Below are 72,089 nucleotides of genomic sequence, written 5' to 3' on the forward strand. Positions count from 1 at the left end.
AAACACACATTCTAAAGATTCTTGCTCGAGATTGCGTGTTGGGGGTAGATTATGCGAACATGGTCGGCCCGATATTCTCGTCGCACTCTAATTTAATGAATATTACAGCAAACTAGGTAAGATTACAGTCAATCTTTCTCAAAAGCACAAGATAGCCAGAAACACCAAAATCATACAATGAAACTGATTAAAAAAACAAAATCCGAACAAATAAATCAAATTAGGTCAACAAAACACCGAAAACAAAGCAACATTGCAGTAATTTCAAGCCAAAAACAAAAACAAAACAAACAAGTTTCATCTCATAAAAAAAACGAAAGCTAAAAACACAAAGCACAAATGTTGTACCTAAGGCTACCGCTTAATCTAAAGAAATTAGGGCTTTGGTGCAATGATATTGATTTTCCAATTTTACCCTTGTTTTTAATGGTTTATAGACATAAATGTTAAGAGTGAATTGTAATTGTGAAGAATTTAATACTCAAGGACTAAATTGGGTAACTTTTAAAGTCAAGGACTAAAATTTGTAATAAGTGATAGTCGAAAGACTAAATCCGGAATTAACTATTTTCAAACTGAAACACTAGTTCTGAAGATTCGGGCTCGAGATCCCATATTGGGGGTGGATCATGCAAACCTGGTTGGCCCGATCTTCTCTTCACACTCTAATTTAAAGAATATTTTAAAGTGATTCATTAGGTTAGGTGAAATCAAATCTAGAGCTATATTATGCTAGGTGAAATTGAATCTAGAAGTTTAACCATGTGATCTGATATCAAATCATGTGAACCGTGTGCTCTGATACCACTTGATAATTCAAATGATTAAAGTTTTTCTATTTGGAATCGTGTTAGGTCTAATTTATATTTATAATGCAGATGACTTCTATAATTAGTACTAGTATTTCTACTATTAGTTCATATTGAATCTTATCATTTGGGCTTTCAACTCAGTGTAGGCGATTTCAACTCAGTGTCAAGTCCAGAGGAAGTTAGTATCCCAAAAAGTTTCTCCTCGGTTAGATGTGTGAAATTTAATGAGTGGATTTTCCGGGAGGGTCTGATTGACTTAGGCTTCTCTGGTTCCAAATTCACTTGGATGCAGGGGGTGGATGCGTCGACATTCAAGGGTGCAAGATTACATAGAGCTCTTGGAAACGTCGATTGGAAGATCAATTTTCCTAATACATTGGTAGAGCACCTGCCGATGATTGGTGTAACACCCCTAATTTTTTTAAAATAATTAAAGCTTATATAAATAACACAAACTATCATTAATTATCCCAAACAGAGCATAAAACTATCCATAAGAGTCGGGATGCTATGCCACACCTAGGTTTGAGAACCTAGATGCGCAGGCTAAACTAACCAAGCATATTTAATCCGTAAATCAATATTCAAATACAATCCAAGGCACGCAGACCATCTACTATGCTAGAGCTAATTAAGCTAACTCCAAGGTTCTGACTAGCACGCTCCATAGCTAATGCTCATCACCTGAAAAACATTCGGTGTAACAACCGTCAGCGAATAATGCTGGTAACACACTCCAACGCGTTAAGTACAATATAGGTAGATATAAGAAACTCATTTTGAAACTGGAATACATATATACTTACGAGACTCTAGTTTAAATCCAAGATCAAGACTCAAGATACATTAACAGACTCAACAGTATAGAATAATCATAAAGACTAACATGCGTCTTAAGAACACGTTGCGAGACATAACAGAAAAATAGGCATATAAATAGCAAATAGAGATAACAAAGGCATTCAAGACAGTCAGTTAGTAAGTAATCAGCAAAGCACACAATCCATCTTCCAACCTTTTACCAAGTTCCAACCTTGTAGCCCCCCTCCGTCCTTATATCAGTTCCAACTTATACCTTCAGGCCACCCTTATATCGCCTCTCTTATTCCTCCAGGCAACTACATGCCCCCACCGACAAACCACCTTTCAACCACCAACATATCAAGATAGCGCCGCAGTGCCATTCACATGATCCACACCTCTAGTGCCAATATCAAGGGGTCAGCGCATATAGCCCTGACATGACACTGCAGCCCTTATAACCTGACCCATGCTCAACGGCAAGCTAGTCGAAGGTGGGTTTGTGTCTTTAGCACAGTAACCGTTAGACCTGTACCTTTAGTACAATGACCGCACACAAGTGGTGCCAACCGCCAACAATTCATTTCCACCCATCACAATCTCATCATCATCATCATCATCATCAGTCACACTGGCCATTGCGCAATGACCACGATACTCATCATCATTCAATCAATCAACACATAAGCAATCAATAACAATCAAGACATAACCACAACGACACGTACTACACATAAATTCCTAGAACGGCATTCCAAATATCAAACGAGACTCATACACGATAAACAGGGTACAACGGGGAAACATCAAACGGGGAAAAACATCACGAACCGTGACCGATTTTCAGCGGGTGGGTGGCGGGTGGAGAACAACCCCCCTGGCGGCGTCTCACTTCCAGAGGGTGCCCGCCGGCTGCCCGCTGGAATAGTACACACGGGCAGCGGGTAGGTGGCGGGCACCCCTGCCCCCACCTACCCCCACTGACTCACAGGCAACTTTTCGGTCCCGGGATCTCTCGTGAAACCCGAAACCATGTCCAGACACATTCAAACACATAACGACAACACCACGGATTCAATTAACAGAATTAAATCAAGAATCACACCGAATATGTTCTAACACGATTCCTAAACATGCCAATACCCAACATTAACCATATAACGGTTCAGAAGCATCCGGAACCACAAGAACACCAAGGAATCTATATGCAAAGTCCTAAAAACAAGTCCTAGGCTAGACTCAACACTCGATCATGCATAATCCCACCCAAATATACTAAGAACATCATAATACAAAATTCACGATATAAACCCTAGTGCTCTAGACATAATTAAGATACAATAACATACATATAATCAATCACAATATCAAGAACATCAAGATTATCAAATAAGCACAATATAAACCCTAAGCAAGGCTCTATCAAGACTCAACCACGGAATTACACATACTATTATCGAATGAGCCAATGAATAAGATATAGCAAGGAAAATAGTTTTTGTCGAGACATGGGTTACCTCTTAGCCCCAATTAATTCTCCCTTGGCTATTAAGGTTCTTCTCTAAGACTTCCCTCCGATTGATCTCCCAAGGCTTGGTGGTGGGGAATTTCCCGGGGAATAATTTCGTGTAATACAACTATGGGTAGTAAGGGTTCTAATTACTTTCTAATTCCCTGTTTATAGAGTTGGCAATCCTGATCAGAGTCTGAATAGTAAAGACTTATGTTCTACTCCTAACAGGTTTATAGGCCTAGGATTCCTAATTAGAATCCGACTGGTAAATGGTCTACTCTCTTTATTCCAGATAGGCTTAAGATTCCTGTTTAGGCAATGGTCCACGATCCATGGTGGACCATATTAATTAATTAAAGGGAATCCTAATCAAATTAAATCCTTTTTAATTATTATTAACGGAATTAATTAAATAATTAATCCATAATTAAAGGCCGTAACACGGGGTGTTACAATTGGCTCCGACCATACACCTCTTGTGGTTAATACTGAACCAGAGATGCTGCCTCCCAGGACCGAGAGCTTTAGGTTTAATCTGGTATGGGTCAGATTAACAAAATGAAGTGGAATCAAACAAGGCCACTTTGGCAGTTTCCTTGTCAGACTGGAACAAAACCACTTTTGAGAATGTTTTTCATAAGAAAAAGAAACTGATAGCCAGGATCAATGGAGTGCAACACAGTTTGGTGATACAAGCAAGACCATACCTTATAAAATTAGATAGGAGGCTATGCCAAGAGCTCGAAGAGGTACTATACTAGGAGGAAATTATTTGGTTCCAACGATCGAGGGAGGATTGGATTGAGTCGGGGGACTACAACACTCATTATTACCAGGCGCCCATGCGGCTACGGCAGTAAAAGGAAGTTCTATTAAGATTAAAGCTCTTAAGGATGAGGATGGTCTATATCTTAACACTGATGCACAGATAAGGGACCACATATACAATTTTTTTGTAGTGTTGTTTACTGAACAAAACAGGGTTGTCTCTCAAGAATTTCTGCATAATCAGTTTCCGAAGCTATGCGAAGAGGACTGGACTTTGATCAATGCTCCAATTTCAAATTAGGAAATTAAGTGTGCTATGTTCGATATGTCACCTTCCAAGGCACCGGGACCGGACAGTTTTACGGCAGCCTTTTATCAAGAAACTTTGAATATAGTTGGAGATTGCTTAACAAATTTTTCTTTACAATTTTTTTGCAGATGGTGTACTTCCACCTTCATGCAATGATACTTTGATAACTCTCATTCCTAAGGTCCTGAATCCGGAAACTGTAAAGCAGTTGCGGCCTATTCGCCTATGCTATGTCTCTTATAAGCTTCTAACCAAGATAATGACTTCTAAATTGAAAGGAGTCTCAAAGAAGCTTATAGGCCCTCACCAAACAAGTTTTGTACTCGAAAGGCAAATTACGGATAATATCATTGTATATCAAGAGATTCTAAACTCAATGAAGAATAAGAAAGGCTCTCTAGGTTGGATGGTGTTAAGGTGGACCTAGAAAAAGCCTATGACATATTATCTTGGAAGTTTATTGAATACACACTCCAAGATATTGGCATGAACTACTAGTGGAGGAGGAACATTATGGCATGCGTGACTTCTTCGAGGCTAGCAATCAATTGAAACGGGGTGTACTCTGATTGGTTCCACCCAGGAAGAGGAATTCGACATGGAAATCCCATATCACCCCTCATCTTCATTTTATGTATAGAGAGGCTTAGCTATATTATTTACCATTCTGTGAATGCAAGTAACTGGAAAGGAATCAATATTACTATAGAGAGCCCCTACATCTCCCACCTCTTCTTTGCGGATGATATGGTGTTATTAGGAGAAGCAACGGTAGAACAAGCGAAGGAAATGACGAGATGCTTGAATGAGTTCTGTGGCAACTTAAGGCAGAAGGTCAATTTCCAAAAATCATCGGCCTTCTTCTCGAATACCTCCATTTCACTCCAGCAGCTTATCATTGATAGAGTTGGCATACCGAAGGTGGAAGACTTAGGCAAATACCTGGGGATGCCATCAATTCATGGCCGGCTGAGAAAAACAATCATTTGTAGGGATCCTTGAGAGAATCCAGTCCAGGCTAGCTAGCTGGAGGGCAAAATCTCCTTAGCTGACCGGCAAGTTATGGCTCAGTCAGTTTTGTCTGTTATTCCCTACTATTCGATGCAGACAATGCCTCTTCTAGCGGGTGTTATTGATTTCATTGAAAGGATGATCCGCATCTTCTTATGGGAGAGCTCGGAAGGCTCAAGGAAGATGCATTTGGTTAATTGGAATGCAGTTACGCTAAGCAAATCCAAAGTTGGGTTGGGAATTCGTCGAATGAAGGAAATGAATGGAGTGTTTTTGGCGAAGTTTGGTTGTAGGATCGTCTAGGAAGAGAACAGCTTAAAGCAAAGTATTCAGTCTCCAGCACAGATTGCTCATTATGGCAGCCAAAGAGGAATATGTCACATATTTGGTGGGTCATTCTCAAATCTCTCCATATTTTGTAGAAGGGCGTCAAGAAAGTTGTTCGAAATGGAGATGATACTCTCTTCTGGGTCGATGCATGGTTAGAATAGTTTCCGCTATAGGACATACTTTTTGAACCTATACCCCTTCCAGAGCTCTACAGGACAGTTGCAAGCTACTGGGAATCCGGAAGCGGGTGGCCATGGGACCAATTGGATAATCTGCTTCCAATTGAGTGTCTAGGGAAGTTAGCGGTAACAGTCATTAGCAATGATGGTGAAGACAAAGACATAATTGGTTGGAGGCATGAATCATCGGGTGAATTCTCAGTCAGCTCAGCCTACAATTTAGCGTTGGGAGTGCCGGACACGGTCGAAGTTGATAAATGGAATAACATATGGAAATTGAAGGTTCCGAATAGAATTTGCACCTTCATTTGGTTAGTTAAACATGACAGAATTATGACCAATAGCAATATGTATAAGAGAGGCTTGACAACCTGTGACAGATGTGTCTGTTGCATCAATGAAGTAGAGGATACTCAACATGTTATCCCTAGCTACCCGGCAGCTGCTGAAATATGGAACCTTGTCTTCCCAACCTCCTTCTCAAAGACTGCAAACCTATCATTCTCTGAATGGTTAGATGTTGGTATCAAGGGTAGAGGTAGTCGCACCCATCCTTGCAACGACAGCACGCTCTTCACAATTACGGTATGGTGGATTTGGAAGTGGAGGAACGATGTGGTTTTCAGCAGTGTGGACAAGACTACTTCGTTCAAAGTGGCATGGATCAGAACTCAACTGAAGGAGATAACCATGGCATTTGCAAGAACCAAAAGCATTTGGAGGGCTGATTACGTGAGTTCATGGTCTAAACTACATTGGTTCCAACCACCAGATGGTGTGGTTAAGTTAAATATAGATGGCTCGGTGGAGCTACAATCTAGCAAGGCAGGTTACAGAGGGGTGATAAGAGACAGTTCAAGCAATTGGTTGAGTGGTTTCACGTATAATATCGGTATCTGCTCCCATTGGAAGCTGAAACTTGGGTGTTATTGAAAGGCATATAGTTGGCTAAGCATTTGAAGTTTAAGAATGTCATCTTCGAAACCGGCTCGAAAGGCCTATCCGAGAATTTGAACAGGAACGGGGCTCGAAGTAGCATAATCCATAACCTTCTTTCTGCATGCAACCAGGAGGTCTGCATATTCGATGAATGGAATCTTTCCTTAATTGGTCAGGAGCAATATTGCCTTGCTGATGCATTGGCAGTGAGAGCCAAATGTTTTCCCAAAGGCATGCATGTCCAGGATCCCCCATATGAGATTTTAGATATACTACATGATGAGTTAGATGGCATACCCGTATGGCGTCAACATTCTCAAAACTAGATGTTTGTACATTGAAGGGGATATATAGAAAAAAAAAATATGAGTATATGCATGTCAATATAATATTAAGTAATAATAGCATGGCACTTCGAATTTGATATTCAATTTTTATTTTATTTTTTTTTGTTTTTTAAAAACAAAAACATTTGATTATGTATCGAGAGAGGAGTATGAACTCAAAGGTATTTTTTATTTTCGCTTATCTATAGGGAGTTCAGTTCAACGTCACAAACTGCCAGGGGATACTTAAGAATGTTCGCCCAAATCGGAGCCTAAGCTCTGAAAGAAGAAGATCCGCCGCCCCCTTGGCCCATCATCTCCGACGAACAAATTTTCGCTCTCTACGACGGCGGTGATCGCCGGAGACTCGTCGCTTGAGCTTTCGGGTGATTATGCGCGCTCTTATACACGATCTCCGTGATCTGCCCGTCCGGCGAAGAATATGAAACCTGCTGCGTTTCATTTGCGGAGGTTTGGGCTGCTAAATGGGAAAGGAGGAAGATAACTTATAGATTTACAGTTTTGCCCTCAATTTTAGCAGTCAACAAACAGATAAATTAACGGAGGACTAAATTGGGTAAAGAGTGCATAGTTGAAGACTTAATCGAGTAAGAATGGTAGTCGATGACTAAATTAGTAATTACAGCATAGTCAAGGGACCATTTTGGTTATTAACTCTAATTTAAATTTGAAAATCTAAACAGCAAACCCACAATGCATATTTCAAAATATTTCAATCTAAAATAAGTCCAAACTGAACCGACTTCTTCACCTACGTCTACCATCTAACAACAATGTCACAAAGTCGCAAAATAAAAAATTGAGAACAAAGAACAACTGTGAAAATTTGAATTAGAGAATTGGGGATTTAGATATTTTTCAATCAATGTTCTTAATAATTTATTTTTCATATATAATTTCAATTCCATTCCTCATCAAATATTTTTCGCGAACCAAACAAATTATAATAAATTCATATATATTGCAGGTTCATTATGTTTTTATTCGAGTTTACTTTGTAATGTACTGCATGTTTATTTTTCGACCTAAAACCCATTTTGCAAAAAGGACCAAGATCTATAATATAATTTGCCATGACCCACGTAGATTGGCATAAAAAACAGAGGGCATAATTATTCTTTTCATTTTCTTTCTCCAATTAAATCATAGTTTCAAAAAAATACACTCAATATTTTACTTATGGGGGTACGTAATTGGATAAAAAAAAATTTAATGCTACTAACTCCATTACATTGTACTATCTGTTCAAACATAATTTCTTAACCTAATGAAGCACACAGAGTCAACAATTTCTCAACCTAATTGATGGGGATATGGGACCTTGGGGTCCATTTTATTGGCAAAGTAGTGACCCAAGTGGGGGTGGTGGAAGGAGGTTAGCCCAAATCTTATTGGTCTAAGAAGACAAGGGAGCATGGTGGCCCAAAAAGACACAAAGGACGAGAGAGAAGGGGTTCGGCCGGCGGGGTGGAGCGCCCCTGGGAATGTCAATGGCACCCCCCTTCCCGGGGTGTGGGGCGGTGTGCGTTGCCGGGGTCATGTGGTGCAGGCGGTATGGTGTGGCGCCACGGCGAACGTGCCCGCTTGCGTAGCGATAAATGGGGGAGTGGTGATGGATTACGTGGCCACGTGGGACACGTGGACGCCAAGGGAGGAGGGGGGTCCTGGATCCTTAGGATGAAAGATGTGAATCGACAATTAGATTAAGCAATAGAATAGGAGCTACAAGTATATCAGAAAGAGACCTCTAACTAACGTTGAGTAAAAGTCTAAACTAACTACACTATTCTATAACAATATTTGACTATTACAATTGTAACACAATAAGAATAATAATATTAATATAACTAACACACCCCCTCAAGCTAATGGCTAGTTCAACACAACATTTAGCTTGTCCCGTAGAGTAGCAAAGCGCGGAGCAGGTAACGGTTTGGTGAGGATGTCTGCTAGCTGATCTGTAATAGAAACATAGTTGACGACGAAATCTCCGGAGGCAACCTTATCTCGAACAAAATGGTAGTCAATCTCCACATGTTTTGTGCGTGCATGAAACACCGGATTAGCACAGAGGTAGGTAGCCCCAAGATTATCACACCACAAGGTAGCTGGTTGACCAGAATGTAATCCAAGTTCACGTAGTAAGGAAACCACCCAAGTAACTTCGGCAGAAACATCAGCCAGCGCCTTATACTCAGCCTCGGTAGACGAACGAGCAACTGTACGCTGCTTCTTTGATAACCAGGAAATGAGATTTGACCCCAAATAAACTGCAAACCCACTTGTGCTCTTCCTATCTATTGGACACCCGGCCCAGTCGGAGTCCGAAAAGGCATGTATAGTGGTCGAAGAAGATGGTGTTAACCGTAGCCCGTAGTGAATCGTTCCTTTAATGTAACGTAGTACTCGCTTAACCAGACTCCAATGATCAACTGTTGGCGCATGCATAAATTGACAGAGTCGGTTTACCGCATATGACAAGTCTGGTCGAGTAATGGTGAGGTACTGTAAAGCCCCCACAACACGACGGTATTGTGTAGGATTGTCAAACAACTCGTCAGAAGGAGTAACAGCCTTGGTGACCGCAGCTGGTGTAGCCAGAGGTTTACAGTCAAGCATGCCTGACCGACCAAGTAAATCAGACATATATCGGCGCTGTGAAAGAACAATATTATCCCCATCTGTTACTGTCTCAATCCCTAAGAAGAAACCTAGTGCTCCAAGATCTCGGATTTTAAAGACCGAGGCAAGACGGTGTAATAAGTCACAAACCAAAGCAGAGTCATTGCTCATCATAATAATATCGTCTACGTAAACCAGTAAGTAAACCCGAGAAGTCCCCTTAGTATAGTAGAACAAGGAGACATCAGTTTTAGAAGCCCTGAACCCTGTAGAAAGCAAGAAATCCTGTAGCCTTTTAAACCAAGCCCGGGGAGCCTGTTTGAGGCCATAGAGAGACCGTTGTAGTAAACAGACATGACCCGGACTAGTTGGATCTTCGTAGCCTGGGGGTTGTTTCATATACACTGTTTCTGCCAGATGACCGTTTAAGAAGGCATTGTGTACGTCTAACTGGCGTAGTGTCCACTTGTTTGACACAGCAAGCGAAAAAAGCATACGCACCGTGGTGGGTTTGACCACGGGGCTAAACGTGTCAAAGAAATCCTCCCCCGCTACCTGGTTGAACCCTTTTGCAACAAGACGCGCTTTATAGCGCTCCACCGAGCCATCGGCATTGCGCTTGGTCCTGAATACCCACTTACACCCAATAATATTCATATGTGGTTCCAGTGCCACTAATCGCCAGGTATGGTTATGTAACAGGGCATTAAACTCTAGATCCATCGCCTCCCGCCAATGAGGGTGTCCGACAGCCTGGGAGTAACAAGATGGGTCAGTAGTTACTGTTAATGCCTGAAACGGCTCATCTGTGCCTTTAGTCATATGTCGGAGACGCATGACATGATCCCGGCTTAGAGGCTGAATACGAGCTCGCGGCTTTGCAGGTGCGGTGTGAGTAATGGCCAAAGGTGGCGGTATACTCGCCAAAGGCATAGGTTCAGGACCTGAGGGAGGAGGTGGCGGTGCATGTGCCGGTGGTTCAGATTCCGGTGGAGAGTACGAAATAATGGGCATAGAAGCCCAAGGTACCGAAGGTGGTGGTGGTGGTGCCTGCATCACACTACCTGTTTCAAAAGGAAACACATTTTCGTCAAATCGGACATGGCGACAGATGTAGGTTCTCCCACTCGCCAAGTCGATGCATCTATATCCCCTAAAGGAGTTTGGGTAACCTAAGAAGACGCAGGGTGCTGAGCGATACTCAATCTTATGCCTGTTATATGGGCGTAAGAAAGGGTAGCACCGATACCCGAAGACACGAAGAAAAGTGTAGGGTGGTGGTGTATTATAGAGACGAGTGTATGGACTATTAAACTGTATAGCAGACGAAGGTAAAAAATTGATTAAACAGGTAGTCGTTTCGAAGGCGTAATCCCAGTATTGTTGCGGGACTTTGCCTTCAGCTAGTAGAGCAAGCCCGGTTTCGACAATGTGTCTATTCCGACGCTCCACACGGCCGTTTTGTTCATGTGTATAGGCACATGACTGACGGTGATTAATTCCCAGTGTTTGAAACGTATTGTGCAGTTTGCGGTATTCACCCCCTAAGTCCGACTGAATTGATTTGATAGAGCGCGAGAATTGTCGCTCTACCAGGACCCGAAACGAATCAAAGATTTTATAAATATCTGATTTCACCCTTAATGGGTAAAACCATCAGAAACGGGAAAAATCATCTACAAATAGAACGAAATACCGAAAGCCATTTGTAGATATTACAGGTGACGGACCCCATATATCGATGGTGGCCGGCGGACACGGAATGGTCCCATCAACGTAGCCGAGCAAATCCTGACTCCGGGGGAATGGGAGCAGTTGTGTACGCCAGAAGAGAAAATTACGAAAGTTTAGCTTCATGGACACAAAGTGGTGCGCCCCGTTGAGAGGATTGGCGCTGGCCGGAGACGGAGAACCAGCGGCCGAGACAGTGCGTTCCGATGAGCTAGAAGCCATGCTGACGGAAGGTGGTGGTGAGAGGGGGTAAATTTAGTGGTGGAGATAGATTCTACACCTGACTTGATACCAGATGAAAGATGTGAATCGACAATTAGATTAAGCAATAGAATAGGAGCTACAAGTATATCAGAAATAGACCTCTAACTAACGCTGAGTAAAAGTCTAAACTAACTACACTATTCTATAACAATATTTGACTATTACAATTGTAACACAATAAGAATAATAATATTAATATAACTAACACTTAGCAAGGGCAACTCAGACACCAACTACACTATTCTATAACAATATTTGACTATTACAATTGTAACACAATAAGAATAATAATATTAATATAACTAACACTTAGCAAGGGCAACTCAGACACCAGACACCTTGGTCTAGTGGTCTCTATCTCTATCTTATACTTTCAATCCAGCCACCTGGGTTCAATTCCTGATATCTCTATCTTATACTTTCAATCCAGCCACCTGGATTCAATTCCTGATATCAAGCTATAGTGTGCCCATTCCTTGGGCCACGTTCTTTGTACGTACTATTTTGGGCCTAGCGCCCTGAGTAATAAGTCATTACTTTCCTATACCCGGTCCCAATAAAACCATCATAATGAAGCACACAGAGTCGACAACACCTCCACTGAGGCTCGATCTCATGACCTCCCACATGAGAGAGGCCACTACATGTCATCTGAGCACAAGTTGAAACTAACAAATTTCCATTAACCATTTTAAACTGAAATATTTCAATTAAATTAATGATTTAAGTATTTTTAAAAATTTCATTAATTCAGTTTAAAAGTATATATAAATATATGTTTAAATTTTTTATAATTCATAAATTATAAAGTCTAGTTTTTCAAATTTTATCATGTATGTATTAATGTAATGATTATTTTTGTAGGGTTAAACTTTGAATTTACAAATTTTATTTATATATTTTAATTTCTTTTGAATTAAACTAAAATATTTTGATTAACCAGTTAGCTAAAAAGAATTAATTCATTTAATTCGAAAATGGGAATTTCAATTTAGTTAAGGGAAAATTGCACTTTTCATCCCTAAGTTATTGAGTAATTGTTGAATTCGTCCCTAAGTGTTGGTCATGCTCACTTTTTGTCCCTAAGTTATCATTGGCGTTGCACTTTTCGGCCCTGAGTTATAAGGTAATTGTAGGATTCGTCTCTAAGTGTTGGTCATGTTCACTTTCCGTCCCTAAGTTATCATTGACATTGCACTTTTCGTCCCTGAGTTATACTAAAATTGCAAATTTTGCCCATAATCACTGCTACATAAATGGTGTACTACGTCACTTTTTAAATAACCGTTGTCTAATATATTGTGTTATACACTTATACTACGTCACTTAATAGACGACAATTGTTTAAATAACTACCTATATAGTTGACATACACGAGAGTTTTTTAACTACCGTATATAGTTAACATACACGACGATTTTCAAAACCGTTGTAGAAAGTGTATATTTACAACGGCAGTCACTTACACGCGCGACACTTCGAAAACTGTCGTGTATATGTAAAAAAACCACCGGTGGTTATTTAAAGTGTATGACATAAAAAAAAAATTAATTAAGTTATATACGGCGGTTATTTAAAAACCCGTTGTCTATTAAATGACGTAGTATAACAAAATATATAAGATGGTGGTTATTTAAAAAACATCCGTCTATTAAGTGACGTAGTATACCATTTATGTAGTAGTGATTAGGGACGAAAATTGCAATTTTAGTATAACTCAGGGACGAAAAGTGCAACGCAAATGATAACTTAGGGACGCAAAGTGAGCATAAACAACACTCGGGGACAAATTCTACAATTACTCTATAACTCAGGGACGAAACGTGCAACACCAATGATAACTTAGGGACGAAAATTGAGCATGACCAACACTCAGGGATGAATTCTACAATTACCCTATAACTTAGGGACGAAAAATGCAATTTTCCCTTTAGTTAACAATTAAAGCATCTTCTAAATTCAATTATATCAGTTTGATTATTAACCAAATTAACTGAACCAACGCTCGTAATTTTACTTGTGTTGAAGATGGGTCAAATCAATTTGATCATAGGGTTGGAAAAGATGAAGATGAAGGGTTCCCAGAAGGATCTGAAGTGTCTAAGCTACACATTTCCATGCCTAATTTTAGTTAATTGGGTAGAATGTTGAAAGTGAATAAAAAGAGGTTTCCAGGTGCCTTCTTGACTTCAACACAAGTCCAAATCCCAATATTTTATGCAACGAAAGGGTCTTATCGTTGCCAAATCAACACTGAATTTTCTGGGCATTGAAAAAACAGACCATACATTCATGTGAGGAAGACAATTATGCCTGCACATCATGACCATTCCACCAAATTAGGTCTGCAGTTCTCACTTCAATGCTGATTTGCTCTACTTCTGGGAAATTTCTCACAAAAAGAGAGAGAGAGAGAGAGAGAGAGAGAGAGAGAGAGAGAGAGAGGGGTTTTGACTCTGCACCAAACAGATGCAATCAGCAGATCACTCACCAGCCATTTCCAAAACTCTAGCTGGAAAGTGTGCGAACGGGCGTATCTAGAGTGCCGAGATTGACAGGTTGTGAGTCATCACCACGCGGATGTCGCTTCGTGAAATTTTTTCTTGATGGATCTGAAACTGCTGCTGCCTTTATCAGACAAGTGTAGTGATGCGCTTCGCTTTAGAAGATCCGCCATCAGAGGCGAATTAAAACCGGACTCCTCTGATGTGCTATCATCGTACTCTGCTCACAAGGAGAGTTATATTTCAGTAGTGAGCAATGTGTGGCTAATTCAATCTGTCTAAATATAATAACCAAATTGTTGGATGAGATAAATGTGGGAGAAATTTGAATAGTACCCGAAGATGCGGGAAGGTTATAATGCCTCTTCAAGAACTTCGAGGCCTCCGTGTCCTTCATGTGACATAATACACGCATTAAAGTCTGGGCATCTCCTACATTCCTTGATCCGTTTTTGTGTGCACCATGTCCTACTGAAATATGCTGACTAGAAGTCATCAACATTCTTATCACAGAGTCGGCCTACACAACGGAAGGAAAATATCAAAAATCAGAACCCGAACCTGCTAATGTGGGAGCAAAGAATTGTCCATTCTAAACGACTAAACCTGGAGGGAAAACAAGCTTAGGATCTGTTGCGTAATTTTGGAATCCTTCTCAACGATTGACCGGGGAAGCCCCTCTCCATCAGCGACAAACAAATCCTAAAAAGTAAAGAAATAAACATTTATTTTAAGCGCACAGTTATTACAGTTGATGATGACACACAATGATGTACTTGAGCAGTTCGGCGCGTTTGCTACTATAGTCTATAGAGTAAACAACTTTTTCCCCCTTTTCACTTGCAACATGTACTTGCAGGATTATAAAAGATATATATATATATATATATATATATATATATATATATATATATATATATATATATATATATATATAAATAAAGAAGGCAGACCAAAAAAAATGTAACGGCAAAGTGAACTTACTTTTAACATATTGAGGTCTTCTTCCATTATTGGAACATCTGAGTTAGAAAATGCACGTGAAGGGCCCCCATCCAATAACACCCAAATATAACCTTCCTATGCAAGGAATACAGAGTCAGACCAGAAAGCAAATCATTACACGCAAGTTTGTAGGAGTAAAGACTATACCAAGGATGACTTATAAATACTTGAAACTGCAAGGTCTCTAAGTCCATCATCAATCAAACCACAAACATTATTGAGAATCTGCAATGACAAAAACCCGAAGTGAGACAATCCAGGATAATCCTAACATTCAACTTGGAAATCATGATGCCTTTGCACACACACATCCAGTGAACCGAGTTATGGTATTTTCTGATACGCACCCAAAGGAATGAGTAGTTTACTTTACTCATGCAATAAAAGGAATGTATACAAGAATGGAAATTAGGCAAAAAAAAAAAAAAAAAAAAAAAGGAATGAACGGAAGAATGGAAATCAGGAAAATCAGAATGCACATATCAGGGAAAGAGCAACTTAAGGGATTAGACAGAATAAATCAGACACAATTATCTCCTTTTCTATATTTATTTATTTCTTTGCACTATAAATTAGAATCTCTAGATGAGAGGAAAACATTCCTTAGTCTTCAAGCTTTAGTAGTTGGGCAAGAGCCTAAAACTCTGGTTGCGGAAAGTCATAGTGACAATCCTATTTTTTTAATTTCAATTTACAGTCAATAAAGGTACTTCCTTGTTATTTTCTCTAACATTTTCTTATCCTTTTCAGTTTCAACAGGGTACACAAATGAGAGATAAGATGAAATTTCTAAATTTCTTACACTGTCAAACTGTGGAAGTATACTCTCCAGCCGAGCACCTTCAACACTGTTGTGATACAAATGGAAAACAAATGGCTCCCTGAGATCCCAAAACACAACTCTGGCACCTAAAATTTAAGTGAAGAAGAATAAGACTAATTGTCATTGCAACTATTAAGGTTTCCAAAACAAGGAATCTATACTGAAAAATAATAAGTCTTAAATATTTTTTGACATTATTTAGCTCAGATTGCCTTCAAAAGCTCTGAGATGGCATAGAAACAAAATTGTGGAGCTATATCAAAATTAGAAGCTTTAGGTTCTCTTTTATCTTTATTTTTGGTTTATAAGGGGAAAAGATGTTACACGTATAATACTTTAATAATCTATTCCTACCATAAGAAATGAACCATCTAAATTTTTATTTACTAGTTAGCTTACCTAAAAAATCGCAAGTCTTTCGGATAGCATTAGTAGCAGAATCTCTTATGCAATCAAAGGTGGCTGCAAAAAGCTCATCTATTGACTCATCGGACATATCTGAAATTCCATTTGAAGACTCGGGAAAATTCCCTTCAGCTGGAGGAAGGAGAATGAACATTAGTAAAGTCATTATTCTCAAATGAATAGCCTCATCCAGAATTCATCTGCTCTCAATGTTATACTTAATTCAATCATAATAGGAGTGAATTATTCGACTAGTAGACTGACATTTTAGAAGACACTTAACCTCAGACAGAAAGTAGTTTTTACTTGACAAAGACTTGGTGTGTGTGTGTCTTGCCTAAATACAAGCTGCTTAAAAATCGCTTGTTTAGTTGTTTTAGATGTAAGATCTAGAATACCTGGCAACCTTCATCAAACAAAACTACTGCAGCATACATATGGATCAATCCAAAGAACAATTACGGTCAACATTTAACTAAACTACTACAGCAAACTCATGTAGCAATATAGAGAAGTACCTATACAGGTTTAATATTTGTTCAAACTCTACAATCTTACAGACAGAACTTACAGCACATCTGATCTCTAAAAGCTTTTATGGTCGACCAAGACTTCCGAATACCATCTTCAAGAGTGGCAATTTGTCTCTGTATATACTGCATTCAGAAACGAGGTACGAAAAAAGAATATTGATACAAAATTAAATGATAGAAGTTAATGAGAAGAACAGGTTTAAGAAAGGTAGTATTATAGTGGCAGAGAAAGCATCCTAGAGAGAAAAGTTGAATGATTCAGAAGTTTTAAGAACTCTTCTAATTCATTAACGTACCATTCTTTTCTTTTTCTTTAAGTAGAAAAAACTCTGATTGTTTACTCCCAGTATTGAACTATTGGTGAAAAAACATGTCAAAATCTCACTTCACAGTAAAGGTAATTGTTTTCCTTTCTTTTACTAAAGAAAAGTTTAAAATTCAGTCATATAAAAGAGAGGGAAAAAAAACATTATTGCATCACATGATGTGTAGTCATGCGTTCCTCTTAAGTTTAACATTTTTAATTCAATGCAGGCAATTCAAAGAGCTCTTAAATAATAGTCAATTCAGTCATATAAGAGAGAGAGAGAGAGAGAGAGAGAGAGAGAGAGAGAGAGAGAGAGAGAGAGAGCATTATTGCATCATATGATGTGTAGTCATGTGTTCCTCTTAAGTTTAACATTTTTAATTCAATGCAGGCATTTCAAAGAGCTCTTAAGAATAGTCCACATGCTCACAGAAGCCTCTTGAAACAAAAACATACATTTTAGTTGTTGATTTGTGCAAATGACAGATTTTTCTCATATACCGCCAAAAAAAAATCTGTTGGCGGTATATGAGAAAAATCTGTCATTTGCACAAATCAACAACTAAAACGAGGTAATATAGACAATAAAGTATCAGTGTCTTGACATATTAAAAATTACCAGAAGAAAGAATTACACTCACTTGAAGGGTGTTCAATCTGACACAAAGTTTGGATGCTGTCAAGTGACTCAACTTATCATTCACTCCATTGTCAAGAACCACAGCTTCTGTCAATTTTCTCTTAATTATTGGAAATGTTGTCTCTTTGTAACGAGTCAAAGGAGGAGCAGGAGGATATAGATTACTCTTGTCAACTGCAGTATAAAAAGAGTTCAAACTGAGATCCAAGGTACTTCACATTGACAAAACACAAGAAATGTAAATAAGAAGAAATAAAGTAATAATTATTTGAAGGTGGAATAACAAGCCCTATAGGTAAATAAAAATCATGTCACGATGTTGGAGACATGTTTGACCAACATTCAAATTATAATACTAGCCAAATATAAAAATTAAAAAAAAAAAAAATCATGACATCTCTATAGAATATCTTAACACTATTAGGACTCTTATATTTGTAGTCCATTAGGACTCTCTGTCTATCTTTCTATATCATTATTGTACAGACTCTGTTAACGGTTATATTCATTAATCCAATCCTCATCTGGTATCAGTATCCAGGTCTGCTCCATGGCAACCTTGGGAGACGATAATGGCGGTTCTGTTCGTGATTCTTCCGAACGGACTGTGTCCGAGGTTGCTCCCACCCCTATTCACCCGAACCCTAGCCTTTCTTCGGCTCACCATTTTGTTTCAATTAAACTTACTGTCCACAATTATCTTTTTTAACGGACTCAAATGCTTCCGTTCTTGGAAGGCCAGGGCCTACTTTGGCTCTGTTGATGGAACCATGCCCTGTCCGGTGGCGGTTGCGCCGGTGGAGTCCACGGCGAAGAGCAGCGGTGCTGCAGCTTCTGGTTTGTCGATTTTTGCTTCTGACCAGTGGCGTCGACAGGACAAAGCAATTTTGTCTCTTTTGATTTCGTCGTTGTCTGATAAGATGATGCATATGGCGGTTGGCCGGTCGACGTCGTGTGCTTTGTGGCTGGCTATTGAGCAAGAACTGGGGTCGGCGACACGGTCTCGTGCACTGCGGCTTCTTGGCGAGTTGCAGGCGCTATCGCAGGGAGGATCTTCCGTCTCTGATTATCTCGGCCGTGCAAGGATGCTTGTGGAGGATTTAGCTCTGGCCGGACGTCCGATCACCCTCGACGATCAAAACATTTATGTATTCCGTGGGTTACGGCCGGAGCTCCGTCCTCTCGTTGCTCCATTGACGCGTGGGTCTCCGGTGACGCTGTCCGAGCTTTCGGATTATTTGACCTCTCAGGAGTGGATTTGTGCGGCTGGTGGAGGTGATTCTGGTTCGCCGGCGGCTATGGCAGTTCACCGTGGTCGTGGCAGTCGCGTAAGCAGTGGGCAGATGCGTGGTGGCTCGGGCAGTGGTGGCTCGGGCGGTGGTGGCCGAGGACGAGGTGGCCAAGTTGGCAACGGAGTTCAAGATTCAGGATATGGGGGCCCCGTCTTTCTTTCTTGGTATTGAGACTGTGCCGCTCTCTGATGGTGTTCTGCTCTCTCAGCGGCGTTACATTCAGGATATTCTTAAGCGTGCCGGGATGGTGGACTGCAAACCGGTCTCGACCCCGGTTTCGGTTGTCCGTTCTGATGATGTTGACGCCACTCCTTATGCAGATCCCACTCACTACCGTAGTTTGGCTGGTGCGTTGCAGTACTTGACTGTGGCTCGCCCGGATTTATCTTATGCGGTTATTCGGCTTTGTCAGCACATGCAGTCTCCCACCACGGCTGATTGGAGTCTGATGAAACGGGTCTTGCGGTATGTTAAAGGTACTCTTGGTATTGGTCTCTGTGTTCGCAGGTCTTTGTCTACTGCTATTCATGCTTTCTCTACTGCTATTCATGCTTTCTCTGACTCGGATTGGGCCGGCAATCTGGATGATAGGAAGTCTACGAGTGGTTTTGCAGTATATGTGGGTAGCAATCTGGTTTCCTGGTCGTGTCGGAAGCAGCGCACTGTGGCGCGTTCTTCTACTGAGGCTGAATACAAGGCCTTGGCTGATGTCTCGGCTGAGGTTACATGGCTCGTTTCGCTGCTTAGAGAAATTGGTGGCGCGTTCTTCTACTGAGGCTGAATACAAGGCCTTGGCTGATGTCTCGGCTGAGGTTACATGGCTCGTTTCGCTGCTTAGAGAAATTGGTTTCCCGCCGGCTTCTACGCCGACTCTCTGGTGTGACAACTTGGGTGCCACCTATCTGTGTTCAAACCAGGTATTTCATGCCCGGACGAAGCATGTGGAGATTGATTACCACTTCGTTCGTGACAAGGTGACCAAGAAAGAGATTCAGGTTCATTTTATTTCTACGAAGGATCAGCTGGCTGCGAGACAAACTCAATGTTGCGGCTGCCCCACCTTGAGTTTGAGGGGGGTATTAGGACTCTTATATTTGTAGTCCATTAGGACTCTCTGTCTATCTTTCTATATCATTATTGTACAGACTCTGTTAACGATTATATTCATTAATCCAATCCTCATCAACACTTTCTCATCAATAAAAAGAACGAAGAATCCTTCATATGTATTAATAGTTCCCAAGGGCAGACTTATCCAAAGCATATGTTCAAGGATAATGTTCAAGGTTAAAATAGGTGCAAATTGGCAATGGTGCATCAATGTTGGAATTATGGACATCTACTGTTAGAAGCCAATAGCTTATAGCTTATATTAAATAGATAGAATACTGATGGAGTTTATATATAAAGTAAACCACAGAATTCAGATGGCTCAAAAAAGTGGAGAACTATGATATAGGACATTTTAGGGGATGATAATATTCACATAAAACTAAAAGACAGGTTCTACTGCATGACAATTATGCCAGCTAGTCTGTGTGGCAGAGGGTGGTGGCTAACATGGCAGTAAAATACCCATGAGATGACAGCGGCTATGTTTGGCAAACCTAGATGAAAAGCTAGCTAAAAGCTGAAAAGTTATAAGCTAGAAGCTGAAAACTGAAGAGTTGTTAAACTAGCTGATTATGTTTAAAAGTGATTGGTAAAAATAGCTTTTTGAGGAGTTGATAAATGTAAAAAGACTAAAAATGACATCTTTATAAAATTTAAATAGTTTTAAATTTAAATAAGTTTGTTCACATATTAAAATTTAACATTTTGGAGTGTAGAGATTTATAGAATCTTATAGAACATTATAGAACTCGTATGATTGTATAGAATTTTAAAGAAGATTTTAGAGATATAATCATAGTCATACAATCAAGTAATCTCTACCGTCCGTTGAGAACGTGGGATAAGTATAAATAACCTCATGAGGTTCATTTTGTAACAATCCACGTGATCTAGTAAAGCTTATGGAGTAATTGAAAAATAAAATGTCTTTTTTTTTTCCCAAAATTAAATAAGAAAAGAAAAGGCCAAAGGGTTTTAATGGGTAAAAAATGTCATTTATTTAAAATAATAACGATAAAAGATAGGAAAAAAAAATTTAGAAGCTACTAGCTTATTTTGGAACATTACTAGCTTAGCGAGCAACAAAAACCAGAATATTAGCATAGAAGTGAGAAAAGAATATGTTTCAAAGTAAGGCATAAGTAGTGCAAATTAGGAGTAACTACCAGACAAGTGATTCTACTGGGATAAAACACTAAGGGTGCGTTTGGAAACCCGTAAAATGACTTCTGAAAAATGTTTTTTAGGTTTTTTGTGTTTGTAAGGGGAAATGAAGTCAATGGAAAATGATACCTTAGTCAAAGGAAAATATGCATGTTTTGGAGGAAAATGCAAATTAGGAGTAACTACCAGACAAGCGATTCTTCTACTAAGATAAAACACTAAGGGTTCATTTGGAAACCCGTAAAATGACTTCTGGCAAATATTTTTTAGGTTTTTAGTGTTTGGCAAATAAGGGGAAAATGAAGTCAATGCAAAATGATACCTTAGTCAAAGGAAAATATGTATGTTTTGGAGGAAAATGACTTCCCCTTCTTTTTTTGGGAAGTCATTTTCCAATACACTAATTGTAGAGTGTATACATTACTATATACTATACCTAACTTATGATATAGTATATAGTGCACATATATATATATATATATATATATATATATACAAAATTGCCACCGCATTTTTTTTAAAAAAATTTTTGGTAATCTTGGACGTTGTTAAGGAATATATATTTAATATATAGAATCTCTATATATTAGGCAGTTTAAGGTTTTAGGTAGGTAGGACGTATGGAAACTTGTTTCCTATTCGTAGTTTTCTAGTACCTATTTATAGGGCTTTGTATTTTTTATTCCTATGAGAGTTTGATATAATATATAACAGCACATTAGAAACTCTCTCTTCACTTTCGTAACATGGTATCTGAGCCTTTACAATAATTTTTTTTTCCCGTTTCGTTGTCGTCACATTTTGACTAGCGCGTGAGCCTCACGTGCCGCCGGCGCGTGAGGTTCCTCCAACGACTGAAAAACGTTTTGGTCAACTTGTTCCTGGGTCGCCTAAGTCTGTTTGTCTTGGTTCTGGACTTAATTTGGACCATTGACTTTTGTTCTACGGTCAGTTTGTCTCGTTTTGATGCTGTTTATTTTGTTTCAGTCCTATCTCCCCTTTCGTTTTGGTGTTGTCTCTCCTTTTTTTATGCTCGTTGATTGGAGCATGCTTCCCTTTTGTTAGTAAAGATACTTCCCTTTTGCTAGTAAAGAATTTGTGTCCTCCAGTTTGGAGTTTGTCTTCTTTACTTTGTGTGTCCTTAGCTTGTTCAGTCCACTTTTGGTTCACCCGGAGTTGCGGTATTGGTGGAGTCCAAGCTTTCTAGTTCAGGGGAGGGTTCAATCCCAAGCTTGTTCGGTCCACCACGTTGAGTTCACCCAACTATCCGTAGGTATTGGTGGCGTTCACAGCTTTCGTTTCAGGGGGACTATCCAATTTCAAGCTTGTTCGGTCACTTTGTGTTCACCCATTGTTCGTGGGATTCGTGGCGTTCGAAGCTTTCGTTGGAGGGGGAGTATGAGTATCCAATCTCAAGCTTATTCGGTCAAAGGAGTGTCCTAAATGGACTTGAGTTATTTGTTATTTAGTTATTTTGGGTTATCACTCATTTGTGTAACAAGTTGAGCATTATTAAAATATATGCTCCAACTTGAGGGGGAGTGTTAAGGAATATATATTTGATATATAGAATCTCTATATATTAGGCAGTTTAAGGTTTTAGGAAGGACATATGAAAACTTGTTTCCTATTCGTAGTTTTCTAGTACCTATTTATAGGACTTTGTATTTTCTATTCCTATGAGAGTTTGATATAATAATATATAACAGCACATTAGAAATTCTCTCTTCACTTTCGTAACAGACGTTGATTTAAGCGAGATGAATGGCTAAGATTAAACCGCACAACCGCACCTGAGGCATTCACCCGCACCAGAATCAATTTATATATATATATATATATAGACATTCAAAATTATCTACACGGCTTATGAGTGCTATTCACATAAGGATTTTATCAAAAATATCAAACAATTAAAATTTTTAAGTATTTAATTCTTTTCATTTTCCTGCTCATTTTATGGAAAATGAACCAAACACACAAAGACAGTTTTACGTTGCATAGCCAAACACCGAAAAGGAAAATATTTTCAAGAAAATGATTCATTTTCCAAAAAACATTTTCCATAAGTCATTTTACAGGTTCGCAAACGCACCCTAAGATGCCACATGTAATAATCCCTTAGAAAACATGGGTGGATTAAAAGGTAAAACACTAAGGTGCCACATGTAATAATCCCTTAGAAAACATGGGTGGATTAAAAGGTAATCCTGACTAAATAATTAAATCAGAAACTAAATTAAACTAAGACAGACAAAAGCAAATATAATTTAAATTAATACCTAACTGGTTAACCAGTTTTTGCAAATAGGCATCCAAAGTGTGAAATATTATAGATAGTAAAGCCTGTAAGTGAGTAATATCCACTGGAATTCTCATCTCAAACAACTGATCCACAGTCTGCATGTCAAATTGATATAAACAAATAAGTATGTCAATCTGAAAGTATGTCAAATTGATATAAACAAATAAGTATGTCAATCTGAAAGCATGTCAAATTGATATAAACAAATAAGTATGTCAATCTGAAAGCACAGATACAAACAAACAGGAACACGCCAAAAACACCTAGATGCTCAACTGTATACAATAATACTAACCAGTAATTTAGTAACACATGAATGAAGAAATCTAGAAAATCAAGAAAATGCATTTGACTTTGATATAAACAATTAAGTATGTCAATCTGAAAGCACGGATACAAACAAACAGGAACACGCCAAAAACACCTAGATGCTCAAGTGTATACAATAATACTAACCAGTAATTTAGTAACACATGAATGAAGGAAATCTAGAAAATCAAGAAAATGCATCTAACTTGGAAACTGAAGAATGCTAAAATGAAGAAGGCCTATGAACACTGACCTGTGTTCTCTTCTTCTCTGTTTACTGTGTGTTTCTACAAGTATGAGACACTCCTATATATACAAGAGGGAGGGTTATATATGCCTCTTCACATCCATGTCTGTTCACCTACTTTTGACCCTTCACATACTTGTCTATTCATTTCTAACACTCCCCTCAAGCTGGAGCATAGATATTGAGCATGCCCAGCTTGTTACAAATATATTCAACCCTGTCCCTACTGAGCCATTTGGTGAACAAATCAGCTAGTTGCTCACCACTACGAACATGAGCCATAGAAATTAAGCCTTGTTGAATCTTTTCGCGCACAAAATGACAATCTACCTCAATATGCTTGGTACGCTCATGGAATACTGGATTATTTGAAATGTGTATAGCAGCTTGATTATCACACCATAAACGTATAGGCTTCATCACCTCCATACCAACCTCCTTCAACATATTGTGCACCCAAGTTATCTCACATGTCACGTGAGTCATCGCCTTATACTCAGATTCTGCACTGGACCGAGCCACAACAGTCTGTTTCTTGCTTTTCCAAGAAACCAAATTACCTCCTATGAACACACAATATCCTGTTGTAGACCTCCTGTCGCTCAACGAACCTGCCCAATCAGCATCTGAAAAAGCCTCAACTCTCATATGTCCATGATTAGCATATAGAATGCCTTCACCGGGTGCATTCTTGAGATACTTTACAATTCGAACTGCTGCCTCCCAATGAGCTCGCGTAGGTGCTTACATGAACTGAATTACCACACTGACTGGAAAAGCAATATCCGGACGCGTAATGGTAAGATAGTTCAACTTTCCCACCAACTTCCTATATCTCTCTGGAGAGTCAAAGGCCTCCCCTTCACCAGCTACAAGTCTAACACCCTGCTCCATAGGGGTCTCGCACGGTTTTGATCCCAACAACCCAGTGTCATCAAGCAAATCTAGCACATATTTCCTTTGCGAAAGGAATATTCCTTTTCGAGAGCGAGCAACTTCAATACCTAGAAAATACTTCAACACTCCCAAATCTTTCGTGTGAAACTTTTCTTTGAGAAAGGATTTAAGAGCTTCAATCCCCACTGCATCACTACCTGTGATTACTATATCATCAACGTAAACAATCAAGAGAATGCATCCAATATTAGTATGCTTGAAAAAGACAGTATGATCACACATACTCCTCTGCATACCAAACTCAATAATCACACTACTAAACCTCTCAAACCAAGCTCGTGGTGATTGCTTCAAGCCATATAGAGACTTCTTCAATTTACACATTTCTCAGACTCCCCCTGAGCAACAAACCCAGGAGGTTGCTCCATGTAGACTTCCTCAACCAAATCACCATGCAAGAAGGCATTTTTGACATCTAGCTGATATAGAGGCCAATGATTAGACACAGCTAAGGAAATAAAGATACGAAGCGAAGCTATCTTAGCTACAGGGGAGAATGTTTCTGTATAATCAACACCATAAGTCTGTGTATACCCCTTTGCCATTAAACGGGCTTCAAGTCTAGCCACCGATCCATCAGGATTCATTTTCACAACATAAACCCACTTGCAACCAACTGCAGTCTTACCGGACGGTAGGGGTACCAAATCCCAAGTATGATTGTCCTCAAGAGCAGCCATCTCTTCCTCCATTGCCTGTCTCCACCCATCATGAGCTATAGCCTGACTCAAAGTGTTTGGAACTGACACAGAATCTAAACGTGATACGAAGATGCGAGATGACAATGACAAATGATCATAAGATACAAAGGAAGAAATAGGGTTTTGACAATGACGTTTACCTTTACGAAGGGCAATGGGAAGATCCAGATCATTTGACGAAGATTCTGGTAAGGAGGAAGTATTCACTTGCGGTTCAAGCGACGCCACTGCATCTCTCGGCAGTCGAGTATAAACCTGTGTAATGGGGGGCCTAGAAACAGACTCGATTGGTATGGTAATAGTATATGTAAGGAAGTCATTATCTGGAATAGACCCATACCCAGACGATCCAACATCCCCAGAGAACACCATATTTTCAAAGAAAGTTACATCAGCTGACACTAGATACCGCCCCAAGTCAGGTGAATAGCACCTATAACCCTTTTGAGTATGTGAGTACCCCAGGAATATACACTTAAGTGATTTAGGATCAAGTTTCCTGCGTTGAAGACGGATATCCTGGACAAAACAAGTACCCAAATATTTTTGGTGGGAGATGAAAAAGAGGGTTCGTCAGATATACCAAGGAATAAGGAATTTGACCTTTAAGGACAGACGAGGGCATCCTGTTGATCAGAAAACATGCAGTATGAACAGCATCAGACCAAAAGACCTTAGGCACTTTCATTTGAAACAAAATTGCCCGAGCTACTTCTAACACATGACGATTTTTCCTTTTTGCAACTCCGTTTTGCTGAGGGGTATAAGCACACGAGGACTGATGAACCATCCCATTTTGGCTCATATAAGTGGAAAAAGATTTGGAGAAGTACTCTTGTGCATTGTCACTCCGTATACACTTAATAGTTTTATTAAACTGGGTTTTGATCTCAGCACAAAAATTACAAAAATTAGTAAACAGCTCATCCCTAGATTTCATAAGGTATAACCACGTACACCTAGAGAAATCGTCTACAAATATTACGAAATATCTAAACCCGTTCTTCCCTGTGACATGACAAGGACCCCAGACATCAGAATGAACAAGATCAAATATCGATTGTACTCTTTTATTGATATGAGGAGGGTAAGAACCCCGACAATGCTTAGCAAACTCACACGACTCACACTGCAAAGTAGACAATGACTCTAAACTAGGAAACAACTTCTTTAGGACTGACAGTGATGGATGACCATACCGACAGTGTAGTTGAAAAGGAGAGGTATCACTCAACATGGCCTTGGACGGAGATACAGACTGTTCCAAAACATATAGTCCTCCGACTCCATTCCCCTTACCAATAATCTTCTTCGTCAAAAGATCCTGAAATAAACAATAACCAGGGAAAAAGGAGACAAAGCAATTCAAAGTCCGTGTGATTTGGCTAATGGAAAGCAAATTAAAGGGAAACTTTAGAAGGTATAATATAGATGATAGGGGTAATGATGAGGTTGCAACAGCACTACCTCTACCTAAAACTGTAACAGATGACCCATCCACCAAAGTAACCATAGCCCCAGGGTTTGATGGAGAATATGAGGACAAAATATTAGAATTACCTGTCATATGGTCACTAGCTCCAGAGTCAATGACCCACTGTGTAGATGAAGAAGATACACATGCAACAGGATTACCTGTTTGGACCAGGGTTGCAGAAGAGGGCGGTTGATCGGACGGAGACTGAGATGGAGACTGCATAGAAGAATACACCTTCAGTTGATTGAATGCTGCTAACTCCTCATCTGTCATAACTACCATATGTCCTCCGGGGCCAGAGGTTGTGTTAGCAAATCTCTGTTGTCTGGGTGGTTTAGGACACTGATTCTTGAAATGTCCTGGATCTCCACAGTTGAAACATACCTTCGGTCCTCCACGACCTCCTCCACGGCCCCTTCCTCCACGTCCTCGATGGCGACCACCTCCACCTCGACTATTATACCCTCCGTTAGTGTACCCCCCTTACGACACAAACGTACTTCCTTCGTTGTTGCTTCCTTGTGATATAAAAACATTCTTCTCGGGAGGTTCATCAGTACTTACTGATGCATTCTGTATTTGATAGAATACTTGATCCAAAGATCCTAACTCCTTGTTTCCCAGCAATTGTGACCTAAGAACCTCATATTCTTTGTCAAGTCCAGAAATCCAGCTAAAAGCAATTAATTGATCACGTTGTATTTTCATTGTCTTTACATCAGTTGTAATAGGCATCGCAGTACACAAAGCTTCACTTAAACTTTTGAAATCATAATAGTAGTCCCGTAGATCTCGACCTTTTTTATTAGGACGATAGACATCCTGAGACAGCTGGTACAGTTTTCTCAAATTACTTGACCCACTAAACCATTCAAACACTAGATCCCACACTGCTTTAACCGTGGTACAATGTTGCATTGATAAGATCACTTTCCTATCAATACAATTAATTACCCGGGATAACAACGCTTTATCATTTGCCTCCCACTCCTTATCATCTGGAGGGCAATCTTTATCTAAATGGTCACCTTTACCCATTCCATCTAAATTAATTTTGACCAAAAATTTCCATTCAGCAAAATTAGATCCATCAGCAGCCAGGACTACGTCAATTAATTTAGACGGGGTAGACACAACTGTAATATTTTTGTTTTCAGCCATAATTTGTAACTTGTAAGTGCCCAAAAAAAAAACTTGAAAGGGATTCAATAGCACTGAAGTCAGTTCGCAGGTACTGACCTTCCAGTATCTAATAACCCTGGCAGTAAAACAAAGAAACACAGACAATATTACCGCAGTCCGCAGGTTCGTCTTCTCTCTCTCAGGATATGGAGTCGCTCGAACCTTCTTCCTCTCCACCCAGATGGAATCTACACTTCACGGCGAGCCTACCGGTGTGATCGCCCGCGAAGATGGTCGCCGGAAAATCCTTCACGCGCCGGCGCGTGAGTCGGCGAGCAGTGGGTGGCGGTGGCGTGTGGAGGCGCGTGGCTGCTCCGGTGACGTCGCGACTCGATCTTCGGCGTCGTCCTCCTTCTCCGAGCAAAGCCCACTACCTCACTCTCACTCTCACCCGCTCTGATACCATGAAGAATGCTAAAATGAAGAAGGCCTATGAACACTGACCTGTGTTCTCTTCTTCTCTGTTTACTGTGTGTTTCTACAAGTATGAGACACTCCTATATATACAAGAGGGAGGGTTATCTATGCCTCTTCACATCCATGTCTGTTCACCTACTTTTGACCCTTCACATACTTGTCTATTCATTTCTAACAGAAACCACTTTATTATAACTAATAAAACTCTTCTCAACAAGGAGCCTATGCTACTTATTTCAAACATTGGAATTAAAAGGCAGATGATTGGAAATAATTTCAAATCAAAAGTTTAAACAACATTTCCAAAGAGCTAATCAAGAAGCCTAAGCTCTAAATACCATTCTTATATGTAATTCGAGAACAAGAGAAAGTTAATGCCAAAGTGATAGAGAAAGGCATACCTCCTCTATGATCCTAAAAACTTCTACTGCAGAAGCTGCTTGTTTTTGCTGATACGACAAGGGTTCCCAATCCTGCAAGTATCACAGTCTATAGCTTATATCAACAGTGTATTTAATACAGATTAAGAAACATACTTTGAGTAAGAGGAATCATGAAGTGAATAAACAGGAAATATATCCAAGATAACATTTGCAAAATGCTACACTTTCCTACAGGTCAAACTCTACCAAAGCAACTCATGAACATAACTATACTTTTACAGACTTGGTGCATGCCTACAGCAGATAGAGTTTCTGTCAGATGTCAGTCTTTACTTCAGGTGAAATACAAACCTCAAGACCAAAGGCACGACCAGTCCATTCAAGGATCCGTGCATGCTGAGCAATTATCCAATCAAGAATAATTGGCCTTGCTACTTCACCAATCTGCCAGAAAGAAAGGGAGGTGGGATAACAGCAAATTAATCTAACTCCAGTGAAGTTAACAGAAGAAAGCACCATCGGCAATAACTGGAAATATGCACATAATAAGTTGCAAAAGAATTCATTGTTTAAAATGTTTACCACTTTCTTAATTAAAGCTTTTGAAGTGGAGTCCTAGACAATTTATAATGAACCACCGGATTTTTGCAGATCCTTTTTTTTTCATCCAATAGAAACAATTAAACAAAAAACAACAATACCCAGTACAAACCCCAGTAAGATAGGATAAATTACAACTTTATAATCCTTTAAAATCATGAACATAAACCAAAACAATCATGTTCATACTTTGGTTATACTAGAAGAGTAGAAGCAAAATTCAACAGTTTCAGACGATAAAGTCCCATCTTTTCTTTCTAGGTTGTGCTTATAAAAAATGGTAGGTTATACCTTAATATTTAGTTATTTACACAGTTGTAACAAAAACTAAATTGTCAAAAGAATGGGCATTACAAACTGCTAAAGTGCCAAGCCATTATTATAGAAATATTTATAATGATGCGAGGTCATAATAACAATCACCAAATTTAACTGGCCAATCTCAGCTTGGAATTTGACCCTGGGGCCTAGGATGGAAAAATGACCAAACTGCTCCCTCCATATATATAAATAGAAGGATGCCCTAGGTCATCATTTGCTTCTCTTCTTCTCTTTTTTGGTTGTACCTTTTTCCATTCTTGGCTCTGAAACAACCCCATGCCTACCAATCCCCAAACTGATAGCCAGTTGATTTTGCGGAAAGTTATCACAACCTCGGAAGATTTCAACCTTAATCTCAGCCCTAATCCCCACCATCATCACAATTGACAAAGGCAGCCCAAAGCCACTCCTCTTTTTAAATTTTGAAGTTACACATTTGTGAAATTAATTTACTTTATTCCTTGTCTCGATTAAAAACTATAATATTGGCATTATTGGGAGCAATGTGTTGGTGAGTACAATGAACATCATCAATGGAGGACTACAATTTGATTCCACACTATCTTTTTACTTGCACAGCTTTTCCATGAATTTTCTATTGCATTCTCCTATATGTGGCAAATGAATGCAGAACTTTGATGCCAAGGAGAATTTACTCAGGTTTTCTCTGTATATGTATACGTGATAATATCTGCACAATTTCAGCTTGAGAGCTTTAAGAGCTGCAGAATTGGAGAAGGCATAGTCCAGGGTGGAATATCCCACCTTTAATCCCCAAAATCAAATATGTGATTGTAAGGTGCTTTCTAAGTCCAGAAACTATGAATGTCAGGCTAGAATATTCCTCCAATCCCCCCAAGGTTGCAACTGAACAACCTCTAAATTCAATGATGTCATTTAAACACCTACCACCTCCCACAAATTCTCCAAGCAAATCAGAAGTCAAAACCAGATGGGAAGCTGCAACACTCTCATCATTCTTTTGAGGGCATGTTCACATAGAATTACATGGAACAGGTAGCAATTTTATGTCTCAAAATCTACATTTGCCTCAACAAATGTTCCACCAATAGTAAAGAACTAATTTATATATATATATATAGCAATTTCAATAGTAAAGAAACCTTATAATATTCAAATCCTTTGATGCATGGGGAATGTAGCCCACTCTCTTTTTGGCCCAAAGAGTAAAGCTGAAACAAGCAATCCTCCAAGAGAGCAGCTGCAGTAAGCACCTCCCTGACACCTTCAGAAAGGCACGTCACACCATTGAGAAATGGTTCCTATACAGAAAGGGGAAAACAAGCATCATACAGCTAACCACTGCCAAGCTAGTATAGACAAAAAACAGGTACTTCAAAAAGTTTACCAATCTTTCACCAAAAGTTTTGTGAAATTTCAGGGCTGAAGCAATCCCAGCTTCGGGACTAAATTGTCGGAGAATTGGATAAAATTGAGTCAATTCTTTCTCAGCAATTAACTTTAGTTCACTTGCAAGCAATGCCAAAGGTTGCATCCTATCTATTTTACAGCCAAGACCTATGGCATCAGTTACCTGATATCATTGAGATAGAACATAACCTTTTTGACATTAATTAATTGGTTGACAGAGAAAGAAAAGAAAAAACTATTAGCACATCAATTCATATAATACCCTCCTGCAAGCAGCTTCTATTGAACTCTCAACATAATCTTTGACCTTCCTATGAACAGTAGGATCCGAAGCATCAAAATCTGTGAACTGCAACAAGTAGGAACTTTAGGAGCAACTAACCACAGAAGAGTCTAACAGCTTGCAATGTCTGCTATATGCTAAGAACTCATAATACTTTTTTTTGTTAACAAAGAAGTCATATTATATATTTAGCAATCAATACACTTCACTATTGGCTATTGGTATTAAATGATGAAATTGGCATCAAAGGAACAAAGCTGCAGGTATCTTCCAAATGCTGGGCCCGGCCCCGGCCGTCACAAAATTTTGACCAAAAGAGAAGATATTAGCTGTGCACAAAGCCAGCAGCATGGCTTAATGTTTTCTCAAAGGTACTAAGAATAGATTGATTCTCAAAGAATTGGGTGATCCAAAGTTTACAGTCTATAGGGAATCAGACGCTCAAAGAAATTGTTCACAATAAATGGGCAGACCATTTTTTTAAGAAGCTTGGGCCAATGCCTTGAACATAGAACTGTTTTGGAGCTGCTACAAATATCAACAGAGGCATACACAACCAATAAAACTTTTAGTAATGGCAACACAGACAATGAGTGAAACCACTCTCAGGAAAAAGCCCTGGTGGTTACAATTCAAAAGACCTTAATCCCCTATGTAGACTATAATGAATTTGATAAGAGTTCTCTTGCCTCTCACCTAATGACACTACTTCTCCATCCAAAAAGTAAAAAATGAGTTCACTGACCCAAGGTTAGGCTCAGAGAGCAGGCAATCAAAGTTTCGTGGTTTCTGCAAGGGAAGCAAATGTGAAAAGCTTGCTAGGAGTTCAGAAACATGGAGATCAAGGAATTCAGTTGACCAAAGGAAAAAAACAAAAGAGTTATACTTCTAGCAAAAAGAATAGCACTTTACCCTTCTGGGGAATGAGGTGAAGGGGGATGTATAGGATGCAGTTGCATGTCTGTAATGATTTAATATTGTCATGTTCTCTCCCCTTCTGTGGAGTTAGCACTTTACATTATGAGGTTTACGGACCTAATTATCTAAATCAGTAATGCTACCTGGTTCTTGTCACATGAATCAAAACTATAGGGCCCAATTGCCAATGCCATGCTCATCACCCCCTTGAGTAGAGTAGGTTTCTGAAAAGTAGACAAAAATCATATCAGCAGGAAAATCTTTCATACAAAGAGATTAGTTACCAACTACATCCGTACAAAAATGACATTGAAGGAAACAAACCAAGCAAAAGAGATGACCTTAGTAAAATGCAGATGATAATCCTGCAACTTGCTGTCACACCAGAGACTAATGGAAAAAATAGTAGATTGTATCAAATTTGATCTTGTTTGACACCCATTGCAGGTAGTGAAACACAATAGACTCTCTATATAGTTCTCTTCCTTCTGGTCCTCATCTTCAGCAGACAGAACTTTCCGCATTTCATGAATCAAGTAATCTAAAAGTACTGCCTCCTCTGTCCCAACAAACTTTAATCAGCAAGAAAATGCATCAGAAATCTTATCAAAACTTGAGATAGATTAAGTTCCATCAAGCAAGATGATATCAAACTGCATCCCCAAAACTACAAGTGCCCAAAAGTGTAGTGAGGATATTAATAAAACATTCAGAGCACAAATAATGAGCATTTCCCACAATAAACACGTATAGCTAAATAATTACATCCAAGCACAGAAGAGATACCATGTTATATTAATAGTGCAGCAAACAACGACATTTTACTACATCCATAATACAAATAAATAAATAGAAGTAAATAAATGTGAAATCCTCAATGACGGGGGCCACATCAATCAGGAAGAACTAAGCCTAATTTTCTTGCTTAGCAGTTGGCATTGCAGAAATTGTGTAGAAGTAGAACATATAAATTTGTCAAACTATTTAGCCAACACAATATTCAAATGCATAGCATGTCTACCTGTTGAAAAAGCACCCATGCATACATCACATTATGGAGTTTCTGAGTAATGCCTAACATTGACCAAGTTGACTTGAGGAGCATCAGGATTTCAGCAGCTTCCTGAAATAGTTCAGAATCAGAAATATAAATAACGCCATAAATTCAATAACACAGATGAAGATACACCAATTATATACCTCTATAAGCTGGCCATCTTCAAGAATGTCAAATAAACCAAGCAGTAGCTTCTCATAAACTCTAACGTTCAACTGATAACCAGCACTCCAATAATAATTTTCACCTTGAATGCCATACTTAGGTGGCATACTTGATAATGTCAATGCTATATTCCTAATAGCTAATACGACCCTATTGCGTTCAGAGGGAGACACCCTAGTGCCCCAATCCTGAAACACAAACAAATTTCTTTAATTTGACTGAACAATATTCTCATCAAGAAAAAGTGAGTGATATTCAGATGTACCTCAGAATTTCTAATTCTTTCAACCAAGGCTTCAACTGATTGCTTTTCATTATTGACATAATCAGCAGAAGAAAGAAGTTCTTCAAGAATATTTGCCTACAATAGAACCATTTGATAGTAAAAAAGACAAAGCATAGAAAGTGAAATAACTTAGATCATATATTGACCTATACCATAGAAATTTTTACTAAGATAAATTTATATGCAACACCAAAGGCAAATTGTCCAATCAAATGAACAGATAACAACACTCAACATCTTACTGACACTCTGTTGACAAAAATAGCTATCTAGAGCCATCCTAAGAACAAACATGCTCATTAGATCATACGGAATTGATAGTTTCAACTTTTAAGGAGCAAAATTAGTAATATAACATGGCACAAGAATAATCAGTACTTGTCTGTTCTTCCATTGGATATATGACTTTTCATTCTGAAAATCAGACTTGAGCATTCCATTTAACAGTCCAAGTGAGATTTGAGGAACATCAACCTGCCCCAATGTTTTCCCTGTTGCGAAAGAAGCCAAATGTTGTCGAATAAGGCTGTCCATGGCTTCTGAGATCTAGTGAAGAAGAAATGTTAGTTATTCCAGCAACCAAAGGAAGTAAGGAAGAAAACAACAAATTTGAAAGCAAAAAATATAGGTAAGACATCGGCTGTCTCTTGCTGTCTGCGTCTAACTTCTGCACCTTTTTAAAAGGCATAAAAACAAGATAGATTTCCAAAGCAATCACTCTTCAATTGGAAAATGAAACTTTTCTTCAGCCAAAGACCCAAGTAGGGGACTCCAAATTTTGAAAAGTATATGTTGTAACAAGTCTCACCCTATTCATAACTCAAAATAATTCACAGCAGTCATCATGAATTTAAACTTATAACCCCTAAGGAGCCCCTAGTCTTCATAATATTAAATATTAAATTAAAAATAAACGGTTAAGTAGCAAATTTTTGTTCCAAAAGCCCATTTAGGTTATGTACATCATTTGAAAATTATAACTTTCCTTAATATCCCCAAACAACATATTTTGGTTGATTACATATAGAATAAATGAGAAAATTCTTTAAAAATGCAATTACATGCCTGCATCTGTGAGCGAAATATGTCAATGAGCTCTGACTGTCTATCAGGTGAATCAGATATTGGATTCCTTTTACCCCTTTTATTCTTCAACCCAGCCAGAAATCTAGAGCTCTTCTCTTTCTTTCTATTGTCACTCAAATGAAGTTCAATCCTACTAGAACAAGAAATACAGCTTTGAGAAAAGAAGCAGAGTAAAAGAGATCACAACACAAAACTGCAAAGCATATAGAGAAAGAGGAGATTTTTGGTATGCTGAAGTTCTGAATGGTGAGAAAGAAATGAAAATGTTCAAATACAAGCATATAAATACAGATGTAATAAAATATGAATGAGTAATTACCCAGAGAACACCATGCAAGCAAGGAATACTTCATAAGCAGACTCCCTCAAGTCATCATCCGATAATCCTTCAGAGATCCCAAACTTTATATCAGTTTACTCAGACAATATATGAATAGGAAAGAAATAATGCTGAACATAAGCACTATATGTTCGCTACATAGACTCATCATTCCTTCTCAGCAGAACCACAGAGAAATGTGGTAATACAAAATGAATTATTTTCATTTATCATTTTCTAGCTTTTGCTTGCTGTGATAAATACACACAATGAGAATACCTGTTTGTAAGGTAGGTAATCCAATTTTAAGGATGTGAACTTGATTCCTTGGAACTGGTCTTGTTGATTCAGAGGTTGCACGTTTTAATTCATACTCATAACTGGAAAGAGAACCTGAGAGATCAGAACCACGTGATGTATAATTGTTGTTATAGTTGTGTGCCGTGACAGGAGGTGGCATCCGCCTAGGAGGAGAACCAGTTGTTTCTGCACCTGAAAGAAGAAAATATGAATCCCCAAAGCGCGACTGCATCTGCAATAAAGGCAGAATAAGAAATATCACATATTTAGTCCAGTGAACAAAGAAATCCTCCTTAACAGACAGAAGGAACGAAACATTTGAGACTTCACCATTTTACCATCAAGAGTATAATACAAAGGCATTAAGCAAATGTAAAATGCATCTCATGTAATGATAAAGTTATTCATATTTTACTGTGTCAGTGTGATTTTGGAGAGATTGGAGGCTCCCTCCGTGTCAAAAGGAAAATAGGAACGAAAAACGCTATATGACCTTGCTCACACTGCATGCATTAACATTGAAACTCCAAACCCAGTTTGATACAGAATTATTTCAATCCTCATAAAGACATCTCAAGCATATAACTATGAACCAAATAGTCCATAACTAGCTGCAGCACTGATTTCAACTCAAAGTACAAACCATTTTCAATTTCATTCATGAAAAACAGAACTTACAATATAAAAATTTGATACTGCACTTACCGTGATTGGATGGTGAAGTTCTTCCCTATACTTTTTAGTCGCTATAGAAATATCAATCACTCCACCTAAAAGTAAAAGAAATGTATGTAGTTACATATGAAAAATGAACAGAAAACAGTAATTTTAAGTGAAACCAGAAGAGCTGAATTTCACTTACTGGATTGAATACATTCGAGAACATAATCAATGCTGAGCGCATCGAGATTGACGTGGGTGAGAGAGGCGGTGGGACCGGAAGGAGTTCGAAATTCTTTAACAAGGCCGGAGAACAACAGAAACTCCAGAAGCTTCCGGCGATCGCGGCGGTACTGTTGCAGCAGGGAAGCGCCCTCCATCGAATTTTACATAAGAAAGAGAAGGAGCTGTAGCTTTGGGCGAGCTGAGCTGCTAGGGATGCAGAGGAAGAAGGAGAAAAAGGAAAGGAAATGGAGGCATGCGCCGCGTTAGGGACTGGGGTAATCACTAATCAAGACTCAAGAGCGCCAAAAGACAAGCATAAAAGCCGAAGTCCTAGCTCTTTGACTTTTTCCCTTTATCCTCCTCCTCTGACCAGCTGTAACTAATTTATTAATCATTTTTCACTTTGGAGGTCGAATTTGCTTCTTTTTTTTTTTAATGTTTTTTCTCTTGAACTTTTTTTTCTTTTTTTAGGATAAAAGCGATATCATTAATAAAGGTTTGCAGATAAAGAACTAACAATGAAAGAAGGGGGGACGACATACAATCTAAACCCTACGATTAAAGGGATTCACGTGCTAATAGGTGGGCAATCCGATTCGCTGATCGTTTAACAAAGGAGATAGATGTTAGTAAATCTTTAATATTGTTGAAACCCTAGGCCCGTTACAGTGGGCCCATTAGGTTATAGCTAGTTTTCAGTATAAATTATTGTAATCTGTACAGTTCTATGTCAAGAAATAGATGAAACCCTTCATACTTTCACATGGTATCAGAGCCTAAACCCTAAATATTCTCTTTCTTCCCTCCCACCGTCGCCGCCGCCGCTGCTGCTGCCGGAGCCACTCTGCCGCCGCGACTGTTTCACTGTTCCGACGTCCACCTGGTGTTTTTCTTCCAAACGAACACCACAGGGGTTACCGGACCGTCGTCGCGAGCCTACAGCAGGAATCCGGTCGCCTATCTCCGCCGCACGCGCCGCCGCCGTCGCTGGACTGCCGCCCACTTTTCCGGCCAGATCTCTCTCCTCCGGCCTCCGATCGCGACACCGCCACCGCCGTTGGATTCGTCTCGACGAGGCACTTCCGGGAGTGTTGACTGTTTTCCTCGCCACCGCCCGCCGCCGCCGTTCTCCGGCCACCGCCGGTCAGGAAAAAAAAAAAACAGACAGTGTGTTTTTTTTTTCCTTTTTGGGTAATCTCTATGGCTTCCTTTACCTCTTATCCCACCATTACTATGGACAAATTGGTTGGGAGTGAAAACTACACTTCGTGGGCCGCTTCTGTGACACTCTGGTTCAAAGGCCAGGGGATGTCTGATCATCTAATCAAAAAGGTTGGGGAAATTGAAGAATCGAAGAAATCAGATTGGGAGAAGTCAGATGCGTTATTGTGCAATATGTTGTGGCAATCCATTGACCCTAAATTATATCTTATTTACAAGTCTTATGACACTTGTTATGATGTGTGGAATAAAGTTAAGTCATTGTATACTAATGATATCCAAAGGCTATATTCCCTTGTATCTAATATGCTTAATTTCCGTTCCACTGCTGATATGAGTACACAGGATTTCTTGGGTCGGATGGAAGCTTTACAGCAGGAGTATCATAATTTACTTCCGTATCAGGAGACGTCAGATAGTCATATGAAGCAGTATGATAAGTTCTTTATGGTGATGACCTTGGCTACCCTTCGGCCTGACCAGGTTCACATACGTGATCAGATTCTATCCAGTCCTAGTGTGCCTACCTACACTGACGCTGCTGCCAGACTGCTCCGTATTGCCTCAACTCCCTCGATTGAACCTATTGGAGAATCATCAGTTCTAGCTACTCGGGCTGTGGATAGAGGACCTTCTGGACCATCTAGTGGTGGTGGTAGTCGTCGTGGCAAACGTCCTCGGTGTGAATACTGCCACAAAGATGGTCATACCAAAGATCGTTGTTGGAAGTTACATGGTCGGCCTCCCCGTTCTGTTAATCTGGTCCAGGCTGCTGCATCCGAGAGTCAGACTCATGAGCCAACCTCTACCCCAGTTGAGATGACCTCTAGGGAATATGAAGAGTATCTCCAACTTAAAGCAGCATCCCGCCTTGAATCTTCCACACCTAATGCTGGTACTTCATCTTTAGTTTGTCTTTCACACGCCAATACTCCAAATTCTTGGATATTGGACTCAGGTGCTTCAGATCATATTTCCGGTAACCTTTCTCTTTTGCATAATGTGTCTAAGTCTAAGACTTTACCCATGGTCACCTTAGCTAATGGTCATCAAACACCAGCAATTGGTGTTGGTCAGGCTTCCCCTATATCGTCTTTTTCCTTGGAGTCTGTTTTATATGTCCCTAACAGTCCCTTCAACCTTATCTCTGTGAGTAAAATTACTCGTACTCTCAATTGTTCCATAACCTTTTGTGCTGATTCGGTTGTTGTGCAGGATCGCAATACGGGGAAGGTGATTGGCACCGGCAATGAGTCACAGGGCCTTTATTACATGCGGGGTGGTGATGTTGCTGCTTCTGCCTCTACAGAGTCTCCTTTACTTATTCATAGTCGTTTGGGTCATCCTAGTCTCTCTAAACTAAAACGGATGGTCCCAGGTCTGTCTATTGAGTCTTTTGATTGTGAGTCGTGTCATCTTGGAAAGCAATCACGTCAGTCTTTTCCGAGAAGAGTCAATAATCGGGCTGCGTCCCTCTTTGATTTAGTTCATTCAGATATATGGGGTCCTTGTCGTGTCAACTCTATTTTGGGTTTTCGTTATTTCGTAACCTTTATTGATGATTATTCAAGGTGCACTTGGGTTTTCCTTATGAAAGATCGTTCTGAATTGTTTCAGATTTTTCAAACTTTTTGTGCTGAAATACAAACTCAATTTGGCAAACTCATTCGTGTTTTGCATAGTGATAATGCTAAAGAATATCTCTCTCATCCTTTTCAGTCATATATGACATCTCGTGGTATATTGCATCAAAGGTCATGTGTTTACACACCTCAGCAGAATGGGGTGGCTGAGCGTAAGAATAGACATCTAGTAGAAATTGCCCGTACTATGTTGTTACACTCCCATGTTCATTCCCAATTCTGGGCTGATGCTATCCTTACTGCTTGTTACCTGATCAATCGCATGCCATCTTCTGCCCTTAACAATGACACCCCATATTCCATTGTGTGTCCTTCTGTTGATCCTTTCCCTATTCAACCTCGTGTTTTTGGGTGTGTTTGTTTTGTTCATGACATGACTCCGGGTCGATCCAAATTAGATCCTAAAGCAGTCAAGTGTGTCTTTTTGGGTTATTCCCGTGTCCAAAAGGGTTATAGGTGTTATTCTCCAGCACTAAAGCGTCACTTTGTGTTCGCAGATGTCACCTTTATTGAGTCCACACCATTTTTCCAGTCCTCATCAGGAGACACGATCCCTGTCTCTGAGGTGCTCCCCGTACCTTATCTTGGTCCACTTCCTCTTGTCCAGTCCACTGTTCCTCCAGCTCAACCGACTCCTCTTAACCCGCCCCTTCAGGTTTATCACCGGCGTCCTCGCCCTGCAGTTCCTGAGGTCCCTAGTGACTTGCCAGTACTGTCCGATCCTCCGGCTGCAGTTCCACCACTTCCACTGCAATCTGACGCTGATCTCACTGAGGCACCTATTGCTGTTCGAAAAGGTACACGTTCTACTCGTAACCCCCATCCTATATATACCTTTCTGAGTTATCACCGTGTCTCGTCCCCTTACTTTGCATTTCTTTCTCACCTATCTTCTGTGTCTATACCCAAATCCACTCGTGAGGCTCTCTCGGATCCAGGTTGGCGTCAAGCCATGTTAACAGAAATGGAGGCCCTCCAGTCTAGTAGCACGTGGGAGTTGGTTCCTCTTCCTCCTGGTAAAACTGTGGTTGGTTGTAGATGGATTTATATAGTGAAAGTGGGCCCTGATGGCGCAATTGATCGTCTTAAGGCTCGTCTGGTGGCAAAAGGCTATACTCAGATTTTTGGTTTGGATTATACTGATACTTTTTCCCCGGTTGCTAAAATTGCTTCAGTTCGTTTACTTTTGTCTTTAGCAGCCATTCATCATTGGGACTTACACCAGCTGGATATCAAGAATGCCTTTCTTCATGGTGATCTTCACGATGAGGTTTATATGGAGCAACCACCTGGGTTTGTTACTCAGGGGGAGTCTGGTATGGTATGTAAACTTCGCCGTTCTTTATACGGTTTAAAGCAATCTCCACGAGCTTGGTTTGGAAGGTTTAGTTCTGTGGTGTGTGAGTTTGGTATGACAAGAAGTGCAGTTGATCATTCTGTTTTCTATCGTCATTCTAATGAGAAATGCATATACCTTGTAGTATATGTGGATGACATTGTTATTACAGGGAGTGATCAAGAGGGCATATTTCAGTTGAAGGAGTATCTCTTTAGTCGGTTCCAGACTAAGGATTTGGGTAAGCTAAAATACTTTCTTGGAATTGAAGTGGCTCAATCTAGCAGTGGTGTTGTTATTTCTCAAAGGAAGTATGCTTTGGATATCTTAGAAGAAACTGGCATGCTGGACAGTAGACCGGTTGATAATCCAATGGATCCGAATGTTAAACTCCTACCAGGACAGGGGGAGCCATTGCCTGACCGAGAGCGATATAGGAGATTAATTGGAAAACTGAATTATCTCACGATCACACGACCGGATATCTCCTTCGCAGTTAGTGTGTTGAGTCAGTTTCTTGAGACACCTTGTGATTCTCATTGGGATGCTGCTGTTCGTGTTCTAAGGTATATCAAGAGAGCACCAGGACAAGGCTTAGTATACGAAGATAGAGGACATTCACAAGTTGTTGGGTATTGTGATGCAGATTGGGCTGGTTGCCCGTTTGACAGACGCTCTACTTCAGGTTATTGTATTCTCATTGGAGGTAATCTCATATCTTGGAAAAGTAAGAAGCAGGATGTGGTTGCTAGGTCCAGTGCTGAAGCAGAATATCGAGCCATGGCGCTTGCCACATGTGAGCTTATGTGGCTTAAACACCTACTACAAGAATTGCAATGTGGCAATGTTGCCCAAATGACGTTGATATGTGACAATCAAGCAGCTCTACAAATCGCGTCAAATCCTGTTTATCATGAGAGGACTAAACACATTGAGGTTGACTGTCACTTCATTAGAGAGAAGATTGTGTCAGGGTGTATTAAAACTAGCTTCGTTAATTCTGCAGATCAGTTAGCTGATATCTTGACGAAATCCCTTAGAGCTCCTAGAGTTGAATATATTTGTAACAAGCTGGGAGCTTATGATCTATACTCTCCAGCTTGAGGGGGAGTGTTGAAACCCTAGGCCCGTTACAGTGGGCCCATTAGGTTATAGCTAGTTTTCAGTATAAATTATTGTAATTTGTACAGTTCTATGTCAAGAAATAGATGAAACCCTTCATACTTTCACAAATATCAAGAAGGATAAGATCAAAGTGAGAATCTAAAGATGCATAATTAAGTCCCTGAGTGATTTGTAAAGCATCGGTTTCTAGAGTGAGAGATGTTGTTTTCCTTCAGCCAGCTGAGCGCTTCTCGTACTGCCATGGCTTCAGCTTCCTTTACTGAGTGCAATCCCCAACACGGTAGGCTAACACCTGACTTGAAAGATCTATGGTCATCGCGCAAAATCCATCCAAATCCCATTCGGCCACTTGAAGAATTAACTGCAGCATCCATGTTAAGTTTTAGTCTTCCCTGACTTGGTTTCTTCCATCTGGTCACGTAGGGCTGCTGATGAGGTGGAGAGAACTCATCCTTGTCCTGGACTGTTGTCCATTCAGAAAGATGTGTTTATGCTTTCTCCACGATGGTGCTAGGCGAAAGAGAGACATTGTTCCAGACTCTTTCATTTCTGGCATACCATAGATACCAGCAGATCATGAGCAAGAGGTTGCGCTAAAGATTATCAAGCTAATTGAAGTTGTTGACGAGCCAGTCACCAATGGAGCTTGCTATTGATAGAACAATATTAATAGAAGAAAGACTCCAGCATTGAGAGGCCATGGGACAGTGAGCAAGGAGATGCAAGATACTTTCAATATAATTTAAACACAACGGACAAGTGGGATTACAGTTTACTTTCTTGACTTGGAGAAGATCGGTTATGGGTAGAGAAGAAGAACAGGCTTGCCACATAAAGGATTTCACTTTCGGTGGGACTCTACACTTCCACAAAGCTGCCCAATTTTTCTTATATTCAATTGGTTTCTTATATTCAATTGGTTGCTCTCCCAAGAGAGCTCTGTAACAGCTCTTGACAGTAAACTGACCTCGCTCCTCCCGCATCCAAATGAATTTGTCTTCCCTGTTAGAAATCGGTAGGGGAATATTAGAGATGAGGGATGCATCACGCTGGTTGAATATTTCCTGAATGATCCCCACGTCCCAAGTCTGAAAGTGATTGTTGAAGAGGGAAGAGACATTTGCATCTTGCATGAAGGGGTAAGGAGGAGTGTTGATGGGGTTTGTATTGTCCGGCAGCCATCTGTCTTTCCAAATCTTGATGGTGTTTCCATTGCCTACTCTCCAACGACTATGGCTTCTTATATCTTCCTTTGTGGTCATGAGGCTGTTCTTGATGTATGAGAAAAGAGGATCCAGGATAGTATTTTGCTTGATAAATTCGTGCAACAAGAGAGGATGGATTCTGAACAAGTCTCTAGGCCTGTTTGCATAAGAGGGCAGTATTAAAGAGATCAAATCTCCAGAAGCCAATACCACCCCAGTCTTTGGGTACACACATATTCGACCAAGATTTCCATCGGATTCCTTTGCGGCTACCATACTCCGCACCCTACCAGAAAGTGTTAATGGCACACTCGATATCTCTCACAATGTCTTTAGGGATGTGGAACACACTCATAGCATAAGATGGGAGGGCTTGAATTACACTTTTGATGAGAACTTCCTTTCCAGCCTTCGAGAGAAACTTATGGTTCCAGCTGTTGATCTTGTTGAGAACCCTATTTTTAAGGAAGCCAAGGATCTCATTTTTGTTCCTGCCAATGAGGGAGGGTAAGCCGAGATATGTACCTATTTCCATTAACATTCGGGCTGAAAAAGAGAGAAGATTTGTTGAAGTTTACAAGCTGTCCAGAGCTGAAGCATAAGTGTCCAAGATATATTTGACAGTTTGAATTTCTGGAATGGTGGCTTTACAGAACATGAAGTTGTCATTTGCGAAGAGGAGGTGTGAGATTTTTGGGGCTCCACGAGCAACTTGGATTCCATGAAGAAAACCTTTTGATTCGGCATCCTTAATCATAGCACTTAGACCCTCGGCAATGATAATGAAGAGATACAGGGAGATTGGATCTCCCTACCTGAGGCCTCTAGTTGGGAAGATAGGGATAATCAGATCACGGTCGGATAAAATGTGATAATCTACAGTAGAGACGCATTCCATAATAAGAGAGATCTATGTGTCATGAAAGCCAAATTTTCGCAGCATAGCATGGAAAAGGGGCCATTCCACACGATCGAAAGCCTTGCTCATGTCTATTTTGAAAGCAGTGAAGCCTTCCTTGCCTTGCCTCTTGCTTTTCAAATATTGATGAGTCTCAAAGGCCACCATAATGTTGTCTGATATCATTCTTCCCGACACGAATGCGCTTTGGTTCTCAGCAATGACATTGTCAAGGAGGATTTTCAACCTGTTAGCCAGAACTTTCGAAACAATTTTGTAAGCCACATTGCATAGAGCAATGGGGCGGAAATCTCCCATATTTTCCGGGATGGACTTTTTTGGGATTAGAACAATGTGTGTGCTGTTAAGGTCGTGTGGCAACTTTCCAGAAGCAATGAAATCATTACAGAGATATAAGATGTCGTTGCCAAGGATGTCCCAAAAAGCTTGGTAGAAGCCGGGGTTAAAGCCATCCGGCCCAGGGGATTTGTCTGGGTGCATTGAGAACACTGCCTGTTTTACTTCATCCCGGTTGGCTGGCCTTAGGAGAAAATGGTTCTGAGAGTCAGTGATTTTGGGTTGAATGCAGTTGAGGACAAGGCTAGGGTCACTAGAAGAAGAGGTGTAAAGATCGAAGAAATAATTAGGTATTACCTCATTAAGAGCTGAACCTTTTTGAACCCATACGCCTGCTGAATTTTTGAGCTTGGTAATGGCATTGTTTCTTCTCCTTTTAGTGATAGAATTGTAGAAGAAGTTTGAGTTGAGGTCCCCATTTTTGTACCAAAAAGCCTTTGCACGTTGCCTCCAGAATGTATTCTGTTGATGAAAGAGATGAATGCAGTTCCTCTGAGCAGCGGAGAAAGCGAGGAGGCCACCGTTATCTGATCTGTGTCTGAGCGCATCCATTTGTTTAAGGCACTGATTTATTTTTGGCTGGAAATCAGATGTTAATTTTCTGCCACAATCCCATAGGGCTTTGCTGCAAGTGTTAAGCCTAAAGATTAAGTCAGCTCCCCGCGATGCGCTCCAAGATTCCACTACAAGAGTTCGGCAGTCTGATTCCTTGAGCCAGAGATTCTCAAACTTGAATTTAGCTCTTCTTTTGGTCTTAATAGTGGGGATCGGATTCATGAAGATGGGCAGGTGATCACTGACCGGAGTGAAAAAGGATTTGGCTGCAGCTTTATCAAAGAGATCTAACCAGGATTGGGAAACCAGCACACGGTTGAGGCATTCTTGAACCCAATTTGGAGTGCCTCTGCCTCTATCCCAAGTGAACTTGTGGCCTTGAATCTCAAGATTGGAGAGCCCGGAGCTGTTGATAGCGGCATTGAATCTGTCCATAAGCCAGCGGGGTTGAGGGTGGCGACTAATTTTTCACTCGGACATCTAATATCGTTAAAATCTCCCATGCATGCTTCAAACCAAAAGACTTAACAACATAGATATTTCGACAAGTAAACATCACAACACACTTATCAAGCAACTCATGCTTACAAGCAATTTCATACTATAAATCAATACGAAAACTATTATCATGCTATCAAATTCTCATCATGTAAACTGGATATACAAGACTTCAAAATGCAACAAAACCATCATGCTCGATATACAATTTTGAGTCATCATTCTCATTATGCAATCTCATGCAATAGTCTACTCAAATGCAATCTCGTGCAATACTATACTCATATGCAATCTCGTGCAATACTATAAATATACTCATACATTCATTGTAAAATAGAATACTTTCTGTGGAGGTCTCATTGAGTCATAAATGACTTGCTTTCTTTCTTTCTTTCTTTTCTTAGAGTCGCAATGACTCACTTATTTCTTTCTTAGAGTCACAATGACTCATTCTTTCTCTTTTAGAGTCGCAATGACCCATTCTTTCTCTTTAAATGGACGAGGTAGGAACTTCATCATAGAGTGAATGAACATATTCGGGCACGGCGTCTAGCCGACCTAATACTCTGCTCGCCCACCGAACCACTCTCTTGGTTCTATGCTCAAACTCTGTGGAATCAGGTATCGAACTATTAGTGTGTGCACACCCCCTGACCAGGATTCCAAGCCTGGCGGGCAGTTTCCAACCTCGTAACGTGGGAATACACCGTGTTACATATACTGGGACCGCAATGTCCATAAAATCATCCGAGAGGACATAGTCTAAACGGGGTCCTCCAAAACCTCACCGATATAGATAATACATAAATATATCTCTCATGCATCAATCTTATGCATGCAACAACTCAACAACTTCTCAATGCATCAAATAATGATATACCACATGCTTATGAATTTTTGAAAGTAATACTTGGGCTCACATTGGCCCCTTATGCATTTTTGAAATATGATATATGTAAAATGCAAAATACTCTACAACATGCTCCAAATCCATGTATATAATCCATAAAATTCTCAAGGATACAATATCATACTCGATTTTCAACATGGCAAATTCTATACATTTCTAGCAACAAAACATGCTTCAAATCTCATTGATCAAATATCACATTCTAGTCATGTTCTCATAATAAATCATATTTTCAAAGGATTCATGCTTCTCTACTCAATACAAATATAACATCAGACAACAAAACAAAACATTTCTCTTTCACAGTGAACTTCAAATACACCTACTATGTAGCAAAACCATTACTAAATCCATCATAACATGCTCATTTTTAATCCAAATACAACGAAGTCAAAGCCAAAACGTGCGCCGAGACGGCCCCGAGGTACCGAGCCACAAGGGTCCGTGACACCTGACCCGAGACAACACGTAGCTGAGCCACAAGGGCCCGACCACTGCATAAAAACCTCTCAGAACCATACTCAGGGACCTGGGGCGGGACTCCTCATGAGCCGCTACATGGCCGGGCCTAGGCAACGGCCCTCTCCTAGGGCCGTGCCCTAGGCCCTGGCTCTAGCCGGCGGCCCTCCTGATGGACCGCGGCTAGGGCCGCTACTATGATCTGGTGCACACTGTGTGTGCACCAAATAGAACTTTCATCTGCAAAAACTCATTCCAAGCATGTCCAAAACATTCTCAACACTTCAAAGACAAATACTAGATCACTTCCAAGCTCAAACACAACAAAATTTTACCATTTCTAACGAGGTCACTACAACCCAAGTATTAACGAGGCTTACACCAGCGCCGCCGACCTCTACCGGATCCAACTCCTACAACGAGGAGTTCAGGAACAAATCTGCAAGAGGAATACCGGAGGCGGGGGGGCCACCTGTGAAAAGAGCAAGGAACAACTCTAACACAAGGACGGTTAACCCATCTAATCATGAGATGTCTACGAGGAACAACGAAACCAACGCGAGACCATTCCTTTGCCGGAGATGCAATAAGGATCATAGAGGCAAGGACTGCCTTGGAAACGCCCTACGGTGCTTCAACTGCGGAGGGGGGGGGGGAAGACATAAGGCCTTTCAGTGCACACGGCCCCCGAGCACCATCCCTACGGTCACGGGCCAACAAGGGAGCGCGAGCAACCGAGGGAATTACGGGGCTCTCGGAAAAGTATTCGTCATTAGCCGCACCCAAGCCGACCTTGAAACCGAAGCCAACATCGACACAGAAAACGTGGCCCTAGGGGACGAGGATCCCGCGAATCAATTAGAGGAAAATCAGGAAGAAGAATTCTGTTTGGGATAGACTGTGAACTACCCTCTTAGTAGAATCACTTGTTTAGTTCGGTTATTTAGAAATTCTTATGACCTTAAATAAAAGACAAGGTCAATAAATTCGATCGGCTTAAAACTCCCTGACTACCGCCCCTCGGAGTAAGTGAGGGACTACGACCCACACCTTCTATAATCTACGGACCCCCAACAAAACCCAACACGTGGTAAAACCAAAAGGCCGACAAAAAGATCTAACCGAAGCACTTGCCATGTCAGACCAAAAGTATGATAAGAAGCCCAAGACATGGAAGGATGCACAAAAAAGAAATAATGCAACCACTAGGAATTAAACCCTAGACCTCTCACTTCTCACTTACAAAATTAAAGCCTTAACCACTAGGCTATGGGTGTTTCTTAAAACTTTAAGGGAACACACCCTTCTTAAACTCCTCCAAATCCCTAAAACCCACAAAAACCCCAAATCAAAAACCATTCTCCTTCTTCTTCCTCCCACATACTCTCTCTCTCCTCCCCCTCTCCCTCTACACCGGCCACCCGAGAACCCCCCAACCACACACCTCCAGCCGCTCGCCACCACGCCGCCGTCAACCGCCCAGCAACCACCCGGCCAACACTCGCCGAACCATCACTGCCGTCGCCACCCCGCGAACCACCCACAAGAGACCCCGGAAACCGCCCAGCCGACGCCCTCTCCCGTCAACGCCCCGGCCAGTCCCCACTGCCACACCTCAACGCCACCACCACCCTCGCTCAAGGACGGCCAGGTCCCTCGCCGCCGCCAATATCGCCGGAATTCTCGCCGAAAAAAGTTCGCCGGAGCATCAAAGCCGCACCTCCACCACTTCTCGGAAAAAAATCCCACAATGCCGAAAAAGCCTGTCGGTACCCGAGCCCCATAATGGAACAACGCCGACTACACGGTGATCGGAGGTAAAGCACTCGAACCCGACCAATTCTCCCCGGAGTTGGTTGATATGCTTAAATACCAAGGCCTCTTGGATACCTATCTTACGATTAAAGGGGATACGTACCCCGAATTGGTGAAGAAATTCTATTGCCATTTGGTAGCCACCAAACGGGGAGATAAGTTGGAGATCACCTCCGAGGTCCGGGGCAAGGAGATAGTGCTCTCCGATGGCCGCTTGGCTAAGCTCCTAAAACTGACCACTACGGGTGTATCAAACTATGACCGGAAGTCTTGGGTCAGTACCCGAGACACGGGGTACACTGACTACCTCGGGTATTTATTGGATAGGGAATACGGTTTCACTTCGACCACAAGGCCAAACAGGAAGTGGCTAACCGCCGAGCAAAAACTGCTAGTCATGATTGTGTCCGACAGCTTGTTGCCCACTAACAACAAGAGCAAGGACGTGGGGAGCTTGGAACGCACCTTTGCCTATTTTCTTAAGCATAAGGTCAAGTTCAATTTGTCCGCCCTTATGTTGAAACACATGTAATTCTATAAATCTAGTAACCGGCTCAGCTTACCCTACGGAATGATCCTAAGTTGGATCATGGAAAGAAATGGGGTGGACCTAAGCCATACGGAAGCCAAACCCGTGAGTGGAATAGTTTTCAATGCCCAGAACCTCCGCCGCAATGATATCTACCATGTTGGAGAGAGACAGTACATCACCATCGAGGAGGTTTGCCTGAAATCCACAGAAGAACGACGCGTGTTGGTTGACTAGTTGGAGATCTCTAACAAAAAGCTGAGACGGGCAATACAAGAATGTGGAGAGCAGGAGGAACAGGAAGGAGACAGCGAGCCTAACCGGCCTGAACCCGCACGGGGAAGAGTAAACATGGAAGAAGCCAAGACGAGAGGTCCACCAATGAGCGCATTCTCGCACAGCTCACCAGGCAGAACCGGATTATGCATATTTTGTAAAAGAAAATTCTTAAGCTATGTATTTTCTTGTTGAGGGCATCAGTTTTATATGCTATTGTTGTTATCACAATCTGACCTACTGCATATTATAATTATTCCCCCTAACACCTAGTACGTGGTATAAAACGAAACATTTCCCATCTGCATTTTATTCACAGTGTGCAATCTTTTTCCTATATCACCACTATAGCGTACCTTTGTGGGTATATATATGTTAATTATAAACCTCTGTCGGTTATTTAAATCTTTAGAGCTCATGATAAGGGATCAATATATAAATATGTACGCTGACTGCACACTTTATGAAGATCATTTCACGGCATTAGGGGGAGATAAGAGCTCAAATTTAATAGAATGCCGAGAAATTATATGGATGATTGATGAAAAAAATCTTCAATATTTAAATCCACGTACTAGGTAGACTGAACTAGAAGTTCAGAAGAAGTAAACTGAACTAGAAGTTCAGAAGATAATTAATCTGCCAATATATATATATATTGATCATAAAAAGAGTGACTAGGTCCTATATATCTTCCCCAACTTGGACCATATGTATCTACCAATGCTCCTTGACGCCAGAAGCATGGAGACATGTTGGTATAATTCGCGGAAAGCTAAATCTAGTAGAAAATGGTGTCACTCTTGAAATCGCTTAAAGAAGTATGTCGTGAAGACATTCGTCCAGAAGGCGAAAAACCTCAGTAAATTTATAGGTGCACCTAGAATCATAATACTGGGGATGCGGAACGACCAGATAAAAATATCTTTGGGAAATGGCATTATGTTCCGCAAATTAACATTATTGGCAGTGAATTATATTATTGACGCTAATATTTATTTGTATCATTAGACGCTAATATTTATGGGTCATTAGACGCTAATATTTATTTGTAAATCCCTGATGGATTGAACACTTTTGAAATAAAGAAAGTGAAAATCGCAATGTGTATCATTAAACTACCAAGTCTTTGTATGACTTGAATATTATTGACTGAGTGTTTTCCTCCCGAAGAAGGAATATGCAAATAATATATACCATTATGTGTTCGTTAACGAATTGCTAACGGAGTTATTTATTTATCATCCCAGTCGATATTGATGGTTTAAATATTATTGAAACACATAGAGAACTTGGTGATAACAGCTCATGCCGAAAGACGGAGTTTTGAAATAAAAGACTTGGGAAATCCAAGTATTGTCTCGACCTGAAGATCGAGCTTCTTTTTGAAGAAGTTTTATACACCAGACACCCTACTTGAACGAGGCTTACACCAGCGCCGCCGACCTCTACCGGTATTTCAAATGGCATGTAGTGACCTCTTTTACCTCCCGCCTCAGTGGCAACTCTGTGAGCTTCATTAAGGTTTGCCATATATTATTAGTTAGGGAAAATATACAATTAACTCATCGAACTATTGAGTTCCAAAACCATCCAGTGGCAACTCTGTGGGCTTCATTAAGGTTTGCCACATTATTATTATTAGTTAGGGAAAATATACAAATAACTCATAGGACTATTTGGAAAATAGCAATTAAGTCACCGAACTCAAAAAAGCTCCAAAATCATCGACAAACTCGGCAAAAAGTAGCAATTGATATTTTTAACAGGTAAACTTGATTTTCGCTGACTAGATTGCCATGTGTGTGTGTGTGTTTTTATCCAACCTGGAAAGAAGCTGCCAGTTGGCTACACATCATCACCCAAGTATATTCAAATGTAGTTTTAAAAAAATGCTCATCATGATGCATGCGGACAGGGACGGAGCCAGAGGGGGCAGTGGGGTAAGTTGCCCCCCCCCCACCCCACCCCCACCCCATATATAATATGTATGTATATATATATATATATATATATATATATATATATATATATATATATATATATATATATATATATATATATATATATATATGTACTAGTTTTTTACGCGCATTGCGCGATTGGGATAATGCCCAATGTTTTTTTTTTTTAAATAAGTACTTTTAAGTATATCAAGATAAGATTATATTAGAATTGTTCATGCATAGATAGTTGAATCTTAAATTTGCGTATTTAAATAGACAATTCTAAGTTTACAAATGCAAGATAATATAGTCAAGATTGATTGTAATTGTCAATAAAATAATTGTATAGGTATGGTTGAAACCAAATACGGGACATAAGTGAGAGCAAATAAAAATTAGGGCATAAAATATTAAATATATACTAATATTGAAGAGCTAACTGCTGATTGCCAAACAAGGACATTGCGAGATAGTTTCCCACTTCAATTTGTTGTGTGATTTGAATAGTCTTTTTGTCAATAAATCCCCAAGTAGTTAATATGATTCGTTTAATTATATATTTTTATTTTATTTTTATTTTTTTAAAACAATTATTATTATTATTATTATTATTATTATTATTATTATTATTATTATTATTATTATTATTATTATTATTATTATGTATACCCTTAGATCATTTTACATCCTAATCTAAACAGCTTTTTTCAAATATCTTTTTACCAACCGTTGATATAATTCGTTGGTCAAATTCGCTAATATAATCCGCTAATGTTAACCGTTATCTGCTGATTGTCAAACAAGGACATTGCGATATAGTTCTCACTTCAATTTGTTGTGTGATTTGAATACTCTCTTTGTCAACAAATCCCTCAAGTAGTTAATATGATTGACTTTATTAATTATATTTTTATAATTTTTTCATGGTATTAATAAATTACTTGGTAAGAAAATATATAGCATTATTTTGTATTATAATTTTGATATTTAATTAAAAAATAGTGCACAAAAAAGATAATAGACAATGTAGTGAATATAATCAATTGATGAATTTGAATGTAAAGAATTTTTACATTGGAGAAATATAAAGATAATATAACTAATAAAATTATTTCTCTTAATTAATTTATTGATAATGAATAATTTTTTTTAATAAAGACATTGTAAGGACAATGTAGCGAATATAATCAATTGATGAATTTGAATGTAAAGAATTTTTATATTTGAGAGAAATAAATACAATATAACTAATGAAATTATTTATCTTATTTAATTTATTGATAATGAATAATTTTTTTTTAATAAGGACATTGTAGATACATAATTCTAAATTAAAGAGATGTGTATGCATTATTTTTTGTTGTAGCTACTAAATTATTATTTTTAATTTAATAAAAGTAAAATAGAGTACTAATTATGCCAACTTTGATTGGGATGGGGTTCGAACCTAAGATCTTTCTTATTGAAATCAATGAGTAAGTTAACGGTGAACTAACAAAAATTAACGGAAAAGATAATATTTAACGGAAAAGTTAACGGAAAATCATATTCATTAAGGATAAATTAGGAAATCTTAAGGACAAATTAAAATCTGATCAATCTGAGCTATTCATTTGATTAAAAAATTTGACCGCCATTTTTTCTACCCATTATAGGCCTAACTCTCTTGGGCTCTTATTAGTGTGTATATATATATATATATATATATATATATATATATATATATATATATATATATATATATATATATATATATATATATATATATATATATATATATATATATATATATATATATATATATATATATATATATATATATATATATATATATGTATGTATATATAGTATATTTTTAGTATTAGTATAAAAAAACTAGTAAAAAGCAACAAGAGATGAGTTAGATTAGTTGGTAGAGCATATCTATGATAATAGGAAAGGTCTTGGGTTTAAAACCTTGCATTTGCATTAGCATATTTTGTCATTCCCCTATGACTTTAACACATTTACTTTTTTAATATTTAACGCGCGCGCACACACACAGATATATATATATATATATATATATATATATATATATATATATATATATATATATATATATATATATATAAATAAAACATTCTTTTATATTAATAGTGATATGTATAATTTATAATGTGTTTTCTATTCAAATTATTTTATTAAATTACAATTATATTTCTTAAGTAATGGTTAAAAAAAATTCTCTTAGGTAATTTATTTATTTTTTTTAAATTATATCTTTTGTTTTAATGTTTCGCTTTTACTGAAAAAAATTTCTGAATCCGTCCTACTTCGCCCCCCTTAATCGAATTTCTGGCTCCGTCCCTGCATGCGGAGTTGATTCAAGAGTTGATTTTTGTTTGTTGATTCCGACGTTGCCTGTGGAAGTTTGGTGAGGACATGATTTTAAAAAATCAACTCATGCATCAATTGTTTTAAAATATGATCATCATGAAGATGAGCCTTTGCCGGAGAACCACCTGAAATTGAGACAAGAGCTTCTGACGACAACCTCCGGCGAACTACCCAGAGCTTTTCACCAGAACCCTCCGGTAGCAGATGGAGAGACCGGAGGTTAGCCACAGATGAAGAAAAAACGGGCATGGCAACTCTCCGGCAGCCTGTCGACGAGAAGCAAGACGGAGCACACCACCTCTTACCACCCGGTCCTTAGAGTTCGAGGAAGAAGCCACAATGGCGAGGCTGGCCACCGGAGACGAAACCCAGAACATGAATAATAATATCAAAAAATATTTATTTTTGAATCACAAAAATAAAATCAGATTAAAAAAAAAAAACACTTGGCAATCTAGTCAGCAAAAATTAGAAGTTTACCCGCTAAAAATACTAATTGTTACTTTTTTCCGGGTTCGTGAATGGTTTTAAAGTTTTTTTTTTTTTAGTTCAATGGCTTAAATGTTATTTTCCAAATAGTTTTATGGCTCATTTGTACACTTTCCTTTATTATTATTAGAAAAGATTACGCTATTAGTATTTTTAAAAATTGCGCTTTTAGTAGGGCCTTATTTATGGGTGTTGCTATTTGCACCACCCTTTGACCAAAAGTTGATATAAAACATCTTGAAATTAGTGGTGTAAATGAGCCGAGGAGCTCGCGAGCCCTTCGGTCAAAGCTCGGCTCGAACTCAGTCAAAATCGAGCTCGAGCCAAGCTCGAACGGCTTGTCTAGTAATCGAGCTCAAGCCGAGCCTAGATATTCTAGGCTCGTGACTCGTCGAGCCGCTCGCGAGCCATAATATATATATATAATATATATATATATATATATATATATATATATATATATATATATATATATATATATATATATATATATATATATATTACATAATATTATATAATATAATAATAATAATATATTAAAAGAACAATTAGAAATTAAAATTTTAAACTCAAAATCCCTAAAAGATTTCTATTAATTATGTATGGGTAAAACAAAGTAGTTTGAATTTTAAATCAAAAGTATTAAATAGGTCAAATTCAATGTCAAAATCGAACTCGAACTCGAACAATCAAGCTGCTCGCGCTCGGCTCGAGCAGCCCGAAAATTACCGAGCTCGAGCTCGAGCATAAGTTCTTGAGCTCAAACGAGCTCGAGCTCGAGAACCTTGAGCTCGAACTCGAGCCGAGCCTCCATTAACAAGCACGAGCTCGGCTCGCCTTGTTTACACCCCTACTTGAAATTGTAAAAAGTGAAAACTTTTAATAATTAATAAGTGGTGTAAATAGCCAAATGGGGGTACATTTTGCTATTTGCACCACTTGGTCAAACTTGTAATTAACAATTTATTAATTGAATATTTAATTAATTAAAATATTTATTAAAAAAAAACGAAATGTCACCTTCTCTGGTGAGAAGGCGAGGAACTGCCTTCTCAGCGGAGAAGGCGACTCAGGTAAGCTTCTACAAATCATGGAATGCATTAGTTGAGTCCCAGTCTCATGAAGCATATATGTTCCATTTAGCTCAACTAAAAGCAGTTTTGGTTGACTTTCCAGGTATTATTCGATGTATATTTTAATTTTTTTTAACAAGGCATATTTGTTCAACTAATGCAATTATTCACATTTTCAGGTGTTTTTGGTTATATTGATGATAATTGGCTGCAACTGTATAAAGAAATGTTTGTATCTGTTTGGACTGATCGATATCTCAATTTTGGAAATCAAACCAACGAACAGAGTTGAGAGTCAGCATGCCAAGTTAAAAAAAAAAAATACTTGGAGTCATCGCAGTCAGATTTTGAGACATCATTGGTTTATATAGACAGAGTCATTCAGTCACAAGACACATCAATAAAATCAAGTCTTGAACAAAGCAAAATTATCGTTCGACATCGATTCAACACTTCACGTTTTCAAGAATTGCGTGGATTTGTGTCTATTCATGCACTGAATATCATTTTTAATGAGTTTGAGAGGTCACGGGCTGGCGGGATTACTTTTGAAAATTGTGGATGTGATTGCGAACAAGTTGTGGACTTCCATGTGCACACGAGCAGGTAACATATTTAACTGTGGTAAGCCTATCCCACTTGATTCGTTTGATATATTTTGGAGGAAGCTCAACTTATCATCTTCCAACTCTCTAACCAATGAGGATTTTGGTATTGAGCATGAGCTTCATATGTTTAAGGACCAGTTCAAGAAACAATCAAAAACTGGTAAATTCAACATATTGAGAAAGTTGAGGGAGTTGATCGCGTCATCTACAACTTCGATCCATGAGCCAGTCGCGCAAATAAATGTTCGTGGGTGTCCCACTTCAAAAAAAAAAATCTCATAAGAACTCTATCTCTCAGAAAAACTCAAGCCGAGCCGAATACTATTCAATTTCAAGAACCAGCTCAGAATAGTTGTTCAGCTGCATCAACTTCAGGTGATAGACATTTTTACCATCCATATATTCTTCAACTTCTGGTTATATTCCATCATTTCATCATGCAAGTGCAAGATGTGAGATCTAATGAAAACTGTGGATTTCGAGTTGTAACTCTCTGTCTCGGTTTTAAGGCGGACGAATGGTTCAAAATTCGATCCAATTTAATCAAAGAACTAGAGTCTCACAAGATGGAATATACCGATATGTTTGAAACTCAAGGATGGTATAATGTCTATAACATGTTAAAAAAAATTTTGCACAAGATCGGTGTGCACCAGTTGAGCACTGGATGACTATGCCGGAGATGGGTGTACTAATTGCTTCCTGGTACAATGTGATACTACATGTTTTGAGTATGGCCGGCAGTACAACATATTTACCATTCCGATCTAGCCCACCATCGTGGTACGAGCATGTAGCAATAGCCCTTGGTTATGTTAATAATAATCATTATGTTAAGGTAACATTGACAGGAAGGTACCCAATGCCTATTATTGCTCCACAATGAGCTTATTTTAGATATGATTGTGCAAATGCATGGATGACTCCATATATGAATCGTATTGAAAGTTACAATGACCATGTAACTCTAATTGTACTCGGGAAAATGTTATATTAGATTGAAATTGAATGAATTTGTTTTTTATTTTTGTATTGTGATGTTAATGTATTTTTACAATTTTTAGCGATTCAAATTTAATTTATTATATCTTTATAAAAAGATAAAATAATGTATACAACAAATTTAAGTTATAAAGAATATTAAAATAACAAAATTAATTATTACATAGTATTTCTTTTTATTTAAAAATTAAACCATAAACAAAAACAAGTATTGAAAATAGAAAGTTAAAAAAGATGTATTTGAAAAAAAAAAAAAAAAAAAAAAGAAGATATATTGAAAATATAACTTTAAAAAAAAGATGTATTGAAAATAAAAAATTTTAAAAAAAATTACACAAATAATTAGTCATTAGAAAAAAAAGATCCTGTCACCTTCTCCGGTGAGAAGGCAACCCACTGTGGGTTGCCTTCTCATCGGAGAAGGCAGCCCAGTTGCCTTCTCCGCTGACAAGGCAGTCCCTCGCCTTCTCACCGGAGAGGGTGACAAATTTTTTATTTTTTTTAGTTAATATGTTGATTGTTAAAAAAAAAAATGAATAATATATATTACTCTTTGACCACATTAATTGATGGTGGTGTAAATAGCACTTTGCTATTTGCACCACCTATAAATTTATTTAACCTATTAAATGGGTGGTGCAAAGAGTAAAATAGGTGGTGTGAATAGAATTTCTCCTTATTTATTTACAATAACGGGGCTATGTGTGTTTGAATATAGTATATAACGATGTAATTACTATATTAATTGATCATCCAATTTATATTCTTATAGAATTATTTTGTAATCCTTGCATTAGTTGTATAATAACAATTATACTAATGTATAATAAACTAATGAAGTTTGTTTAATTGGTTTTGTGTTTGTAGAATTATATTCTAGTTAAATTTGAACTTTTGATTTTGTGGATTGTTATATTTAGATTTGTTCAAGTGTAATTCTTTATTTATTTTTAATTTGAAAATTTGTAATATTGCATGCTTGGAAGTTGGAACTTTTAACTATTTTTTTTATTAATACAAAAAATGCTCGAACCCACAACCTCTTTTATAAGGAACCAACTTGGTGTCATTGGACCACAAGGTCTTTGGCTGGAATTTTTAACTATTAATTTTAGAATAATATATTTTTGTTTGATTTTTGAGTAACCGACTGAAACTGATGATCGATTTTTTGGTGGATTATATCATTTACTGCCGTTATAATAAAAAAAATTAGTCGGTTGCCCCTACCTATTTGAGGTCAAATTAAAGTACCTACGAGGTCCTTGTACTATAGTATTTCGTTCAATTTAGTCTTTATATCTTTAATTTTTTTAATTTAGTCTCTATGCTTTAAAAAGTTGTGCGATTAAGGACAATAGTTAACGGTGCTAATATTACCATTAACTTAGGTTACATGGCGCTAACATCATCATTGTCACAACATGATTTTATATTCCTACTAATATATTAATACTTTATAAATATGTAAAATTAATTATTTTTATCACCACTCTATTAAATTAGTATGCCCGAAATAAATAATTACAACCATGTTCCTAATGAGATTTGGACGCTTAATGTCAACATGCTTGTAATTTTAAATAGAGATAATAACCAAAATGGTCCCTTGACTATTGCAAAATTACCAATTTGGTCCTTGATTAATTTTTTTTACCTAATAAAGTCCTCAACTTTGTAAAAGTTAACCAATATGGTCCTCCGTTAGATTTGGAGTCTAACATCTGTTAAAGTTGAGGGTAATAAGGGAATTTCAAGCTGCTCCTTGGGCAGCCCAGGCTGCCCACGTATTAACCTAATTGTTTAGTAGCTTAATTTTCTTGGCCGATCATCTTCCGTTTTTTTCCCTTTTCCGATCTGCACCATCGATCGGTGGTGATGCATAACGACCGGTGGTGGTTTGGTTCTTTGCCGCGATGGCGACGCGGGAGTGCCTCGATCGCTGGCTATCCCAGCGCCTTATCTTGGAACTGATGGTATGGCTGTAGTCGCCTTCTAGTCTCGGACCAATCTGGATGGACTGATCTCCGATTAGCCGCAGGCGGCTCCTCAGATCGGCGTGTAGAGGAAGCAGACTAGGGGTGTTAAATTGGACCAAAGTCCGCGGGTTAGCCCGCACCCGCCCCGCGATGGGGCGGGTTAGGGCCGCAAGAAATTAGGCTCGCGGAGGGCCAGAGCCCGCGCGGGTTGCGGGCCAGACCATATTTAAAAAATAAATAAATAAAAATATATATAATGTCTATTTAAAAAAAAAACATATATATAATATCTTAATTCTTAGGCAGTGTGTAGATCTGACTATCTAAGAGTACGCAGAAGGGGAGAAATCCAATAATTCAATAATATTTCACAAATTCTTAATTAAATAATTCCTAGAGTACGTAGTTCTTCAGTTCTCCCGTCTCCATCCACCTCCAACTCTATCAAACAATTACTAAAACTAAATCATCAATTCATAAATATTTATGAATTACTAAATCACCTCCAAGTCCAGCAAACATACATATTTATATATGTATTACACACAGACGGGAACTGTAGAGGGAAAATCTGAAGCCGAGAGAGAAATAGAGTGTGATGTTGAACCCTAGCTTTGATCACCCTTCTACAGTTCTGCTCAACGCGCGGTATCGATCCGGGAGAATTGAGCGAGGTTTATAGATTTTATGGAAGTTTCCGGTGCATTGAGGTGTATCATACACCGTGAGGATGCGAAAGAACGACCAATAAATAGTGTCATATTTCAAGCGATTTTAACATGTTTATATACTATTTAATGTTTTTTTTTTAAATTTAAGTGATGGCCCGCGGGCCAGCCCTCGAGATCCGCAAGCCCGCATGAGGCGGGCTTGGGCTGTATAGTTCCAAGTCCGCGGGCTTCGCAGGCCGGCCCGCAAAAGCCCGCTAAATAAAAAGCCTGCGGTGGGGCGGGCCGGCCCGCATTGATACCTCTAAAGCAGACAAAGAAGCAGGTGGCGGTGTTCAATCGTTATATCCTACACCACGACGCACATAGCACTGTGCGCCGCGCGCTCCTAAAACGACGTCATTTTGGGGTCGTGTTGGGAGGCGCGGTAGGAAGTTACTGAGATTATGTGTATTCGTTCACAACTTTATGTGTATTCGTTCACAACGTTATGTGTATTCGTTCACAACGTTATGTGTATTGGTTCATACAGTTATGTGTATTTTTTATACAATTATGTACATTGTTTTTATACAATTATGTAAATCCGAATCAGAAAATTTGTGTGTATTATGTTAAGAGTTGATGTGTATTATGTTAAAAGTTTATGTTTATTATGTATTATGTTAGATTATGTGTATTATCTTTTAAAAAGAGTATGTATATTTTGTTATAACATTATGTGTATTCATGTATAACATTATGTGTATTCAAGTATAACATTATGTACATTCTTGAACAGCAGGTTTTTTTTAAAAGAAAAGCCTACTGCCATTCACTGGGGCGGGAAATTTCAAAAAAAAATAATTAAAACGACATCGTTTTGCATCTGGGCGCATAGTGCAATGTACGCCGTGGTGTAGGATATAAATTGCCGGTGTTGCCCGGACTCGAACCAGAAACTCATATGCGTTTTTAATCGTCCGATTCTGGTCAGACGGAAGCGGCGGCCCAATCACAACTTAATCGCTCACATCATCACCGATTTAGGGGTTTTTTAGTGTGTTAGATGGCGACATCTTCGATTCCATGGACAATCGACATCCGCTTTTCCCGCCTCCCATCTCCTTGTCTAAAAACCAACCCCCGTCCACTACTCCCTCACGCATGCCGTCAGATCGACGCTGGCGCTCATCCCCTGCGTCAAGATCTCGAGGCTCTAGACGTCGGTCTTCCGCGTAACGCTGGCGTGGTGCGTAGACTCCGGGAACTTGTAGGCTACCATGAACTGCTACGCGTGGTCCTTGGTTGATACTGACGTGGAGGCGTAGTCAGCGAGGAAGGGGTTGGATGTTTGGTCAATACAACTTAAGTTACTTCGTTTTCAAAAAGGAGCAATTAGATTTGAAATTCCTTTATTACCCTTGATTAACACAATTTTTAACGTCTGTCCGAACGGAGGACCATATTGGTTAACTTTTACAAAGTTGAGGACTTTATTATGTAAAAAAAGATAGTTGAGGACCAAATTGGTAATTTCGCAATAGTCAAGGGACCATTTTGGTTATTAACTCTTTTAAATATTTATAAAATAATATATGAGTTGTACGAAGTAATATAAATTTTATGATGTGACAACAATAATGTCAATTTCAAGTTAACTAAATTAATAATAATATTAACACGGTTAATTTTTGTACTTAGTTTCACTATTTTTTAAAGTATAAAAACTAAATTGAACAGAGTAGACCAGGATAGATCACCCAGGTTTGGGCCCATAAGCAGTGACAATTGCCCTATGAAGACTCGCTTTCACTATGGCTCCGGTGGGTTCCCTTAACCAAGCCACTGCCTATGAGTCGCCGGCTCATTCTTCAACAGGCACGCGATCAGAGCCCAGGCTCCTCTCGCTGCTTGGGAGCTTACGGTTTCATATTCTATTTCACTCCCCGCTGGGGGTTCTTTTCACCCTTTCCTCACGGTATTACTTCGCTATCGGTCACCCAGGAGTATTTAGCCTTGCAAGGTGGTCCTTGCTGATTCACACGGGATTCCACGTGCCCCATGCTACTCGGGTCAGAGCGTAAGCTAGTGATGCTTTCGGCTACTAGACTTTCACCATCTAGGGTGCAGCATTCAGGCGGAGTCAATTCGTTTAAAAATGTAAGCACTATGGAATAATTAATTATGCTAATAAAAAATATTTAGACTCTGGAATAATTAATTATTGTAATAAACATTGTAGAAGAATGGCACAATATAGACTAATTAATTATGAAAATATTAATCAGTTTAGTAATTTACATGGAATTTTTGGCACAAGTGTCAAATAGGCTCATCTACTACTGCGAAATGCTCAATTTTCACCACGAACTAAATTAAGTGTCAAATAGGTCCATCTACGAGTTAAATTTGTTCAATTAGCTTTTTTTACAGGTTAATAACAAGTTACCTATTTAATTATTAAAATAAATAAATAAAATAAAATAAAATAAAAATAAGAATACAGCCACCGGCTGTCCGGTGGCTGTATTTTTTTTTAATAATAATTTTTAAATTATTTTAAAATTATTTTTTTAATAATTGAATTGGTAACCTGCAAAAAAAAAAAGTCAATTACCTGCAAAAAAAGCTAATTGAATAAATTTAGTAGGTAAGTGTGGTTAATTAACCTTTAATGAATAAATTTCACTTTTGGTCCCACGACTTTTGATGTTCTATCACTTTTGGTGCACAACTTTAAATTTTTTTAATTTTGGTGCCTAACTTTGTTATTTTTATCAGTTTTGATCCTTTTGGCAAAATTGATAGCAAAATGTTGCTGAATTTTATATTTTTAGGGGTAAAATCGTCATCACAAGGAAACATCTTCAATATCTTAACAAAATCACTGTAAAATCATATTTATAGGCGATTGATCGATGAGAATAATGGGGAAGACGGGCAGAAACCAGACAAATCTATGGGATTTATAGTTTCGACGATTGAAAAACTCTTCGTTTCCTCTTAATATGATTTTTCTTTTGTTTAAATATTGAAGTTTTTTCCATGGGATGACGATTTTGCCCCTAAAATATAAAATCTGAAAATATTTTACCGTCAATTTGGTTGGAAGGACCAAAACTGATAAAAATAACAAAGTTAGGCACCAAAATTGAAAAAATTTAAAGTTGTGCACCAAAAGTGATAAGAACTCAAAAGTCGTGGGACCAAAAGTGAAATTAATTCAACCTTTAATTTAGTTCATGGTGAGAATTGAGCACTTGATAATAGTACATGGGCCTATTTGACACTTCTCCCTGGAATATTTTGATCCAATTCATAAATGAGTCAACTGAACAAAAAATATTTTAAATTAGCTAATATATATACTATTTATAAGTAAGTAGTTTCAGATAATTTAAAATGAGTCCATTGAATAAAAAATATTTAGACTATTAAATAATTAATTATGGTAATATACATTGTAGAAGAATATGGTAGAATGTAGATTAATTAATTATGGAAAATATATATATATATATATATATATATATATATATATATATATGCTAATTAATATTACACGAAATTTTTTCAACCAATTAATAAATGAGTCAATTGATTTAAAAATATTTAGACTATAAAATAATTAATTATGGTAATACAAATTGTAGAAGAATATGTCAGAATATACAGTAATTAATTATGAAAATATTAATTACTTTAGTAATATTACACGTAATGTTTTGACTCAATTCATAAATGAGTCAATTGAATAAATAATATTTTAAATTAGGTAATATATATTCTAATTATAAGTATGTAGTTTCAGATAATTTAAAATGACTCAATTGAATAAAAAATATTAAGATTATTGAATAATTAATTATGCTAATAGACATTGTAGAAGAATATGGTAGAATATAGACTAACTAATTTTGGAAACTGATATACGCTACTATTACACGAAAATTTTGCATCCAAATCATAAATTAGTCAACTCAATAAACAATATTTTAAATATTGTAATAACTATTATAATTATAAGTATGTAGTACCGGATAATTTTAAATGAGTCAATTGAGTAAAAAATAATTACACTCTGAAATAATTAATTATGGTAATACACAATGTAGAAGAATAAGGCACAATATATACTATTTAATTATAGACATATTATTATGGTAATATTAATAATGAATTTTTGGAACCAATTTATTAATGAGTCAATTGAATAAAAAATATTTAAAATATGATAATGAATATTGTAATTATAAGTATGTAGTACCAGACAATTCTCAATGAGTCAATTGGTTTAAAAATATTCAGTCTATGGAATAAATAATTACGCTAATACATATTGTAAAAGAATATGCTAGAATATAGACTAATTAATTATGGACATAATATTATGTTAATATTACACGGATTTTTTAAAACAAATTCATAAATGAGTCAATTGAATAAAAAATATTTTAAATATGATAAATAGATTACACTCAATATGGTAATATATATTCTAATTTTAAGTATGTAGTTCCGAAGCAAAAGGCCACAAACAAACACCAAATTTAATTATAATTTTATGTTCAATCTTGAATATAAATTTGGAATTGCTCAACCCAAATCCAGAATTATCAGTCTCACTGACAAATCAAATTGGGATTAGAGTTTTCCTACTTAAAGAAAACCCGGCCTTTAGATTTTCAAGTTTGTCAAACTAGATTAGTGTTTCAATTAGAGAAAAAAATAATCATTAAAAAAAAAAGTAAGGCTTTAGATTTCAGATTTAGAAATTCAGAAATGAACAACAACCATATTTATCAATCTGAGCAACCCAGTTGTAAAATTCAGAAACTCACTTAAAGGGGTTTTTAATTTGAGAATTCTTAGTTTTGGTTTCTCATACTCATAATGTGACACCCCGTAAATCTAACCCTTAATTGAGAGTAATTGAGGAATTGATCATAATTCTCCTTTGATAAATTCTTTCTAAAATCCTGAAATTTAATAGTCAAGGGACTAGAAGTTGACTAATTCCTTAGTCAACCATGAGTACCTTTTGCTTTGTGCTTTATACATAGCCTTTTGTCTTCCTAGTCTTTTAGTAAGGGTAATCATGTCCTTTCACACATGCTTGGTGTTTAAGCTTGCCCTAGCAAGACACATCTCATTCATCATCTTCTAGCCAATCTCCCAAACACTCCTCCTTCTCTCTAGGAAATCCTAGAGTTCATCTTCACAAGTTCTTCAAGAAATCCCAAGCCAAGATTCTAACTTTCCAATACTACAAGGCTAGCAATGGTAAGATCTATCCTTCCCTACCTTTTCCTTACAAGATTCCTCCATCTTTTCTCTAAATCTTTCTTCTACATTGTGGGTTTTGGGAGTTTGTAGAAGATCTAGTGGTGGGTGAAGTGCTAGGTTGATCTAGAGGAGCTTTGGTCTTGCTTTGAGGTTGAAGAAGGTGTTCTTGGTCTACAAGAGGTAACCCATGTTATACAAAACCTATTTTCTATTGTTATGAATGATTATTGGCTTCTATTTGATGTTCTTGGTGTGATTTGTGAGATTTGATGCATGATCTTGTGATGATGCATGTTTAGAGCTTGTATTTAGGTTTCTTGAATGTCATTGTTTGGCCTATTCTTGGGTTCAAGTCATATCTTTGTTGTGTGTGAGATTTTGGGTGTTTTGGACTTGAACTTGGCTTTGTTGATGAATTTCTCCGAAGGGAAATTGTTGTACAGGACTGTACCCGTGGGCGAAACGGCGGGCAGTGGCCTACCCGCCGCCCCACCCACGGGGAACAAGGTGGAATGGTGGCATGTACCCCGCGGGGAACATCATGGTTGATGTTCGGGATTTGTTCCCCGTGATCCTTTTCTTCTTGGTATTGATGTTTTGACCTCCCGTTGTTGAATTATTGAGCTCTTTGTGAGTCTTCTTGATGTTTCGTATGTCTAGAACGATGTGTTAAGAATACATGTTAGGATTTGGTGTCTTGAATCGTGCTAAGGGTCCAACTTTGTGATTCGTTGGGCTAATATGAGTCTTGAAGGTTCGTTGGAACCATTTTGGTTTACCCGTTTGATGAGCACGCTAGTTTGATGTTGATATGCTAGTATGTACGGTTTGTTCCTTCTTGTTGAGGATTGGCGACTTGTGTTGCCAATCATTTTGATGTTGGATTGTAATCCTTGATTGTTGAGTATTGTCCCATGACTCTGTTGAAACCTCTTGATTGATTCATATGGTGTGATCTTGTACAAATTGTTGTACTCTTTGTTGATACTTGATTGGGGCTATTGATGGGCCTTAGTCTTCTTGATGATGATGACTATGTGTGAATATGAATGAGATTGGTGGTTTTGTTACTTGAGTTTTGCTCACGAGTTCGGCGGTATGTGACTATGATATTTAATGGTACCTTTGTGTACTGAGAGTTCGGCGGTGAAGTTTGGCGGGGGACGACGGTCCCAGACCGGGATAAGGTTGGACTCAGAAGTACAGGGTGACACTCAGAGGTACAGGTTGGAACTGTGATAAGGCCGTGGTAGCCATAAGGGTGGTACTAAGGTATAAGGTTAGAACGTGAATTTGTCATTATGTGATTGTGTATTTCCTTGCTTATATGCATGTCTTTGATAAACTCTACCTTGTGAATGGTAGGTTGCATCTAGAGTTGTGTTGTCCCTTGTTGTTTGTGGCTTGTGGTCTTGTTGAGGTTGATGATCCTCGGTCTTTGTTGAGAGTGTGATGAGTCTTTGATGTTGATCTTCTTCTGGCTTTCAAATGACTATATACTGTATTCCTCAGTCTCAAATGCTTTTGATTATACCTATCTATATACTATGCTATTTAACGCGTATTGATGGGTTACCAGCATTATTCGCTGACCGGGTGTTATCCCTATGTTTTACAGGTTTTGCTTAGTTGGAGAGCACGCTAGATGTGGACTCTAGTTAGCGTAGCCTTGTTTTTCCCTCTGTTTAGATTTGGGCCTGTGAGCCTTAGATAGTCGTGTCCTGTGTGCCTTAGACAATGTATTGTTATGATGGATTTTGTAGACTTAGCATGTGCACCCATAGTTTTATGGGTGTGGCATAACACCTTTCTCGGGTTTTATTAGCTTCCGCTTTATGATGATTGATGTTTATTTTGCTTATCTTTGAATTTAAGCTTTAAAATGTTGGTAAAATCAGGGGTGTTACACATAAATCCAGACTATGGTTTCTCAAATTGAGAAACACATACTTGGATTTATAAACCTAAAACCCAATCGTGTGTTCTCAAATTGACAACACACATCTGGATTTGTCCCGTAAGGTCACAATTAGGTGAAATTGAAGACTACAACTTGAACAAATTAAACAAAATTAAACAACCATTACATATATTCGATGGCGCACAAATATAGGAATGAACAAGCCGTCGATTTAACCTATAAAACGACAGAAATTCAAGGGAGAAGATAGAGCCAGCTACCAGCGACTGACCTCAGTCGACGGGAAGCTCATAGCCGTCGACGAAGCGAGTACGCGAGGATTGACAGCCGATTGAGCGAAGGTTGAAAGGGAACAAAATATTTCCCAATAAAATTCTACACCATCAATTAAAAATGGAATGGAAATTAGGTAAATTGGAAAAAAAATGAATATTAATAATTGATTGAAAATAAAAAATGAAAAAATGAAGAGAAATGAGGTTAATTGGAAAAGGAAATGAATATTAATAATTGACTGAAAATTAAAAAAAATGATCCACAATTAACTAAAATGGAAAAGAAAATGGTCAGATCATTGGATTTTAATTTTTCACAATAATATTACACAGTATAATACATTAAATCACAATTATGTCATAAATCTTTCACAATTTTAAACAATAGAACGAAAAAATTAAAAATAGAACGAAAATATTTCAATAATAATATTCTACATCATCAAATAAAGGTAAATTAAAAACGAAAATGAAATATTTCAATAATAATATTCTACATCATGAATAGGAAAGACATATTTAAAATAATAGTAAAGGTAAATAAAAAATGTAACGAAAAATAAAAATGAAATGAAAATATTTTAATAATAATATTCTATCATCAATTACAAATGGATGAAAATTGGGTAAAACTATCACTGCATCTGATATTCTAATTGACTAATTGACTGAAAATAAAAAAAATGGCTGAAAATGAATATGATATTAGTAATTGACTAAAAATATAAAAGAAAATAAATATTAATAGTTGACTACAAATAAAAATGATCCATAATTGACTAATATGAAAAAAAAAATGGTTAGATCATTGCATTTTAATTAAAAATGGAATGGAAACTAAAATTGGACGAAAATATTTCAATAGCAATATTCTACATAATAAATAGTAAATACATATTTTAAACAATAGTATAGGTAAATTAAAAATGGAACGAAAATATTTCAATAATAATATTATACATCCATCAATTAAAAATGGAACAGAAATTAGGGACAAATATCACTACATATGATATTCTAATTGACTAAAAATAAAAAAGAATAATTGGCTGAAAATGAATCTGATATTACTAATTGACTTAAAATATAAAAGGATTGCTAATTGACTAATATTCTACCATTATATATTTTCACCCGACTCATCCATCCTGATGAACTGAAGGGTTAGCTATAGACGATGATGGACAATATTGTGTTGTTACTACCAATGTCGTCTACAAAGATGTTCAATAATGTGTAAATACGATCATTGATATTATGTTTTTTTTAAATGACAAAATTGCTATAGATCTAGACAAAAATATATATATATATATATATATCTCATACAACTAAATTACGATAGCAATTCATTGGCTAAAGTGTCATCCCACACCATTAATAAGTGATATTTAGATCCATAAATCATTTTTTTTTCGCCTAGGACTTTTTATAGATTTTTCCGGTAATCCTGATGACATGGCACGGTAATAAGCTGACGTGGCCTTATTTCTCTGTCCATTAAGCATTTTTAATTAATTAAAAAAAAAACTACTCCAATTACAAAGAAGATTGTGTCGACCAGTCTATCCTCTCCCCGCGATGCTGCCCCCTGCTGCAACGCCTGGACTGTCGGCCATGGGAGCTACCACCGCCTAACCGAGAAGCAACCATAGCACCGGGAGAAGGAAGCAGTCCACGCGTCGAATCATTGTCACCAGCGCACCATTGACAGCCAACGACAAAGCGATGGAGCGGTATTCCGGTTGATTTATGCATGTAGTCATCACCATAACTATGGCTTCGATTTGAACTTCAAAGCATCAGCACCACACTAATTTCTCTCACTGATATTTGAAAAACTATAACTAGCTTGGACACACATATGACAAGGAATATGAAACCAAGGATCTGATGGAAAACAGTATCTTGCTACCATTGCCAAAAAAGAAAAAAGGGCAAACAGAAGAAACTTAATACAGTGTTCAAAAGATGAAATTAACAAGTTTAAATGATCACTTTCATCAAACCTTGGCTATTATATTTATCTTGAATTCAACATTTTGAGACTAATTTGCATTAGATGTTTATTATGAATTAATGAACTCACAAAATGAAAGAAGGTTTTAGACTCAAGGATACAGAATGGCGGGCACCACCATGTGAGATGCAGAGTCCAGAGATTCCTTCAGCACTTTTGGTGCAATTATCCATCTTGCACCTCTTGCCACCACCGTGCCGAATGCACAAGCTAGACTTCTCCCTCACAGTTGATACAAATTTGCAGGAAATGGAAGCCAAAAACAGAGAGTCATAGGTCTAAATGTTCGCTGATTCCAGTTTCATCATCAACAACAAACCTCCATCATCATTGTCATCACGCTCTACCATCCTCTTCCACGTCATAGCTTTGTCGCCATCAACATCATCTTCATCAAAGCTCTCTCTCTCTCTTCTCTATTAGTTCCACGCAAAAAGAGAACGACAAAAATGAAGGTAGATGGTGAGTGCTGCGTTCGGAAGAAAGAAAGAAAAATAATAAAACTGGGTTTTTTTGTTATTGGTTTGCTGCTGACGTGAGGTAGAGAAGACGATGGTGATTTGGTTAGTGGGTGAAGATAGCTGGCAGCTGTGTTGCTTCTTTTGAGAAAAATTAAATTTTTCTCAAAACGCCCTTGTTTATATATAATTAAAAAAAACTATAAAACTCTTTTTTGAGAAATGGCTCTTCAATTTGAGGAGCCAAAACGGCTCCTCAATGTTGCCCATCCCATATGGGCAACGAATGAATTTGTGGAGCCTTGAGGAGCCTCAAGGCTCCATTCCCTCTTTTCCCACCGATGGACGGTGGGAAAAGTGGGAATACAAGAGCAAGAGGGGAGTAGCTTGCGCTGCTCCCTTCTTTTTTAAAAAAAAAATTATTATTATTATTATTATTAATTATTATAAGGGTATATAAGTCATTTTATATGTTAACTGCTAATTTAAACAGTTAATTTTATCAAATATTTTTTTATAAATCACTAATACAATCTGTTGATCAAACACGCTAATATAATCCGTTATCTGATAACCACTAACACATCTCGCTACCGCTAACCACCAGCTGATAACCAAACAAGCCCCATAATGAGTAAATTGCACGACTTACTTTCACCACTGGAAAAAAAAATGTCGGTACTAATTGTTTCTTAAAATGAATGGTTCATATTATTTTGATTTTAATATCTTTTAATGATTTTCTTTATTTACCCTCTATTATATTATTTTCTTCCCTTAAATAACCCTAAATTCCGTTAGTTTAAACTTTAGTAACAGAATATTCCGTTAACTATTTATTATTCTTAACATACTCTTAATTTATATAAGGTCTTAGGTTCGAACATCATCCCAAGTATAGTTGGCATAATTGTTAAACATATATTATGAATTATGAATATGTTAAAATGTATTAAAAAATATATATATAATATAAAATTTAACATAAACTTTGGTCAAATAATTAGCTCGACTAAATACATAGCATTCAAAGATTATAAATCAGGAACTACTTTAAAATCATTTGATTTTCTTGAATTTTTTATTTTTTTTTTAAAAAAAAAGAAAAGAAATTTAGGTTAAGTTTTTTTTAATTAATCTTCTTCTGATTATTTAGAACAAAACTTAATATTTTAATTATGCTTTTGCATGATTGGAATGATTTAGACTATTATGGTATTAATATTTTTTGTATTTTTTTTTATAATGGTACAATTGTACATTACTTTACAAATATTATACTATTATTTTTTTATCAGACAAAATTGTTCTTACATTATTGTCAGACCTGCGTCCTGCGTGGCCTAACTACAAATTTGTTGATCATAAATACAATTACACATGGACTCTAAAACGATAGAATCATTTTCCAAATAATTGACAATGTTAACATCCTACTAGCTTCAATTGAACAAGTTTACACATCAAAATTTTATCAATGCATGAAAACTTCTAAAGAAATTTGTAAGTTAATTTTTTACTATATCATTATATTAATATCTATTGTAACTATATATTTTGAATTATTTATTATCATCCTCTATTGACAGTAATTGTAGCAATTGTCATGGACAAACTCTCAAAACAATTTGTCTCAACAAGGAATGGAAATTAAAAATAATCATTGATTTCATTATTGTTGAAGAAAAATATGTATGACACTTTATACTCTTATTAATTAAATAAATTAGTAGTTACAACAAAAAATAATACATATGCGGCATTTAATTAATTTAGAATTAGATTTTTATAATGCTTTATTTTTTAAAAAATTATTCATTATAAAAAAAACTTAAAAGAAATATAATTTCATTAGTTATATTATCTTTATTTTCTACAATTCAAAGATTCCTTACCTTCAAATTTATTAATTTATTATATTCACTACATTGTTCATTGTATTCTTTTTTATATTATCTTGTAATTAAATATCAAAGTTATAATACAAAACATGTTATATATATATATATATATATATATATATATATATATATATATATATATATATATATATATATATATATTTATTTATTTATTTATTTATTTATTTATTTATTTATTTATCAAGGATTTTATTATACAAATATAATAAATATTAATATTTTGTTCAATACTTTCAGATGATAACCTACGA

General features: G+C 37.9%; 1 protein-coding gene and 1 long non-coding RNA gene across 4 annotated transcripts; one reads left to right on the forward strand and one right to left on the reverse strand.

Annotated features, from left to right (window-relative positions):
* Positions 1-14,059: 14,059 nt before the first annotated feature.
* On the reverse strand, positions 14,060-37,288 carry LOC109146995. Of its 3 annotated transcripts, none has more exons than XM_019294642.1 (26): positions 36,981-37,287; positions 36,824-36,888; positions 36,098-36,350; positions 35,819-35,885; positions 35,479-35,629; positions 34,792-34,959; positions 34,393-34,488; positions 34,106-34,315; positions 33,927-34,028; positions 33,247-33,477; positions 33,049-33,129; positions 31,967-32,053; positions 31,682-31,867; positions 31,437-31,595; positions 29,743-29,835; positions 29,410-29,481; positions 23,696-23,813; positions 17,846-18,018; positions 16,936-17,020; positions 16,359-16,496; positions 15,939-16,045; positions 15,284-15,361; positions 15,116-15,211; positions 14,738-14,833; positions 14,468-14,651; positions 14,060-14,351 (listed from the first exon to the last, which is right to left on the reverse strand). In XM_019294642.1, exons 1-26 carry the CDS (start codon positions 37,156-37,158, stop codon positions 14,197-14,199), a joined length of 3,429 nt encoding a protein of 1,142 aa, XP_019150187.1. In that variant the 5' UTR covers positions 37,159-37,287; the 3' UTR covers positions 14,060-14,196. The 3 variants fall into 3 exon arrangements, with proteins under 3 accessions (XP_019150187.1, XP_019150186.1, XP_019150188.1); XM_019294641.1 differs by having other exon boundaries at positions 35,479-35,632; XM_019294643.1 differs by lacking the exons at positions 14,060-14,351; positions 14,468-14,651 and having other exon boundaries at positions 14,778-14,833; positions 15,116-15,207; positions 35,479-35,632; positions 36,981-37,288.
* On the forward strand, positions 17,279-17,608 carry LOC109146996. Its single transcript, XR_002048539.1, has 2 exons — positions 17,279-17,457; positions 17,527-17,608. It is a non-coding gene; the product is annotated as an uncharacterized LOC109146996 (long non-coding RNA).
* Positions 37,289-72,089: the final 34,801 nt, after the last annotated feature.

Source organism: Ipomoea nil, unplaced genomic scaffold, assembly GCF_001879475.1.
Source record: "Ipomoea nil cultivar Tokyo-kokei standard unplaced genomic scaffold, Asagao_1.1 scaffold1956, whole genome shotgun sequence".
NCBI lineage: Eukaryota > Viridiplantae > Streptophyta > Magnoliopsida > Solanales > Convolvulaceae > Ipomoea > Ipomoea nil.

Bases quoted from the DNA above. Each gene is read 5' to 3' on its own strand.
- LOC109146995 (XM_019294641.1), bottom strand. From the start codon at position 37,158: ATGGAGGGCGCTTCCCTGCTGCAACAGTACCGCCGCGATCGCCGGAAG. The intron at 31,868-31,966 runs GTATTATATGAA...CAATGATATCAG, and splicing joins TAGAAGCTGCTTGCAGGAGG to GTAACTGATGCCATAGGTCT. The intron at 14,834-15,115 runs GTAAGTTCACTT...TTTACTTTTTAG, and splicing joins AAGACCTCAATATGTTAAAA to GATTTGTTTGTCGCTGATGG.